Source organism: Diceros bicornis, chromosome 27 (assembly GCF_020826845.1).
Source record: "Diceros bicornis minor isolate mBicDic1 chromosome 27, mDicBic1.mat.cur, whole genome shotgun sequence".
Classification (NCBI taxonomy): Eukaryota; Metazoa; Chordata; class Mammalia; order Perissodactyla; family Rhinocerotidae; genus Diceros; species Diceros bicornis.
In genome coordinates, this window is record NC_080766.1 from 31099394 (window position 1) to 31162992 (window position 63599).

At 38.1% G+C, this 63599-nt stretch overlaps 3 protein-coding genes across 3 annotated transcripts; all 3 read right to left on the reverse strand.

The window, feature by feature from the left end:
- Positions 1 to 16051: 16051 nt before the first annotated feature.
- Positions 16052 to 16672, reverse strand: LOC131423060 (keratin-associated protein 27-1). The gene has a single exon (XM_058570615.1). The coding sequence runs from the start codon at positions 16670 to 16672 to the stop codon at positions 16052 to 16054; it is 621 nt and encodes a 206-aa protein (XP_058426598.1).
- Positions 16673 to 23667: 6995 nt separating this feature from the next.
- Positions 23668 to 44932, reverse strand: LOC131423061 (keratin-associated protein 13-1-like). Its single transcript, XM_058570616.1, has 2 exons — positions 44865 to 44932; positions 23668 to 24214 (listed from the first exon to the last, which is right to left on the reverse strand). Exons 1-2 carry the CDS (start codon positions 44930 to 44932, stop codon positions 23668 to 23670), a joined length of 615 nt encoding a protein of 204 aa, XP_058426599.1.
- Positions 44933 to 46509: 1577 nt separating this feature from the next.
- On the reverse strand, positions 46510 to 47795 carry LOC131393015 (keratin-associated protein 13-2-like). The gene has a single exon (XM_058523388.1). It carries the CDS (start codon positions 47290 to 47292, stop codon positions 46795 to 46797), a length of 498 nt encoding a protein of 165 aa, XP_058379371.1. The 5' UTR covers positions 47293 to 47795; the 3' UTR covers positions 46510 to 46794.
- Positions 47796 to 63599: the final 15804 nt, after the last annotated feature.

Here is a 63599-nt window from a genome sequence, read left to right on the forward strand (position 1 = left end):
AGCTTGTAAGCAAGGCAAAATCTCAGACCTTTCATACTTCTCATTGCCCTGTCCCATACCTTTCTGTTTTTTAGCTGAAATTGCAGCACTACAATGTCATAACTAACTCTATTTTTTTAGCAATCATTTAATAACATAGATTTTAGGAGAAATACAATAATCATAATAATATTGAAATAATGATAAATTTCTGCAGCAGTAACTAGTAAAGAGTAATCAAAGTTATTAGAAGATAAGGAAAACTACTTGATGCTGTATTGAAAACATATCTTAAAAACTTAAAGGGCATTAAAAGGAAAAAAAACTGACAAAAAAAGGAACGACTGTAAACCATGGCTTAATTAATAAAAACAATCTTAAGGCTGAAGAGTAAAACAATAGATGGGTATACCAGATTTTCTTTAAAACAATACAGCCATAGAACATGATCTTTTAAGAGATTGCCCACCTCTTTCAACTAAGCTAGGTAGAAATGTTTAGGTACTTTATTAAGAATTGACAACTATGAGAGATTACTCAAGATACCTCAAAGTATAAGATAGGGATCTCGAGGGCAAAAGCTGTTGACTATGTAGCTGCTTTGTTAACAAGCAAAGGCCTTCCACTAGAGGTCAGCAGCTGCTAACCCCCAGTCACAGATGAGCCATGAGACAGGCCAGGGGTGAACAGCCAGCCACGAGACGTGTGAATGTGGTCATGGGCTGTCCATGTAGCCCAAAATTGTGAGTGCAGGTTGCTGGGTGGTAGAGACCAAACACCTCCGAAGAAAAAGGCAGACAATGATTGTGTGGCAGGCTCTGGACACACCACAAGCAGAGAAGTGTAGGGAGTGGTTTCACAGGGGCTGGGTACAAGCATGCTGGTTGGCAGTTGGTGATTCCCCTCGGTTTCTTGGCAGCCCTTCAAGAGCTGGGTTCTGCAATGACTATTACTGGCTAAGCAGAGGGCCCCTCTGAGGCGCACATGGAGGAAAAAGTTATTACAGGAGATGACAGAAATATGGCAATAACCCCTGAGGGAATGACAGCTGTAGTTGTTAGCTGAGCAATTATTGAAAGGCAAGATGAGCTTAGTGTAGATTCTAGGCAAAGTACCCACTCTTAGCGCTATTTCCTCTTTTGTGCTGTGGCTTCTAGAAGTTTTTATTAACGGGTGTTGGTATCTAATGCAGGCTTTATTCTGATTCACTCTTTCAGAAATGGTGATAAATACAGTTCAGTTATTTAGATGTCAGGGAAAATGGCTACTTACAGCCATAGAAAAGTATCCACTGAATCTCTGAAACAAGGGACCTATGGTCTTATTAATCATTCAACAAACTGTCACCGAACCAAGTGGGTTCACCTCCTGGCAAGTTAAATAAGACTCTATACCACAAGAAGTTGTCTCACAAAGTAAAGTGTATTTGCAGCCAATAGGAGACCACGAGGAATCGTTTCCAGAGTCATGGCATCCTCAAACAAGGGAAAGCAAGGATCTTTTATTTTGGGTGAGGAATGAGTACTCAAAAGGGAGGGGTGGGTATTCGTTTTGTGCAGGCTCAGTTGGAAAACATGCTTCCACATACACTGCAGGTTACAGTGATAAGGCCTAAGCTCCTCCTAGAGAGATCTTAGCATTAAAAATAAGGCAAAGGTGAGTGTGTACTCTTGTGGTGAGGGTCTGGTTCAGGGTGGCTGGTGGTTGCATGTCCTTAAGATAACAAAAAGGGAAAAAAAGAATTTGGAAAAACAGTTAAATGCTTCCAGTCCTACCCGTGAGTTCCTCGGGGCATCTAGTCGGTGACAAAAGCATGCACTTAGAAAAACAATATCCCAACCTTCGTTAAAAGATATGTGAAATTCTGCGGATAGATTAATATTTACTACATCTGGTGTATTAATTTAAGATAGGCTATATTTATGATCCAATAAAGATTTTTATGTGTTACGTGTGGCCTTTAGTGTACATATAGGACTCATTAAAAATTATTGTGCTTGGTACATTTAAATATTTTTAATATACTTCTCATGAGGGACACTCGCGATACGGTCAATGGGGCATGGGAATGAGAGCCACCAGGCTTGAGTTCTAGCTGTGACTCTGCTTGAGTAAACCACATCACGGCAAGTGGGTTTACTCAACTGTATGTTGAGTAAAGCTCACTAAACATCTCTTACAGACTTAGAAATAATTATGACTCTATGAAAATGTAACTGTGATAGAAATGAGGGAACATAAGAAGAACCCAAGCAAAAATGGTCGATTGGTCTTTACCACAAATACTCAGGCCATCAGCATTTCAGTCAGCTACCTGATGGAGGTTCGGGAAACACTTAACTCTGATTGGCCATCTTTCAGAACAAAACATAGCTTTGGGCATTTGTCCTCCAGAGGAAAGCTCCGTGGGCCAGAGTGTAGCATATTGTTTTTTGATTGTCCAGCATTCCATTTGTAGCCTGAAGATTGGCCTGATATTAGGCCAGGTCCTAATATCCTCCAGGACCATCTCAAGATCAATGCTTTGATTGCTACAGTCATTCACTGCAGGAAATTAAACCAGACTCCTGGGGACCAAGCCACCATCAGCTGCAGCCCCCAGGAGATTGGAAACTGGGAGCAGAGCCACTTTAGGCAACCTGCTGAACAAATATAGACTCGATAAATGAAAGAACTGCACTGATGCCTGTTTCTGTTTCCTGGGAAAGATTTCTGAGAAATAGCTCTCTCAGTAGTAATGAATGTTCTAACTTCAATCTGGTAAATACACCTGTGACCATTACAAATCCTTACTCCGATTCACTGTAAATCTGATCATTGAATAAATACATTATAGCATTTGTGAATATCAATATAGCTAAAATTTAAAATGTATTTTTTTTACTCTCTCCTGCAGTTTAATTTAATAAAATATAAAGTCTAGAGGAAGGTACTTTGTTCTTGAGTATTGCAACACACATTATTAGATCGGTTTCCTAACATACAGAGTGTCAGAGTGAGTGTAGCTCATGCCAAGGGGAAACAAGAACAACAGCTAATAACCTGACTGTAAAGGCTGACAGAGTTTATAGTGGACGAGGGCTTTTGTATCTGATGTTAACACTCCGCACACTCAATTTAAGTAAGCAGCATGTAACTGTCCATGAAGTAATAGTGACAAAGCAATGTACTGCTAAGGGAGGTCATATTCTTAGCCTTTTCTTTGATTTTCAGTCTTCTTTTCTCATTATCTTTGTCAATTAGTAGTTACTGAATTCCTGCAGGGGAATTGGCCACGTGCCTTGAAGCAATACCTTATGGAGTAATGGAAGAAGAGCAATGGACTTAGCTGTTTTCAGATATTTATCTTTGAGATTTCCTTGTTCCTGTGTCTGGATGCAACCACATTGGTCTTGCCTCTGGGATCCAAAGAACAACTCCCTTTGAATCCCATTAGTAAATTTGTTTCCATAATGCCAGAGAAAGTTATACAAAAAGTCAGGCAAACAACTTAGTACTATGCAACAATGAAAAGGTTTTTTTTTTTTCCGTTCGAAATTTAATTTTTATATGTTCCCTATTTATGGTATTTTTTATTGCTTATCAAGGCCATAGCTCTGATATAACCAGTAGTAGTGAATTATCATCACCTGTCTAAAAAAGGATAACGTTCTTGCTTCCGTTTGTTGCTCCTTTCTTAGCTATTTTTTCAATCAATTATCATTATTTTCATTTGAGATCCAGGGGAAGAATATGGAACAATTCCTGACATGAAAGAATTTCAGGCTGAGGGAGTAATCAGAACTTTCTGAAGGTAGAAACAGAAAGCAGAACTAGAGAAAGATATTCTGGCTTCAAGAAAGGTTTCGGTGACTCTGATACACTGTGGAACAAAACGCTGTCTTCATGTCCCTACAACAAACTCAAAATTTTCAAAAGAAACACTATTTGACTGAAGAGGGGTAGGGACTGGGGCCGGCCCTGCAGCACAGCAGTTAAGTTTGTGTGCTCCGCTTTGGCTGCCCGGGATTTGCAGATTTGGATCCCGGGCACAGACCTATGCATCGCTTATCAAGCCATGCTATGGCGGCATCCCATATAAAGTGGAGGAAGATGGGCACAGATGTTAGCCCAGGGCCAATCTTTCTCAGCAAAAGAGAGGAGGATTGGCAACAGATGTTAGCTCTGGGCTAGTCTTCCTCAAAAGAAAAAGGGGGGGGGGTGAAGAATGACTATGAAAAATGGAATTAGAAACAACATTAAGACAATCAAGCTTATGTTCTGGAAGAATATGACTCCACACCATCTCTACCTTCCCTGTCACCTGGATCTGTCAATTTCACATGATTTGAAGTTAATGTTCTTTTCTAAGATATTGAAAATGTATAATATTCTACAAACTCCGATGCAATATGCCTAATTCCTTCCCAGCATTTATTCTTGAGTTGTAAATAAGCCATCCAATCAACCATACTTAGTTGTCTGATTGTCTCCTCTACAGATTCACAACAATTCTGTCGACCAATTATAAGGTAGACTCTGAAAAGACTTAAACAAAAAGATATTTATTCAGGATTTGTTAGGACTGCAGCCTAGGAAAAATACAAATTCAAGTAGCCCTTGAATTATATTTTCCAGGGCTGAAAGGGAGAAGGAAGGTTTTATAGTTGTGGCTACAAAGGCAAATAAAAGAAGGGAAAGGAATGTCTTTTAACAAATTCCAGGCTCAAGGTAGTCATGGGGTGAGGATTGGTTGAAACAAGCCATTAAAATTTTGGAATGTAGAAGATGACCTTGACAGGAATGAGGTCTCTGCCCAGATAATCTTATCTTCCTTGAGAGGACCTGCTGATGCATTTCAGGCATCTAATGAGTTCAAGAGTTCATCCTGAAGGAGGAATTTGTTCCTCTCCTCTTCATGTCTGCCCGGCTCCATTTTAGTGCCTCAACATAAAAGACTCCATCTTTTTTCAATTTCACAAAACAATATAGCCAGCCCAAGATTTTTCAATCACATTATTTGTACAGACCCTCCATATGGCATAGAAATATTCCCCACATTTGAGCCACTCTAATAATGAGACATGTAATGTAATCAAGAAGTCAGAACTTAAAGCTCAAGCTCTGAAGTCCAACTCACTGGATTAAAATCCTGGCTCCACCATTTACTCTCTGTATTATCTTGGACAACCTACTTAACTTATCTATGTCTTCACCTTCACTGAAAAAATGGGGATTGAAAAATTATATTATCCAGTTGGGTAGTTTGAGTTTAAAATGATAAAGTACCTACAGAGTGCCTGGTAAATAATTAGAACCAAACTAATAAGATCTATTTTTTGGCTCGTGGCACAGTACTGCATAGACAAGGAAATGTCCTTGAAATTCACCACGCTTGGCTTCTAGGAGAAAAGCATGCTGTTAAGCTATCCATGTCTGGAAGAGCCTAGAGTAAGTAATGTCAATGCACAAATCTCACTAGAGCCTTTCTGCTCAGGCAGGAACAAATTCCTTGATCTGTGGAGAATGTTCTGTAGCATGTGCCCACTGAGGCGTGTCTACAGTTTTTGAGAGTACTGTGTAGACTATCTGGGTCATGTTCCGTACAGCTTATGTCCTTTGCACCTATAATGGAGGGCTTTTCTTGGTCCCTGTCCTAAAATTTAAATCCAGTATAGAGAAATCATGAGAACAAACTGAAGCTGAGGCCCAAGAAGCAAATATCACATAAAGTATCAAATGATATCTCGTGTATATTGACACAAACTCTCCACTAAGATTTAATGGGCATGATGTCATTTAGCTGTCACAATCATTCAATGAATTAAGCATTATCTCCATTTTACAGTGAAGGAACTGAATCTCAGAAGTGTTAATTTGTCCCAAGATACACAGCTAGTAAACAGCAGAATTTGGATTTGAACGAGGTCCAATCATAATCCAAGGCCAAGTCTCTACCCACTACACTATATTGCCTACCAAGCACCTCTTCACATCACCACACCATTCTCTATTCCAATACCAGGAGTCTTTAGCACCTGAGTCCACACACTTTCTCTCTATAAAGAACTCCAATGTGCTCCACATTGGGTTAGATTAGATATTGGCCCCTTCTTCAGTTAATTTTTCCTTAGGGGAGTGATCATGCTCAGCCTGGAAAGAATGAGTTAAAGTCTAGAATGACGAGCAAAGTAAATTGAAAAATGAAAACCCTGTTTAACACTGTTATCCCTCTCTCATCCCACATCACCCCTTCTGTCCCCTTACACACACACATACCGCACATAGCCACTTTTCACCAATGTTCTGTCTTCCCAACCAGCTAGACTCAGTAAAGGAACATGTACCTGGAAGGCAAATGAAACAGCTGTGTTTTCCCTTTTTTCTTCAGAAACAATGACTCAGGTGAGTTGAATTTCTCCCCAGACATTTCTATTTGAGTTGCATTAGTAACAATTTTCACTGTGAATATATTTCATCTAGGTTTGCATGGTTGGCTGTCACTGGAATCCTGAGAAGTGGCCGTGCAGAGCAAATCTTTCCTTACTGCTGTGTTACTGCCATCACTGCTATGGCCAGAATCTTCATGTCAATATTTCTTGCCTGCAAAGATGCTCTGCTGTTGTGGCTGCCACAAGCTCTGTCCCCATTGTTGGGATTAAACATGTTCAGCCTCTTTCAGACCCCCGTCAGCTCCCCCTCAACTCCACCTCTCTACAGAAGCACCTGTGTAAGTGGTGCTTTATAGATTTTAGGTTTAGATCATCCTCTTTGGGATGACTTGTGTCTAACCCACCCAAAGAGCTGACAAGTAAATCAACATTAGCTTTGTCATAGACACAGAGATACTCGCCAGCCCACCTCAACAAGGCATGGCATGTGTCTCTTAAGCTTTTCCTTTAGTAGAAGGTGCTGCCTGCATCTTCCAAAATACGAAACAACTAATCTCTTATTTTTTGGATGACTAGCTTTCCTAATCTGTCATAGATTTCTGGGTTTGTCTACAAACCACCACCTCTGCCCTCCATATTGAGTATCCCAGCTAGCTAATCATGTTGCTAAATCTCACTGAGCAATTCCTATATACAAGGTCATGTGCTGAGCACTTTCAAATTATTAACTTATTAAGTCTCACAGTGGCCCTGTTATTATCATCTCAATTCTGAAGTTGAGAAAACAGAGGTAGAGAGTGATTAAATAACTTGCACATAACAGAATGCTCTGGTGTATTTCAAAATGGTTCCTTTCCCCTTCCCCTGCTGGATGCCTGAAGAGAATTTTCTTTGATATTTACTGTGGGAATCTGGTTGAGCTCCTGGAGGTAAATCTCACAATATCGTGGAAGCCTCCATGACAGGGGTCCTTGGAGTTTTTTTTTTTTTTTTTGGTGAGGAAGATTCGTTCTGAGCTAACATCTGTGGGAATCTTCTATCTTGTATGTGGGTTGCTGACACAGCATGGCTTGACAAGTGGCTGTAGGTCCGTGCCCAGAATCTGAACCCACGAATCTGGGCTGCCAAAGTGGAGTGCACTGGCATTAACCACTATGCCATGGGGCTGGTTCCAGAGTTTTTTTTTTTTTAGAAAATTGAATGCTAATCTTTTTTTATTATTATGATATAATTGACAGATAACATTGTGTTAAGTTTAAAGTGTACAGCGTGTTGGAGAGAAGTCAAGATGGTGGCGTAGGCGAACTCTGAACTCACCACCTCCCACAGACGCAGGCAACTTACAACTACTTCTGGGAAAATTACCCCTGAGAGAGAACTGAAAACTGGGTAAGAGGAACTCCTGCAACAAACAACAATTCTAATTGAGGTGGAAGATGCAGAAATTCCCTTCTGGAGAGAAAAAATGTCAGCTTCAGTAGCTGCAGCACGTCACAGCTGCCTGGAAGCAGCACAAAGGTACACAGCCCTCCATGGAGGAGCAGGGCCTTGAGCCGGGGAGTGCTTCTGCTGTGGGCATTTTTTGGACCCAGCACAATCAAGACAAGTGGCATAATATCTGAATTGGCCTGCTACTAAAACATGGGGGAGTACCCCCAGAGAAGCTGGTTAACAAAGAAATTAAAATGGGCTCTTAAAGGGCCCATGCACAAATTCACCTGTTTCAGAAAGCAACCTAAAATCACCAGAAAGGTGCACAGTTCTTTGGTGAAAAGAGACTCACCTGATAGGCTCTGAGTGCATCTCGGTGAGAGGTGAGACCTCTCCAGGGACTGGGACATTGGTGGCAGCCATTGTTGTGGCCTGGTGTGGGCATGCTGACACAGACAGTGGCAGACAGCATTGGAGTTCTCCCTGGGGCCTGCTAGCCCAGAGTCTGCCCCACCCACTAGAGCACCTATTTAATCCAGCTCAGCCAGGGCAAGCAGCCCACCCTAGGGACTGGCGCCACCCAACAACAAGCCCTCAGGCAACTTGTAGGCCTGCTAAGTGAGCTGCCTAGATTCTCTGCAGACTGGTGAGTGGTTCCACCTCTGTGGGTCAGGGTGTGTGCAAGGAGCGGATGGAGAGTGTGTGGCAGTGGTGGAGTGTGTGGGGCTCCCACCTTGGAGAGACTGGGTCTAGTTCAGGAGGTTGCGGTGTGCATATGGGGCAGGACTGTGTTGACTGTGTGTGTGGACCTGTGGGCAGCATGGCTTGTCAGCTGCAGAAGACTTGTGCTTCTCAAAGACCCAGGTAGGGGATTTGCCTCGTCTTCCGAAACCTGAAACAATTGGGTGATCCCATGCCTGAGGCAAGCCCTACCCAGCTGCAATCCTCAAGGAGCTGACAAGAGACCTAAAGGCTGGAGGCTTTTAGCAATTGTAAGCCACTAAGCCTAACAACCTGCCACACTGGGGTCCTACTCACTTAAAAGAAATACTGCAACACAAATGTGCTATTAGAACTTGCTGCCAACTGTGCTGGGGCCCCCCAAACCCAATAAAGAGACTGCATGGCCCACAACAACTACAAGTAACTGAGCATTACAACAGCTGGCCAGGAGCATAGCTCAGCCTCTCTGGGTACCTACAGGGAGAACAATCATGCCACAACAGAAGGACACATGTAGCCCACATAGGGGTCACTTCTGGAACATTCAGAACTGAGGGAAGCACACTGCCGGGCCTCATAAGGCATCACTTATATAAGGTCACCTCTTGAAGAGCAGGAGACGTAGCTGACCTACCTAATACATAGACAGAAGCACAGGGAAAGAGAGAAAATGAGGAGGCAAAGGAATATGTTCCAAGTAAGGGAACAGGACAAAACCCCAGAAAAGGAACTAAGTGAAACAGAAATGAGCAACCTACCCAACAGAGAGTTCAAACAAAGAGTGTTAAGGATGCTCACTGATCTGGGGAGAACAATGGATGAACTCAGTGAGAACGTCAACAAAGAAATGGAAGATATAAAACAGAACCAATTGGAAATGAAGAATACAATACTGGAAATGAAAAATTTACTAGAGGGACTCAAAAGCAGAGTAGAGGACACAGAAGAATGGATCTGCAAGATGGATGAAAGACTAGAAGAAATCACCCAAGCTGACAGGTAAAAGAAAAAAGAATTAAAAAGAGTGAGGACAGTCTAAGGGACCTCTGGGACAACATCAAATGCACTAACATCCATGTTATAGGTGTCCCAGAGGAGAAGAGCAAGACAAAGGGGCAGAGAATCTATTTGAAGAAATAATAGATGAAAACTTCCCTAACCTAAGGAAGGAAACAGACATCCATGTACAGGAAGCACAGAGAGCCCCAAACAAGATAAACCCAAAGAGGCCCACACCAAGACACATCATAATCAAAATGTCAAGAATTAAAGATAAAGAGAGAATCCTAAAAGCCTCAAGAGAAAGACAAGTTACATACAAAGGAAACCCCATGAGTCTGTAAGCTGACTTCTCAGCAGAAACCTTATAAGCTAGAAGAGAGTGGCACGATATATTTAAAGTGTTAAAGGGAAAAAACCTACAGCCAAGAATACCCTACCCGACAAGGTTACCATTCAAAATGGAAGGAGAGATAAAAATTTTCCCAGACAAGCAAAAATTAAAGGAGTTTGTCACCAAGAAACCAGTTCTACAAGAAATGCTAAAGGGACTTATCTAAGGGAGAAAGAGAAGACCACAAAGAGGAAAAATTATCTATTTCCATGATAAGAGGGTAATGAATACAAATGCAGAAAAAAGAGGTTAGATATGATATCAAAAACATAAAATGTGGGAGGAGAGGAGTTAAAAAGTAGAGCTTTCAGACAGAGGTCAAACTAAAGAGACCATCAACTTAATATAGATTCCTATATACATAGGTTACTGTATATGGACCCCCTGGTAATCACAACCCAGAAACCTAGAATAAATATGAAAAAAACTAAGAGAAAGGAACCCAAACATAACACTAAAGAAAGCCATCAAACCACAAGGGAAGAGAGCAAGAGAAGAAGAAAGAAACAGAGAAGGACTACTAAAACACTAAGGAAATAAGTTAAAAAATGGCAGTAAGCACATACCTATCAATAACTACTTTAAACGTCAATGCACTAAATGCTCCAATTAAAAGGCATAGGGTGGCTGATTGGATAAAAAAACAAGACCCATATATATGCTGCATACAAGAGACACAATTGAGACCTAAAGAGAGTCACAAACTGAAAGTGAAGGGATGGAAAAAGATACTCCACGCAAATGGCAAGGAAAAGAAAGCTGGGGTGTCAATACTCATATCAGACAAAATAGACTTTAAAACAAAAACTGTAAAAAGAGACAAAGAAGGGCATTACATAATGATCAAGGGAACAATCCAACAAGAGGGTATAACACTTGTAAATATCTATGCACCAAATGTAGGAACACCTAAATATATAAAGCAATTATTAACAGACATAAAAAGAGAAATAGACAGTAACACAATAATAGTAGGGAACTTGAACACTCCACTTACACCAACAGATAGATCATCCAAACAGAAGATCAATAAGGAAATATTGGCCTTAAATGACACACTAGAACAGATAGACCTAGTAGATATACAGAGAACATTCCATCCAAAAAGAGAAGAATATATGTTCTTTTCAAAAGCACTTGGAACATCCAGGATTGATCACATATTAGGCCACAAAACAAGTCTCCATACATTTAAGAAGATTGAAATAATACCAAGCATCTTTTCTGACCACAAAGGTATGAAACTAGGAATCAACTGTAGGAAGAAAATCAGGAAAGCCACAAATATGTGGAGATTAAGGAAAATGCTACTGAACAACGATTGGGTCAACAAAAAAATCAAAAGAGAAATCAAAAAATACCTGGAGACAAATGAAAATGAAAATAGGACATGCCAGAATTTATGGGATACAGCAAAAGCAATTCTAAGAGGGAAGTTTATAGCAATAGAGGACTATCTCAACAAACAAGAAAAACCTCAAATAAACAATCTAACAATACACCTAAAGGAAATGGAAAAAGAAGAACAAACAAAGGCCAAAATCAGTAGAAGAAGAGATATAATAAAAATCAGAGCAGAAATAAATGAAATAGAGACTAAAAAAACAATAGAAAAAACTAATAAAACCAAGAGCTGGTTGTTTGAAAAGGTAAACAAAATTGACAAACTTTTAGCTAGACTCACCAGGAAAAATAGAGAGAAGGCTCAAATAAGTAAAATCAGAAATGAAAGAGGAGAAATTACAACAGACACCTCAGAAATACAAAAGATTATAAGAGAATACTATGAAAAGCTACATGCCAACAAATTGGAGATCTGGAAGAAATGGATAAATTCTTAGAATCATACAACCTTCCAAAACTGGATCAAGAAGAAATAGAGAATTTGATGGGGCTGACCCCGTGGCTTAGCAGTTAAGCGCGTGCGCTCCGCTACTGACAGCCCAGGTTCGGACCCCGGGTGTGCATCAAAGGCCATGCTGAGGTGATGTACCACATACAGCAAGTAGAAGGATGTGCAACTATGACATACAACTATCTGCTGTGGCTTTGGGGAGAAAAAAGGGAAAAAAAGGAGGAAGATTGTCAATAGATGTTAGCTCAGGGCTGGTCTTCCTCAGCAAAAAGAGGAGGATTGGCATGGATGTTAGCTCAGGGTTGATCTTTCTCACAAAAAAAAAAAAAAAAAGAAGAAGAAGAAATAGAGAATTTGAATAGACCAATCAGCAGTAAGGAGATTGAAATAGTAATCAAAAACCTCTCCAAAAATAAAAATTCAGGACCAGACAGCTTCCCTGGTGCATTCTACCAAACATTCAAAGAAGACTTAATACCTATCCTTCTCAAAATCTTCCAAAAAATTGAGGAGTGGGGGAGGCTCCCCAACTCATTCTATGAAGCCGATTTTATCCTCATACCAAAACCAGACAAGGACAACACAAAAAAAAGAAAATTACAGGCCAATATCACTGATGAACATTGATGCAAAAATCCTCAACAAAATACTAGCAAATCATATACAACAATACATTAAAAAACATTATACACGGTGATCAGGTGGGATTTATTCCAGGGATGCAGGGATGGTTCAACATCTGGAAATCAATCAACATGATACACCACATTCACACAATGAAGAATGAAAAATCACATGATCACTTCAACAGATTCAGAGAAAGCATTTGACAAGATACAGCATCCATTTATGATAAAAACTCTGAATAAAATGGGTATAGAAGGAAAGTACCTCAACATAATAAAGGCCGTATATGACAAACCCACAGCTAATATCATCCTCAATGGTGAAAAACTATCCCTCTAAGAACAGGAACCAGACAAGGATGCCCACTCTCACCACTCCTGTTTAACATAGTATTGGAAGTCCCAGCCAGAGCAATCAGGCAAGAAAAAGAAATAAAAGGGATCCAAATTGGAAAGGATGAAGTGAAACTGTCACTATTTGCAGATGACATGTTTTATATATAGAAAACCCTAAAGAATCCACCAAAAAACTTTGAGAAGTAATAAACGAATATGGTAAAGTTGCAGGATACAAAATCCACATACAAAAATCAGTTGCATTTCTACACACTAACAAAGAAGTAACAGAAAGACAAATTAAGAATACCATCCCATTTACAATTGCAACAAAAAGAATAAAATACCTGTGAATAAACTTCACCAAAGAGGTGAAACATCTGTACACTGAAAACTATAAAACATTGCTGAAAGAAATTGAAGAAGACACAAAGAAAGGGAAAGATATTCCATGCTCTTGGATTGGAAGAATTAACATAGTTAAGATGTCCATACATCCTAAAGCAATCTGTAGAGTCAATGCAATCCCTATCAAAGTTCCAACAACATCTTTCATAGAAATAGAATGAAGAATCCTAAAATTTACATGGAACAACAATGGACCCCGAATACCTAAAGGAAACCTGAGAAAAAGAACAAAGCTGGAGGTATCACACTCCCTGATTTCAAAATATACTACAAAGCTATAGTAACCAAAACTGCATCGTACTGGCACAAAAACAGACACACAGATCAATGGAATAGAATCGAAAGCCCAGAAATAAACGCACACATCTATGGACAGCTAATCTTTGACAAAGGAGCCAAGAGCATACAATGGAGAAAGGAAAGTCTGTTCAGTAAATTGTGTTGGGAAAACTGGACAGCCACACGCTGTCCATATACAAAAATTAACTCAAAATGGATTAGAGACTTGAATGTAAGACCTGAAACCATGAAACTTCTAGAAGAAAACATAGGCAGTATGCTCTTCAACATCGGTCTTCACAACATATTTTCAAGATCCATGTCTGACCAGGCAAGAGAAACAATAGAAAAAATAAACAAATGGGACTACATCAAACTGAAAAGCTTCTGCACAGCGAAGGAAACCATCAACAAAACAAAAAGACAACCTAACAATTGGGAGAAGATATTATAAACCATACATCTGGTAAGGGGTTAATCTCCAAAATATATAAAGAACACATGCATCTCAACAACAAAAAAACTAACAAGCCAGTTAAAAAATGGGCAAAAGACCTGAACAGACATTTCTCCAAAGAAGATATACAGATGGCCAACAGGCACATGAAAAGATGTTCAAAATCATTAACTATCAGGGAAATGCAAATCAAAACTACAATGAGATATCACCTCACGCCCGTCAGAATGGCTATAATTAACAAGACAGGAAACAACAAGCGTTGGAGAGGATGTGGAGAGAAGGGAACTCTCATACACTGTTGGTGGGAGTGCAAACTGGTGCAGCCACTATGGAAAACAGTGTGGAGATTCCTCACAAAATTAAGGATAGAACTACCATACGATCCAGCTATTCCACTGTTGGGTATCTATCCAAAGAACGTGAAAACACCAATGCGCAAACGTACATGCACCCTGGTGTTCATTGCAGCGTTATTCACAATAGCCAAATTTGGAAGCAACCTAAGTGCCCATCAAGGAACGAATGGATAAAGAAGATGTGGTATATATACACAATGGACTACTACTCAGCCATAAGAAATGATGAAATACAGCCATTTGTGACAACATGGATGGACGTTGAGGGTATTATGCAAAGTGAAATAAGTCAGAGGGAGAAGGTCAAATACTGTATGATCTCACTCATTAAGTAGTAGATAATAACAATAAGAAACAAACACATAGACACAGAGATTGGATTGGTGGTTACCAGAGGGGAAGTGGGGAGGGAGGAGGGTGAAAAGGATAATTTGGCACGTGTGTGTGGTGAGGGATTGTAATTAGTATTTGGGTGGTGAACATGAGAACATGATGTAATCCATGCAGAAATAGAAGTATAATGATGTACACCTGAAATTACTACAATGTTATAAACCAATGTTACCATACTAAACAAAAAAAAATTTTTTTTAATAATAATAATAAATAAAATAACTTGCACATAGTCACACAGTTGGGATTCAACCAGCCTTCACCCAACACAGCTAAGATTCAGACCCAAGGAAATCTGACGTCAGAGTCCATGCTCTTAACCACTACCTCATGTCACCCTGAAAAATGAGAGATCCATTTAAGAGCACACCTACTGCTTCAGAATAGCCAAGCTATTCCAAACAAAATTAAGGAATCTTCACAGATTCCGATTCTGTGGTTTTATAATCTTCATATTGAGCATGATCCCCATCTTCTCCTGACTACTACAAATGTGTTCTTTTATTGTGGTTCATACTATACAAACTATGGTAAGGGATCATGTTCTCTTTTTTTCTTCCAAATATTTATACGATTTTCATTCTGTGGGGAAAAAACCAAAGTCCTGTTACATAAAAGTCTTGAATAAAAATAATAATGTGACAATTAAGTTTGTAACTCTAAGAGAAATAAATTTATTTAATACAAAGAACATTTTTTCAACTCAAATAACACTTAAGAAATAGTGAAAAGAGGAAGAAGATTAGCAGAAATGTAGTGAATATGCTAGACTTGCACTGATTATGTTCAAAGGTCTCTGGCTACTATGTGGTTAGGAAGTCCATGGAGGTGAAATTCAAATTTCTCTTGCACTTTTCAAGCAATAGATTCAATCTCATAGTTAATTAAGAAGAGTGTTTTGATACAGCAGATAAAATAGTGGATGGACAGAGAGTAGACACAGATTTGAATTATGGCTCTGGTGTGATTAACTCCATGGGCAACCTCCAACAGAGCTGAACCCATCAGAATTCACAGGACTAGAGGGGTTTCCAGGTCTCTTTAAAGGCCAGTATTATATGGATTTCTGACATTAGTAGCACATTAGTTAATAAGCCAGATTGAATGCTAAGTGTTTCCATCGATGATAACCAGTAGTCAAAGTGCAATGTTGACTTTTTAAGTACTCATATTTGACCCTGGTTGTAGCTCTCATTGTTGTATAAGAAATAGTGTTCTGGTGACCTAAAATAGTTAACATCCTTTGCAATCATAGCCTACCACCAGAAATGCCCAAAAGAGAAAAAAATAATTCTCTTTGGAGAAAATAGAAGACATTCATTCACTCACAAACACATGGACAATAATTTAGTATTTAGACAAATAAAAGTTCCTAGATATCTCAGGATTCAATTCATCCCAATTAGAATATGTTATCTCCCACACATATTCTATACATTCTTCACATACTAGGCAGTTGCAAACCACCAGTAACACAGCAAGTTGCTTCATAAATGTTAGAAGAAGGTTCCAGGAGTTCTGGCCCTGACACAACATAGACCCGAGGTCTAGAGGAACTGGATTCAGGGCTCTGAGACTGGCATTGGTTAGATTCACATTCCAAAGTTTGGCAGCTCTTAGAAACGTAAGTCTTGGGTGGACAACACTTTGCCACGTAGCTCACAGGCTGGCAGCTCTGAACTACAGAACACATTTGCTGGCTGCCTCCTGACTGGCAAGGCGGAGAAACACTCGCCAACACTGCTGAGGAACTTCCTGATTGGCATGTTGTCCTTCCACAGGGCCTGGAGTTAGAGCAAGTTGTTTGGACAACTCTGGGGAGGCAGGCACGTTTCACACAGCCAGTCTCTGTGCATAGCTTCTGTTCACAGTTGGGCACTTTGCAATTGGTGGTTTCTCTGCAGGCTTCTTGAAAGTTGTCCAGGAGCCAGGTCCTGCAAAGGCAGCTGCTGGGTAAAAAAAATCCATCTTCAAAGCGTGTAGCATTAGACCTATGTACGATGGCAGAGAGTGGTGGGACATCGTAGAACTTCTTGAGTGACTGGCAGTGGCTCTGGGGCATTTCGTTAAAACCTTTGATTGAAGTTGGTTATGAGTACCCAACATTCCAGGTCTGAAGATCAGATTCTTTGCTGGGGAGATTATATACTCAGAAAACTGGGTGTTGGCTTCTTCTCAAGTCTCCTTTCTGCTTCATTGCTTAAGCTATTTTGAAGGATAACATCTCATTAGCACTTTGTTTAGTTATATATGAAAATGACGTCTTAATAACAAAGAAGCCAGTCCATTTCGAATCTTCAAAATGGCTTTCATGTTAGCCCCAAAGATGACTCATCAGGGTGGGGTTGTCAAATGTGAGTCCCAACATGCCACCCAAGCTAACATTTTATTTTTCCTTAGTCACTGTGACTCTCCATATTGGTAAATGGACAATAAGAAATGTATGTGGAAACAGCCAATTGAATACTGATTAAAATTTAGCACTGGAGTTTTTAGAGATGCCACCTTGGCAGAACATGGTAATATGATTAACACATGTTTAATCAGAAGCTGATCCGTTGAGCCCACCCTCATTCTTCCCAGATCTTGGTCTGTCCGGTCGATCAGTATGGGAGAGAAGGACTCTACAATGAGATTCCTTCTTACTGTTCACCCAAAGTACTGGATGTGGCCATTGCCATATCAACATCTTTATCTTTGTCTAACATTTTGTTCTCCTCATCTTATTGAAGGCCACATTTAAATGTTGCCTCTTTATGAAGCTTTTCCCTGTTCTTCCTATTTAGAAGTCATACTTCCTCTGAATTACGAATGGATTTTGACACATTCTTTATTACGATTGTATTTTACACAAAGTAGGTGTTTACTTCTATTTGTGTTTCTCAAAGGTTGATAATTAGCCTTTCTAACAAATCTGTGTCAGAGAAGCTTTTCATTTTTGTTTATTCAGTGTTTTTTGACTGCAGAATGATGGTCAGTGCCTACATTTATCACATTAGCATACCGTACTTCCCATAGTTTCATACTCGTGGCACAGGACCTACAGCACAATTTCTATAACACATTCTATAATCTACTTAGCTCAGCTTATGAAAGTGCAACAACAGAAGTATATTCTTAGCACAGCACTCTGGTCTCCCTTTCTTAGGTCTGAAGGAAACCAAGCACATTCAGGAACTTTGAATAACTTTTACACAAACTCCTCCTTGATATGTCATGGACTGGGGATATTACATATTTAAAAGGACACCTCTGAATACATTCAGCTTGACAAGCTGTACACTCAACTTATGTATAATGTCTTTGTAACACATGCAAGTGATTTATAATTTTGAATGACCACTCTTGTGTGATTAAAGATCCCATTATGCCCTCCACATGAACCCTACAACAACCCATTTAACTCTTATGCATATGTGTATTTATCATTGCACAGAAGCTTCCACTGTAGCTTGTGACTCTCCTGCTTAAACGTATCAAATGGATTCTCATTGCCGTTGGAATAAGATCCATTCCCCTTAGCCTGGTCTCCAGCACCTTGCAAGACCTGGCTGCTGTCTATTTTTCTAACTCCACATGGTGTCATTTCCCTCTGACACAAATGCTCCGTTCTCACAGGCCTCTACTCAGCTCCTTGAGCAGGTCGAGCCTTTCCTTGCCTCAGTATTTTACACGCGCAGCTGCCTGTCTGTTTCACCTTCACTGCCCTCTCCCACTCTACGTACAGCTCCTCTCCTCATCTTTTGTGTCTCAGCTTAAGAGTTACCTCATAAAGTGGCTTTCCTTCGTCACTCTCCTTGAAAAGGGACTCCATTCTCAAGGTCTAACTTTTGTCCTTCGCAGAACTTATCTCAGTTCATAGTGATTTTATTTGTTTCTTTACTGTGTCTTTGCCACCGTTGAGTTCCACAGAGTCAAGAAGTATGTGTATCTTTCTCACCAGCGTATCCCCACCACTGAGCACTCTGCCTGACCGGCGCATAACAAGAACTCATAAATGCATTTTGAAAACTTAATGAATAGAAGGTGCTAAATAAAAATTTACTCAAATTATAGTGAAGCGTTTGAAGGGATAGAGTTCTGAAACCTTGACATACCCAAGATTTCCAAGAATTGGCAAAGGTATAGAGCTTAAAGAAAAAAATAATAATCACCGTGCCTACCATTCAGCTACCCCTTTGTGCAATAAGAACAAAATCATCAAGGAAGCCACTTATTAGTATGGGGCGAGCTGAGTCAATTATTTAAAAATAATGTTTGGTTGTACATGGGCATGTTTGAAAAAGCTTTTACCCTGAAAAAGGGCACCACTTTTCTCTGTCAGCACAGACTCTTGTTGCCAAATTTAGAGAAGCAAAGGCAGAACATCTTGGAGGCCAACATTCACACAATCACCTCCAGCAGGCAGCCCTCTTATTAACCTCACAGCGTGTAGTAAATTAATGAATACCTGTGCGGTTCCAAATCTTCAAATATCAGACAGCGAGGTCAGGTCTATCATTTGTGAATAAGGCCACTCCATGAGTTCTTTTCTCTTTGAGATGAGGCATTAACACGCGCATTCTATTTAATCAAGTGTTGAATTAATAGGTGTTTCAGCATATAATTTTGGTTCCATGAGTAGGTACAGATTTTGGCTGGTGCTGGATTTATAGGGGGAGTTACCTGGCTTATTACTACAGAATGACGTAGGCTAGGACAACTGGTTACCTTGCAGTTGTTTTTATGTAGTTTATCTTCTAGCAGTCTTGAGAAACAGGTGGAAATAGTTACCTGATTGTTGACGGCTGCTTTGCTAGTAAATGGTTGACCAGCAATTTCCTGGTCTCTCCTTGTCTTGAAGTATGCAAATAATTGAAGCTGCAGTGGCACCTCCCAACCACCAGAGAGAGGAATATCAGCATTTGCAGTAGGAAAGCAAATACAAGGATTCTAGAGCCAGACTGCCAGGATTCTAAGTCAAGATTCACAATAGCAAACCATAACCTTGAACATTTCCCTTAAATTTCTATGACTTAGTTTCTTCATTTTTAAAATGAAAATTATGAATATCACCCTCATAAAGTTGTTTTATTGATTAAGTGAGATGATATATATAAGATACCAAATTGCCTGCTGCACATTGAGGGATAAATGAATAAAAGTAGCAATTATTTCTCATTCAGATTAAGGATCTTCATGCAGACCAAGGTGTTGTTCTTATGGCAACATCAATCTGGGATTCACACACAACTGTAAGGTAAAATAAACATAGTATCTTTTTTGTTTAAGATTATGTTGTTTGTATCTGTAAATGTTGCACATTCCATTCTTTTAAGGATTGGATTACATTTATCATTCCCATTAAAGGTCCAGTCAACTTGTCTCCATCTCTCAAGAGCTTGGCACTTGGTAGTTACAAGATTGAATAGTTTATATTGCTTTTATATTTGATTATGTGACTATGCTAGACTTCTAATCAATTAGACTTCTAATCTTTTTCATCTGTATTAAAGTAAAAAAAAGTTAAAAATTAGAGCCACCCTTAAGTAACATAATTCAGCTCAGTCTCCCACACTTTATTTCCTCTATCATGCCTCGGTTTTATCTCACCAACCAAACTTATGCCAAATAGCCTAAGTTAATTTAAATGCATCCCTCTTCTCCAACCAAGAAGTCACTCATACAGATACAGTGCATAGCAATGGAGGAATACTTGGCCAAGAGGGAAGAAACTTGGCTTCTAGCCCTGCTGGTTCTCTTAATTCACTGTGTGAATTTGGACAAGTCACTTTGTCTCTCTGAGTATCTTATAAGATAATGAGTTTAGATGAGAAGATCTCTAAGGTCCTTTCCAGCTGTCACATTCTATGATTTTCTATCAGAATCTTAATAACTTAGAGTTGAATAGGACATTAAATGGCATCTTGTCAAATCTACTACTCAATGAAATTTGCACTTTTATTTAAGCCGTCTAATCTTCATTAAGGTTACTTGTGAAAATTTTAACAGGACAGACCAAAGACTGAAGTCAGTAGACTATTAGCTGCCATGCATGCTGGTAGAAATCCATAAATTTAAATGAATAGTCCTATTGTATTTGAGAGTAACTCTGAGAATAAATAAAAAGTATGTTTCTCTGGCCAAGAACACGTTGGTCCACCTCAAAAGACTGTGTTGAGGGGAATGACTAACTTCCTTCAGATATAACTTTCTATGAAAATAAGTCAAGTACCATATAACCCTTCTCAGTCACTGTAATGCACACAGAAAAAACATTTTAGGCTCTGGAATATTCAAAATTATGACACAATGACCATAATAATGATCCTATATGGAATATAGAAATGGTCTCTTGATGGCTTTCTCTGTTTCTAGTGATAAATAGATTCTCAGAATATGATAATAAAAAGATTCACACATGTGACATCATTTCTTCTCTGAAACTCTCTCTAAATAATTTCATTTACAATTCAGTTATATCAACTTTGATTCAGATAGCCAAAAAATAAAAAATAGAAGAAGTGAAAACATTACACAGTGTCTTTGTAGCCCTTAATAATGAGTGACTGGAAAAAAGAATGAACCATAGTATCTCGACCATCTGAGCATTAACACCCATATTTTCCAACCCCTTGTTCTATTACGTCTTGTATGTACAAGTGCCATGGTTTATTATAGTAATTATATACTTGCTTTGTTCCTTTCCCCAGATGCACTTAGTCTGTCCTGCCTTTAAGGTTAATTTATGCTGAAGTTATTTTTCTGCTTTTATGTGATCCAGAAATGTGATTTTCTTTGTGAGTTCTTCCACTTCTCCTGTGGGTACCACAGTTGTGATAATGTGCCATCTCAATGATTTAGCATTTTTGATGACAATGATGACCAGAAGATTGATGGCAACTAGCTTGTGTAAATAGACTTCAACCAGCAAAAATGAATTCATATTTGATGTCATTGACATAATATGTCCTGGAAATGATCATCCTAGCTCCATTTCATTCATTCATTAAATAAACTTTTCTTGCCTGTTTACTACTAGCCAGATTTTGTTAGAAAATATTCCATTGTGCTCATTGAGGATATAACAACATTAAAAAAAACAAACAAAACAGTACTGATTAAACAAAATAATACTTTAAATATTAAAAATAATGATTTTGGAATCAGCAAAAATATAAGCGTATATAATACTGGCATTGTGTAGGGAATAAATGACTCTGTTGATTGTGGAGTCTACTTAAAAGGCGTGAGAGAAGAGGCAATATTTCTGTGGGTTTGAAGGGTAAGAGAGAAACGGCATTCGTTCTAGAGGTACTAGACTGTGTAAGAACTCAGTTCTGCACAATGTGTTCAAGAAAGTGGGAGTAGGTAGCATTGAAGGAGTGCATGCTGATGGAGTGTATGTATGTGGGAAGTGATGAGAAGAGACTGGGAGAGGGCCGAGGTGGGCTGCAAATGGTCTTTAACATTACATTAAGGGGCCTTATTGGGAAGAGGGATTATTTCAGGTTTTAAATGAGTGTCTCACTTAGGAAAACATTAGCTACAAGAAACAGAAATTGTAATTCAAAATGGCTTAAGTAATAGGAAAATTTATTGGCATACACTTACCAAAGTCCAAAAATAAGGTGGTCTGGGCTCTGTTCCCCAGCATTTCTCCTAGTTTTGCCCTCTTCCATGTGATGGTTTAATTTTGAGGCCATATGCAAGATGGATGCAGCATTCCATATATGGTATGCCAAAGTCCAGAGAATGAGATGGTTGCTTCAAAACACTCTACAAGAAGAACTTACCAGAAGTACCTCTCCACATCACTCCTTGTTTCTCATTGGTTTAAGTCAGATCACGTGCTCCATCCTGAACCAATCATTTTCAGTAGGGCTTGGGGTGCCCTTAGGCTAGCCAGATTCGATGCTGACACCTGGGGCTAGCCATGTTCATTTAAAGAACTGACTATATGTAGATAAGAAGAGATCTGCAAACAAAACCTAGTTCTTGTAGGAAGAAGAGAGAAGAGGAAAACACTCGAGAGCGCAATGAACAATGGGCTACCCACATTCACTTACATATTTTTCTTCCCCCTTAGATATTTCCAAATATAGATGACTGCATTTCCCAAAACAAGAGAATTGAGTAGACTATCTAGTTATCACATCCAGATCTAAGCCCAAGATATAAGAGGTCAAGTCCTCCCTCTCAGTTAATATTACCTACTCATGAAACCGCCATGTTTTCAGTTCTCAGATGACTTCTATGAAAACAGATGGCCTTATAGGGGCCAAATAGAAGGAGGAGAGAGTGAAACACCAATGTAAGAAATAACTCTTAGAAATTGTATTCCTTTTATTATAATAATATGCATATATGTTTAATTTTATGCATGCTTAAGATCTTTGTTTCATTGCACCAGTTACTGTGGTCAGTTAATATCATGACCTCAGAATTCTATTGTTATGGCTTCATCAGTCTGTGAAAAAGGCTCATGAGAAATGTTTTGACAATTTCCTCATCTAAAACAGCCAGGATACAACTTGCTGTAGCTTTTCTTCTTGTATCAGAACTATTAGTAGTTTAACCAAGGTAGGGCATCCTGATAAGGCTGAAATGAACATGCACAGATGAGTTTAGGATAATCTCCTGCCCAAGCTCTAATTCTTCTTGCCCAAAATTCCAGGGAACTAACTCTGTGTTGTCAGAGAATTCTACTTACCTGGAAACCTACTCCTTAAATTAAATATTTCTTTTTAGGCAAAGAACAGTAGGTTTGGAATTCCCAACAGGCATCTTTTTTTTTTTTTAAATTAACAGTAAGACTTGTGATCCGATATCAGGTTAAATGAATTTATTTGAAAGGGAAAAGTACCTCTTACTCCATTTTTAACTTGAGAAGTAAGAAAGAATATAGAAGAAAACAGAATGGGTCTCTATGAGATAAATGGTTTTAATATTAATAAAATTTTTCTTTAATTGTCACTCTTCTAGGTAGTAGAGTATAGACTCTAGCCAGATAATAGCTGAGATTGACTTTGAGGGAGATAACTGTGGAGTCACAGTCTAGAACCCTTAACAAGTTGATCAGTAGTAGAAACTAGATCTACAGGTTCGTTGGTAACAAGAAGTTTCGCAGCTCCTAGAAGGCAAGTAGGTTGGGCGGCAGAATCTGGATCCATAGGTCAGGGAAGAGAAGCCATGCACTCCAAAACTCGGAGGGCTAAAGCCACTGGATCCACAGCACCCTGAATAGCAACTTCTTGATCCATACGCCAGGGAGCAGCAGCTGCTGGACCCAGAGCCCAGAAACCCAGCGTAAGTTGACTGGCAGGGACTCCAGAGTGTGGAGATCCTTGGGTGGTAGCAGGACCTCTGGCAGGGGCTGGACACCACACAGGGTGCCTGGTATCTGGTGGGCTCCCAGCATGTCCTCTGACAGCCACTGTAGAGAGAGGAGCCCAGCTGGCAGTTACTGAGAGAGCAGAAGTCAGTGCCGTAGACCAGGTTGCTGGGGTAGGAAGAGCCACAGGAGGAGCCTGGGTAGTGCAGGTAGCCCCCAAGGGAGAGGGAGGAGAATTTTCCAGAGCAGCAGTTGTAGGACACGTTGACAGGAGATGTGAGTTTAGCTGAGCTGTAGTGAGAAGATGCTCTGATATCCCTGACTTCTCCCAGCCATGTATATATATATCCTCACTATGCTGGATGTGATGTCAACTCTCCCTTTTCTTATGCATGTCTTATCATGAAAATAACTAATTAACCTCAGCTATGATTATAACAGAACACATTTATGTGTTCTTAACTGCCATTTCCCTGTTCTGGCTTATAGAAGCTGCTCCACTTCTCTCTTTTTTTATTTTCAGAAATAAGGTGTGGTTTGCCTTCAGAGACATTGGTCATGATGTAAATGGTGCCCTCTCTTCTTCACTGAGCTGGACTCTGGGGATTTTGATCATGAGTGTCTAAATTGTTACCAGCAATGTATTCCTAACAGTCATCAGCACCTCCCTCCCAAATATTTTTATATGTTTTACCGAGTATTTATTATACATAAAACATTGAAAATTGTGGTATCATTTAATCCTTGCAACAACCTTATGAGATAAGAATTGTCACCAATTTAGTAACCCTGATGTATCTGTCTCCAAAGCCAGCAGGAACCACAATGCTATGCTGGCAACTTGAGAAGGTGGTCTTTTTTGCTTCCAGAATCACTTGAACAATGAATTCCCAGGTGAAAAAATAACATTTCAATGCGGTAACATTTGCATTTTATCTGATGTGCCTACGTATGTATTCTTTTATGAAATCCCCAAATACAGCCACTGAAGGAACAGTTTCTTATTTCTTTTAGTTATTTTTTTGGTATTCAAAGTTACCATGGAGATGGTTGTTTCAAACTGCCTTCTATCTGTCCTTTCATTTAGCTTATCATCATTAAGCAACTAAAGTTTTACCCAGCATGGAGTTATTGGATTCTTTTTCCATGTGAGGCAGAGAATTCTTTGGCAAATACTTAGACTATCACTGAGAATAATTGCTAAAAACTGGTATATCTTGAATGAGTTGACTACCAATGAAATACATTTGCAAAAACTTGAATTTTAATAGTGTGCTAACCTTTGCCAACTCAGTTGGGTGTAAGAAATAAGACACCTCAGAGAGTGAATCATTTCACTCCCCGCTGAGTTCTCTTTTGCTCATCATTCTAGAAAGACAAAGCAGCATAAAATTTACCTTCATATTAAGTAGCTAAAATTATCCTTATCACTATAAAAAAATAATCAATGGTATAAAGAAAAGTTCTGGAATTAGAAATGTCTTTCTTTTTCACTTATTATAATATCCAACATCAGCCTTAAAGCATCTTTTAGAAATTGAAAAACAAAATGCTATTTATGTAATTTGATCCTTTTTGTTTGTTTCACAGATGATTGTTTTTTCTAATCTCCTATAGTTTTGCTTATCTGGCACCAATGAAATAGTCTGCCCATTGTTTTGCTTACAAATGTCTACCAAATGTATTGCTCACTCCTCCAAATCTTTCTTCTTTCTCAAAAGGAAAGTGAAATTCTTTTGTCTGAACAGGTGTTCATCTCAACTAAGCTTTAACTATTGTGCCATAAATCCGTTTGGGTGAACACGCACACACACACACTGTGGAGGAATTAGAAGGGATGTCTTGAAATGAGTTGTGCAGACTAAGATTTCAGTCATTTGAACTTGCAGCACAGTCATATGTGTGAAAAGAGTCAAGTTTACAAATGTTCCTCAGCATTAGCAACAAGACTTAATTTTCTTTGACCAAGTGCCTGGCACATAGTGGGTGCTTCAAATTATTTGTGAAAGGAAAGAATATATCAAATCATTAACTCTTTATTTTTACATTCATCTAAAATAAATATACACATGTGAACTAGTTGTTTTTTCTTTTAAAAATTACCTTTAATAAAATATTAAGTGAATATAAATCTCTCTTTCCTAATTACATATAATCCCCAAGTTAATCATAGCCAGTTCAGTGGTTGAAGTGACCTTAGATGTCTATCCCCCACACTCACCCCAAGTAAAGTTACCTTTGCAACCTTAACAGACTGTTATTTCTTTCTTTTTCCAACAGCTTCATCCTCATCCATTATAATGGTTCTGTTTTCTCAGCATTATAAACATACAAACAACCTTCTTCAATCCAAAAATTTTAAATAGTGTCATTACCTCCAAGATTATATGTTCTTCTTATTTTTAAAGAGAACTCGCTGAAGAGTTCTGCAATCAGTTTGTCAACTAACTCACTTCTTAGTCTTTTTTCAATAATCATCTTGTTTCTCTTTGGTTTAACAGTCTTCTGAAATTTCACTGACATGATCAGCAGTGGCTCTATGCTGCTAAATGCAATCGACATTTTAGGATTATCCTATGTGAACATTTAACCACATTCACGACAGCTGACTGTGCCCTTGATCCTCAAACATGTTCCTCTATGTACTTGCAAGACAACACACTCCTGGCTTTCTAACTTTCACCTAATTGTCTGTTACCCTTAGCTGGGTTCCTGGATGTAGTGTTCCTTGAGGCTTAATCCTGGTCTCGAGACATCTTCTCTCTGTAGCAGAGGCACCTCCCCTTCATGTCTTAAAATACTATCTGTATTCTATGACATTCAGATGTATATTTCCAGTACACACATCTTTCTTATTTTTTTAATTCCAGACACAGATATCCAGTTACCTACTAGCCATTTCCATTCGGAGGTTTCATGGGTGTCAAACTTTTATCTGTATGAAATTGAACTTTTGCTTTTCCATAGGGAGAGAAAATATATTTTTTCTCATCTGAGTAAGCAGTATTTCCACCCACCTAGTTGTTTAACTCAGAAACCTTGGAATCCTCCTAATATATGCAATCCACCCTGAATATGACCGATTCTATCTTCCAAATTTATTGTAAATCTACCTAATGCAGGATTTCTCAATCTCATCATCATTAACATTTTGGACTGGAAAATTCTTTGTTGTGAGGAGTATCCTGTGCATTGTTAGATATTTTCAGTATCCTTAGCCTCTATCCACCAGATGCCAGTGATACATGTTCCCCTCCCCACCCCCCAAATTATGACAATTAAAAATGTTTCCAAAAATTGTATAGGGGGCAAAAGCAGTTCTGGTGGAGAACCACTGCTCCAGTTCAAAGTAGTCTCACTCTTGGCAGAACTATTGAAAGAGTTTCAACATTGCCTATCTCATTTTCAAAAATTGTGTCCTCCAAATTTTCTCTCCATCCGTGCCTGATGATCTTCTTAGAACTAAAAACTGGTCATGTCACTCTCCTGATTAAAACTTTTTCATCACTTTCTAATACAAGTGTGATAAAACACAAATCCTCTATGTGACCTGCAGGGCCACACAATCGTGCCCTTGCCCGTGTCTCCAACCTCGTCTTCACACCATACTCTTTTCCTCTCTCACAAACACACTGCCTCTGCTCCACAATTAAAATATCTGAAGCTTTTTCCTACCACAAGGACATGCTATTTTCTCTGCCCTTAATGTTCTTTCTTTATTTGGATAATTAAGATAATTAAGCCTTTCCTCACTTTCTAACCGCCATGTCCCAGGATAAATTAGGTTCCCCTAAATTAGGATGATGATTTCTATCATCCCTGTACTTAATTCTATCATTTTTATAACGTGTTTATTTTTTAGATTGTCCTTTAGACTAGAGCAGTGCAACTTAAGCCAGTCCATGAGAGTTAGCTACCATTTGCCACGAGATAAATAGCATATATCAACAAGTAAATCAATGAATTGCCTCCCTCATTAAGAAGTCTTGCATAATTAAAAACATCAACTTAACTAAATCATAGGTTAGGTAACGTCATTCATTTACCCTGGTCTATGACCTTCTCTTTGAGTGGCACATCTCTGACTATAATCTCCAAGAGGAGGGACAGGCAGGATTCAACACTGAATCCTCAGCTCAAGAATCGTCCAAGTTATATAGTTGTTGTTCCATAAATACTTACTTCATGGATAAATTAGGAAATTGATGGTGTTATCATCACCTAAATATCTTCTATCTTATCCTGTCTCTAGACCTTTGAACTTTTTCTTGATGCACATATTCCTGTAAATGTTTCACAAAAACAGTAAACCCAGCAGTGGCTCAACTGCCCTCATGAACAGAGTCTCTCGGCCCAGATCTGCTTCTATTCCTTTGCACTCTGTCTTCAGTATAGTACACCTATAACATCTATGCAACTCTGAAAATGGAGTCCCTGGGAGAGATCAATGACCTCTCTCTTCCTCACTTCCCATCTCCAATCTCAGATCAGCATGTCTTGCTATTTTTAATCCCCAAAACATATGAGAATCCTTCATTTTCCTATCTTGCCGTAACTCAGCTATTTTGCCTTTGTTACTGCAAGTGGTCCTCAGTGAGTCCCCCGAGCCCCTGGTCTCCCCTATCTCAACTCTATTCCCTATGCATCTCTCTGAATGGTTTTTCTCAAAGTCTATGTCAGCCTTTTCAAACTTGAATTCAATTTCCTAAGTATTTGATGCAAGTCATCCTATGATCTGACCCCCAATTATCTCACACCTGGTGTCTCTATGCCCTAATTTTATCTTCAAAAGATATCAGATAGCTTCAGCTCAGCTTAAGAGTGAAGGCAGAGGAGGAGTTAGTCAGGCAAAGGGGCCTTGTTTCCAGAAGCTCGGCATCAGCAAAGAATGTCAGAAGAGGAGAGATGAAAGATGAGGCTGGAGACAGACAGGAACCAGATTACAAGGAGCTCTGTAAGTCATGGTGAGGGTTTGGACAGTCTTCAAAGGTCCCAAAGTCTCTGAAAATCAAAATCTTTTTTTAGAACTAATTTGGTGGTGAAAGATGACATGATCTATCTTCTTTAGATGGACTCGCATGGCTCAAACTAATGGAAATCATGCATATTCTTTTCTTCTTCTCATTAATGGGGATATATTATATAATATACAGTTTATCCATTCTATTATCTTTCTAAAATCTGAAAAACTCTGGATTCCAAAACTCATCTGTCTCCACTGCCTTAGATAAGGGACTGTGAGTCTGTGGAAATGGGAAGCCATTGATAGTTATAAATATGGATATACCTGATCAAATTTGCCTCCTACAGAGATGACTCTCTGGCTGCAATGTGAAGAATGGATTGAAGGGTCATGTAGGAGTAAAGGTGTGCCCCAGGGTTCAGACACTGGCAGTATAATTCAATAGCCTATATTCTTTTTTATTTATTTAATTATTTTGAGGAAGATTGGCCCTGTGCTAACATCTATTGCCAATCTTCCTCTTTTTCGTTTTTTCTCCCCAAAGTCCCAGTACATAGTTGTATATCATAGTTGTAGAGTCGTAGCTCTTCTATGTGGGATGCCATCTCAGCATGGCTTGATGAGCAGTAAGCAGGTCTGTGCCCAGGATCCGAACCAGAGAACCCCGGACCACAGAAGTAGAATGCGTGAACTTAACTGCTATGCCACTGGGCTGGCCCCAGTAGCCTGTATTCTTAACCACAGTGCTTGGCTGCCTCTCATAAAAATAGTTATTAAAGCCCAGGAATATGTGTAGAATGAGAGGAGAAGGGGCTTTCTCTAGGGTGGCATTGTGAGAAAATCTTACATTTCAGGAATTGGAGAAGAGGATCCCACAAAAGACTAAGAAGGAATAGCCAGTGAAGTAAAAAGAAAATTATGAGTGTTAGAAAGTCAAGTTAAAAATATATTACAAATATAGGAAAGTAGTCAAAAGTAGACAATGTTGGAGGGAGGTCAAGTTAGATAGATGTTCCCCCTGGATTTTAAGCATCTCACTATCAGAGATGTTTTGTTTCATTTTTGTTTCTTTAATTTGAAAATGGTCACAATTTCAGCAGTGCCTGGTACATAGTGGATGCTAAATAAACACTTGTTAGAGTGAACAATCTTCTTCAATTTTTTCAATATATCAACATGGAATTTAAAAGCCATGGAGATTCATTTCAAGTCGATCAACAAGCATGCATTTAGGCACAAGGCACTGTTGTGGGTGGGAAGGATGAGGAGGGGACTAAGAAATAGCCCTATCCAAGGGAGGTATGCCTTCATCCATCTCTGAAAAATGAGTAGAAGTATGTTAAGAGAAGATAAGTGACTTTAGAGTAAAGTGTGTTATAGGCAATTAAATCCAATCACTTTTACTCTTCAAAACCTCTCAGCTACTAAAGAAAGCTGAATAAAATCTTACGCCCTTTTCATTTACATTCTGTGAATTATTTTGAATCCTGTTTATGTTTTACATAGAAAATAGTAATTCTCTGATTAGAAGTCATTTTAGACTAGAGGATTTTCCTGCTTATACAAATGAGCTGTCTTTGCTCTGGCTTTACAGATTGCTTCTTACAAAATCAACAACAAAAGCCTCAAAATAGGAATTTGTCATATTAAAACAAATGCAACCCCAGTAAGCCAATAACTCTTAAAAGAATCAAGGAAAAACATGAATGTGTTCAAATTCCACAAAAGATTAGTTTATTAAATAGCAACATATCTGTCACATTTTAGGGAAACAAAATGTGAAATAACCTCATAATTTTTCTTATATATAACTTCTCTTAATATCTGACATGAAACTCTAAGGTAATGTTTTGACTGGTCTCAGTCTGTCAATAATCAATGTTGTGGTTGCACCAGCCCTCGTGGTTCTTATTATGATTGCAAGATGCTCTTCAGCAATAACCATCAGGAAACTTTGAAAAAATAAAGGTTTATTACTTACAAGACCTGAAAATTACACAGCACACCTGGGGCCACACAGTGAAGTTGTGGGGAGAAAGAGAGAGAGAGAGAGCACTGGCCTGGGGTTCTGCTGTTATTAGAGTTGAGGGTGGGGGCCTATGGTTTCGCAGGCTTGGTGAATTTAAAACATAAGAGTGGGAATTTAAAGTGAGGGAAGACAAACAAGAAGTGGCCCAAATGATCAGCTATTGAAATCAACCAAGATCTCTAAAACAGAGGAGCCTCAGTTGGGGGAGGAGGGCTGGCTCTTTCTCTAGTCCTGTGGCTGGCCCTGTGTTTATTAGAGATAGCCGTCTTTGAAGTGGATGACTCTTTGAAATGGATGCCTCCACAATCAAAGCGTAAGTCAGGTGCTTGCATTACAAAAAAAAAAAAAAACTGTCAGGGCTTACACTACAGGTAGTTTTCCAACTTTGACTATTCTTTAATTGTATAAACGATGACAGACATGTATCTCTGAGAAAAAAAGTAGTTGGTGGTCAGCCAGTTCCTGAAGCAGAGGGTTGTAGTAAGTGAATATAATACAAAACAGTGTTTCAGCAGCGGCGTGAAGAGGCATTAAACTGATTTATAGAAGCCAAGACTGTAGGCTGGTCTGTATTAAGTTGACAGAGTGTCCCTAGTAGAGAAGTAGTTTCCATGGCAGAAGCTAGGATGATATTTCAGTTTTGAGGAGCCACAGGATCTACAATTTAAAGATTGGAAGCCATTGAATTCATCATCTCTGGAAAAGTATGGTTTCTGGATGCTGGTGGGCTTATAGCAGCTATCTTGAGAGTCACTAGAGAGACCCGTCTTGGTGGAGACTGGGAGAACAGATGTCGGTGGGTAGACAAAGTAGCTGAGGTAAGAGAAGCCACAGGATAAGACTGGCTAGACCAGGAATTCTGTAAGAGAACGGGAAGAGATGTTTCCAGCCTAGCAGCTGTAACATGTTATCTCTACATCTAGTTCATTTGCTATCTGTGTCAGAGAGTGTCTGAATGTTCCCTACTGGCCTAAAGGACTGTGTGCTCACTCTGTGGGTGACATGTTCTTGACAGCCAGCTTCAATATCCTTCTACACTACAATTTGCATAAGAACATCTCCTTTGTGTGTTGTCTAATTTCAATCAAATAGATTAACAACATCATAAATATGCTTGCTTGTATTTTATAGCTAAAAGCCAGTTACGGTTTTGCCTTGGACGTGAGATAATTGTTGCATACTCAGAACAGTTGGTCATCATTGCCAGCTTAATTTGTGACTCAAGGGGTCATTTACAGGATGCTGAGATATAGCTCTTTTCTTTCCTCCCTGCTAACAGTATTATATTTTATTGTGATTCTTTTCTCAGTCATTCCTAACACAGTTTGCCATATTATAAAGCATGTACTTATGTTCAGTAACCACTAATATGTGTGATATAAGTTGTGCATAAAAGACAAAGATATCATTGCACTATCATGATACTCCATAGAATCAAATGAGTTTTCTGGAAAAATAATTCCGCTTGGCTCTCTTTACCAGTTGGATGAATGGCTCATATGAGTGGACTTAAATTATATTAGCTAAGAAGATGGAACTTTCAGCTCTAATACTTTTAAAAAGTAATCTTCTATCAAATTTATAATGTGTAAATTTTTGACGGCCCCTTAGGGGCTGTTTATAAGCAGTAAAGCAAATACCAAATTATTTTCTTCGAACATGTTGAAAATTGCTGAACAAATAAAAAGTTGCAGAGCAATGTTATATATAGTCACAGTTCCATATCATGTGAGGGTGGTCATTACATCCAAAGATCCTCAGTTAACCTAGATATAGGAAAGCGGTGGCTTACAGAGCAGACAGACACTGAGGAAGACCAAGAGTTAAAGGCAGTGAGATAAGACTGTCCAGAATGATCACAGTATAAAAGAAACACTCAAAAAAAAAAAATGGACAGAAAAAGCATTAAGGAAATGGCTGAATTAGGTTACACTCAGGATAAAAAATTTATACGATATAGGAAGTTGATTAAAACATGTTTATTTACATATTTATGATGTTTGGGAGGGAATGGAGAAGACTATTGTATACTTTAATATATATTTAAAATGTTTAGGCATTGAGATGATAAATATTTAATTTTAGGTTATATGAAAGAATATGATGTTTATGGCTCACCAAACCAGAAAGTTAGGTCAAGGGGCCCATATGGATTTATTTTTTGGACATAGTTGAATATGTTTGTAGTGTAATCATAGTTAAAATATTTATAGAACGCTTTCTATATTCAAGAAACTCTTCTAGTTGCTTCAAGTATCTTATCATTTGCTCCTTATCATAAGTCTGTGATATAAATACTATCATTATCTCTCGTTTACATTAAAGGAAATTGAATTTTTGAGAGGTTCTACAATGTGTACAAGACAAATAGCCAGTAAGTGTTTGAGCTGGGGATTCAAATATGCATAGTGTTTCTTCAGGTGTCACATGCTTAGACAGTTTAAAGGGGTTAACTCAGCAGACAGACTAATGCACAGGTTAAAAAAAAAAGCATTCTTATCTAAATGCTTAAATATTCAAAGGAGTGATTCTAAAGGGCAAAAACTCAGAAGATCCTGTAGCTGGAGAAACCTAAGTGGGGACCTGGAGTGCGACATTCTGATGGGCAAGCGATCCCCTTACCCGAAGGACAGCATGGGAGCCCAGGCACAGATTGGGGTGTCAGTTGGTTAATAGGACAGCCCAGAATCCTCTATCATCTTTTTTTTTTTTTTTATTGATATTTTAATGGTTTCTAACATTGTGAAATTTTGGGTTGTACATTTTTGTTTGTCCATCACCCCATATATGACTCCCTTCACCCCTTGTGCCCACCCCCCACCCCCACTTCCCGGGTAACCACAGTCCAGTTTTCTCTGTCCATGTGTTGGTTTATATTCCACATATGAGTGAGATCATACAGAGTTTGTCTTTCTCTTTCTGGCTTATTTAACTTAACATAATACGCTCCAGGCCCATCCATGTTGTTGCAAATGGGACGATTTTGTCTTTTTTTATGGCTGAGTAGTATTCCATTGTATATATATACCACATCTTCTTAATCCAATCGTCAGTCGAGGGACACTTAGGTTGCTTCCACTTCTTGGCTATGGTGAATAATGCTGCAATGAACATAGGGGTGCATAAGCCTCTTTGGATTGTTGATTTCAGGTGCGTTGGATAGATTCCCAGTAGTGGGATGGCTGGATCATAGGGCATCTCTATTTTTAATACTTTGAGGAATCTCCATACCGTTTTCCATAGAGGCTGCACCAGTTTGCATTCCCACCAGCTGTGTATGAGGGTTCCTGTTTCTCCACATCCTCTCCAACATTTGTTGTTTTTTGTCTTGGTGATTATAGCCATTCTAACGGGCGTGAGGTGGTATCTTAGTGTTGTTTTGATTTGCATTTCCCTGATGATTAGTGATGTTGAGCATCTTTTCATGTGCCTATTGGCCATCTGTATATCTTCCTTGGAGAAGTGTCTGTTCATTTCCTCTGGCCATTTTTTGATCGGGTTGTTTGTTTTTTTGTTGTTCAATTGTGTGAGTTCTTTATATATTATGGAGATCAACCCCTTGTCAGATGTATGTTTTGCAAATATTCTCTCCCAGCTGGTTGGTTGTTTGTTCATCTTGATTCTGGTTTCATTTGTCTTATAAAAGCTCTTTAGTCTGATAAAGTCCCACTTGTTTATTTTTTCTTTAGTTTCCCTAGTCTGGGTAGGCATGTCATCCGAAAAGATTCCTTTAAACCCAATGTCAAATAGTGTGTTGCCTATATTTTCTTCTATGAGTTTTATAGTTTCAGGTCTCACCTTCAGGTCTTTGATCCATTTTGAGTTAATTTTTGTGAATGGCGATAGCACATGGTCCACTTTCATTCTTTTGCATGTGGCTGTCCAGTTTTCCCAACACCATTTATTGAAGAGACTTTCCTTTCTCCATTGCATGTCCTTAGCACCTTTGTCGAAAATTAGCTGTCCGTATATGTGTGGTTTTATTTCTGGGCTTTCAATTCTGTTCCATTGATCTGTGTGTCTGTTTTTGTACCAGTACCATGCTGTTTTGATTACTATTGCTTTGTAGTATGTTTTTTTTTTTTTTTTTTTTTTTTTGTGAGGAGATCAGCCCTGAGCTAACATCCGCCAATCCTCCTCTTTTTTTGCTGAGGAAGACGGCCCTGGGCTAACATCTGTGCCTATCTTCCTCCACTTTATATGGGACGCCGCCACAGCATGGCTTACCAAGCAGTGCGTCGGTGCGCGCCCGGGATCCGAACCAGCGAACCCCGGGCCGCCGCAGCGGAGCGCGCGCACTTAACCACTTGCGCCACCGGGCCGGCCCTGTAGTATGTTTTGAAGTCAGGAATTGTGATGCCTCCTGCTTTGTTCTTTTTCTTTAGGATTTCTTTAGCTATTCGGGGTCTTTTGTTGCCCCATATAAATTTTAGTATTCTTTTTTCTATTTCTGTGAAGAATGTCATTGGGATTCTGATTGGGATTGCATTGAATCTGTAGATTGCTTTAGGTAATATAGACATTTTAACTATGTTTATTCTTCCAATCCACGTGCATGGGATATCTTTCCATTTCTTTATGTCATCGTAGATTTCCCTCAATAATGTCTTGTAGTTCTCATTGTATAGGTCCTTCACCTCCTTGGTAAGATTTATTCCTAGGTATTTTATTCTTTTTGATGCAATTGTAAATGGTATTATCTTTTTGAGCTCTCTTTCTGTTAGTTCATTATTAGCATATAGAAATGCAACTGATTTTTGTAGATTGATTTTGTACCCTGCAACTTTGCTGTAGTTGTTGATTGTTTCTAACAGTTTTCCAACAGATTCTTTAGGGTTTTCTATATATACAATCATGTCATCTGCAAATAGTGAGAGTTTCACTTCTTCGTTACCTATTTGGATTCCTTTTATTCCTTTTTCTTGCCTAATTGCTCTGGCCAAAACCTCCAGTACTATGTTGAACAGGAGTGGTGAGAGTGGGCAGCCCTGCCTCGTTCACATTCTCAGAGGAATGGCTTTCAGTCTTTCCCCGTTGAGTATGATGTTAGCTGTGGGTTTGTCATATATGGCCTTTATTATGTTGAGGTACTTTCCTTCTATTCCCATTTTATTGAGAGTTTTTATCATAAATGGATGTTGTATCTTGTCAAATGCCTTCTCTGCGTCTATTGAGATGATCATGTGGTTTTTATTCTTTGTTTTGTTGATGTGATGTATCACGTTGATTGATTTGCGGATGTTGAACCATCCCTGCGTCTCTGGTATAAATCCCACTTGATCATGGTGTATGATCTTTTTAATATATTGTTGTATTCGGTTTGCCAATATTTTGTTGAGGATTTTTGCATCAATGTTCATCAGCGATATTGGCCTGTAATTTTCTTTCTTTGTATTGTCTTTGTCTGGTTTCGGTATCAGGGTGATGTTGGCCTCATAGAATGATTCAGGAAGTGTTCCATCTTCCTCTATTTTTTGGAATAGTTTGAGGAGGATGGGTATTCAATCTTCTTTGAATGTTTGGTAAAATTCACTGGAGAAGCCATCTGGTCCTGGACTTTTATTTTTTGGGAGGTTTTTGATTACTATTTCAATCTCTTTACTTGTGATTGGTCTATTCAGATTCTCCATTTCTTCTTGGTTCAATTTTGGGAGGTTGTATAAGTCTAAGAATTTATCCATTTCTTCTAGATTGTCCAATTTGTTGGCATATAATTTCTCATAGTATTCTCTTATAATCCTTTGTATTTCCATGGTATCCGTTGTAATTTCTCCTCTTTCATTTCTAATTTTATTTACTTGAGCCTTTTCTCTTTTTTTCTTAGTTAGCCTGGCTAAGGGTTTGTCTATTTTGTTTATCTTCTCGAAGAACCAACTCTTTGTTTCATTAATCCTTTCTACTGTTTTTTTGGTCTCAATATCATTTATTTCTGCTCTGATTTTTATTATTTCTCTCCTTCTGCTGGCTTTGGGCTTTGTTTGTTCTTCTTTTTCTAGTTCTGTTAGGTGTAATTTAAGGTTGCCTATTAGGGCTTTTTCTTGTTTGTTAAGGTGGGCTTGTATCGCTATGAGTTTCCCTCTCAGGACCGCTTTTGCTGCGTCCCATATGGTTTGATATGGCATGTTATCATTTTCGTTTGTTTCCAGATAGTTTTTGATTTCTCCTTTAATTTCATCAATGATCCATTGGTTGTTCAGTAGCATGTTGTTTAATCTCCACATTTTTGTCACTTTCCCAGTTTTTTTTTCCTGGTTCATTTCCAGTTTCATAGCCTTATGGTCTGAAAAGATGCTTGTTATGATTGCAATCTTCTTAAATTTATTGAGGCTTGCTTTGTTTCCCAACATATGGTCTATCCTAGAGAATGTTCCATGCGCGCTTGAGAAGAATGTGTAGTCAGCTGTTTTTGGGTGGAGTGCTCTGTATATGTCTACTAGGTCCATCTCGTCCAGTTTTTCATTTAAGTCTAATATTTCTTTATTAACTTTTTGTCTGGATGATCTATCCATTGCTGTAAGTGGGGTGTTAAGATCCCCTACTATTATTGTGTTGTTGTTGATTTCTCCTTTTAGGTTTGTTAATAGTTGTTTTATGTACATTGGTGCTCCTATGTTGGGTGCATATATATTTATAAGTGATATGTCTTCTTGATGGAGTGTCCCTTTTATCATTATATATTTCCCTTCTTTGTCTTTCTTAACCTGTTTTATCTTGAAGTCTACTTTGTCTGATATGAGTATGGCAACACCTGCTTTCTTTTGTTTGCCATTAGCTTGGAGTATTGTCTTCCATCCTTTCACTCTGAGCCTGTGCTTGTCTTTAGTGCTAAGATGTGTTTCCTGAAGGCAGCATATTGTTGGGTCTTGCTTTTTAATCCATCCTGCCACTCTGTATCTTTTGATTGGAGAGTTCAATCCATTTACATTTAGGGTAATTATTGAAATATGAGGGTTGAATGTTGCTGTTTTGTCACTTATTTTCTGGTTCTTTTGCATTTCCTTTGTTTCTTGTCCCATTTGTTTTGGACTGCCAATTCAGTTTGGTTGTTCTGTCTTATGATTCTTCTAGTTTTCTCTTTGTTTATCATATGTGGTTTTAATTTGATTATTTGTTTAGTGGTTACCTTGAGGTTTGGGCGAAAAATCTTCTGTATGAGATAGTCCATTATCTGATAGCCTCCTATTTCCTTATACTAAGTCAATTCAGTCACTTTCCTCTTCCCCTTCTAAGTTGCTCTTGTTATACCTTATTCTATCTTGTGTTGTGGCTGTGTGTTTACAGTGATGAGGTTAAATTTATTTTTGGTGAATTTCTTCCTTTGATCTTTGAGTTTAGTATTTAAGTGGTTGCTAACCTATTCCGGTAAAGATCTACTATTTCTCTGATTTTGTCTACCTACTTTTCTCCTTACTCCAAGCTTTGTGTTCCCTTTCTCTTCTTGTTTTCAGGCCTGAGGGCCTTCTTGAGTATTTCTTGTAGTGGCGGTCTCGTGGCGATGAACTCCCTTAGCTTTTGTTTATCTGGGAGAGTTACTATTTCTCCATCATATTTGAAGGATATTTTTGCTGGATAGAGTATTCTTGGCTGAAAGTTTTTGTCTTTTAGTATTTTGAATATATCATTCCAGTCTCTTCTAGCCTGAAAAGTTTCTGTTGAGAAATCCGCTGAGAGCCTGATGGGAGTTCCTTTGTACGTTATTTTTTGTTTTTGTCTAGCTGCCCTTAATATTGTTTCTTTGTCGTTGACCCTGGCTAGCCTTACCACTAGGTGTCGTGGTGAAGGCCTTTGTCTGTTAATATATATAGGAGTCCTGTTGGCTTCGCTTACTGGTATTTCCTGCTCCTTCCCCAGATTTGGGAAATTTTCAGCTATTATTTCCTTGAATAGGCTCTCTGTTCCTCTTTCCCTCTCCTCTCCCTCAGGGATACCTATAATTCTTATGTTACATTTTCTAATAGAGTCCGATATTTCTCGGAGTCTTTCTTCATTTCTTTTTAGTCTTAGTTCTCTCTCTTCTTCCATCTGGAGTATATCTGTATTCCTATCCTCTAAAGTACTAATTCTTTCCTCCATATTGTCAGCTCTGTTCTTTAAAGATTCCAGATTCTCCTTTATCTCCTCCATTGTGTTCTTCATCTCCATCAGCCCTGATAGGTTTTTCTTTATGATTTCAATCTCTTTTGTGAAGAAACTCCTAATCTCATTGAATTGTTTGTCTGTGTTGTCTCGTATTTCGTTGAGTGTTTTTATGATAGCTATTTTGAAATCTCTGTCATTTAGTTTATGGATTTCTGTGTCTTCGGGGTTGATTTCTGGGTGCTTGTCATTTTGTTTCTGGTCTGGTGATTTCATATATTTTTGCATTGTGGTTCCTGTGTTGGTTTTGATTTTCCTCATCCTGGAAGTCTCTGGTTGCAATTTCCACCTGCCGCCACTGTCTGGTGGTAAAGGGCTGTGTAGTCTAAGCCCCCTGCGCTCTGCCCCAGTTTTTCTGCTGCGATCCGCAGTTTTGTTTTGTTTTGTTTTGTTTCTTTTCCCCACTGCGATCCACGGGTCCAGTCCAGTTTATTCAGGTCTGCCTCGGACCGCTAGATCTGGTCGAGCTGCAGACTCCGGGTTGCGGGGAGGGGGGAGCTCTCTCTTTTGCCCTCTGGGTCCCTGACGTGGGAGGCTTCTCGTTTGCCCCTCTTTATCCGCTCTCTGGGTTGCTCAGATGTTGATGGTAGCCCTGTGGCTCCTCTGAGCCCTCTGTGCAGGAGTTTCCCAGTGGCTGAGAGAGCCCGAAGAGCTACAGTTTCCCGCCGAGGGCCGCCCCTCCCCCCTCTCTGGGAGCCGCGCGGACTGGATCGCTGATCTGATGGGGAGGGAGCGGAGTTCTCCTTACCTCTCCCCACTTCCTCCGGGGGCCCAGCACGTTCCGCTCTCAGATGTGTGGCTGTGTGGATCCCTCCGCTCCAGCTTTTCACTGTCTGGGATTCCGTTGTTGGTCTGTGGCTGTTACTTTTGTTGTATCTTGTGGGGGAAGAATTCACGGGAAAGCTCACTCCGCCATGATGCTGACGTCACTCTCTCCTCTATCTTCTTAATGGGCTTGATCCTTTCCCACTCTGTACCTACTAGAGATGAGCTATCCTAATCCTAGTTGCATTTTGGGAAGAAGGAGTTATTGCTAATGATCAAGCAATGATTTATCAAAGAGGCCCAGCCATTCAGGAATATGTGCCTATGAACAGGCAGGAGCTCTTTGGACGGTATCAGTTCCACAGGGTTTCAGCAGCTTGAAGGCGATGTGCCTTCATTCTCTACCCGTATCCACAAGACTTCAACGTTCAACAGGCAACGATAATAACTTATGGTGCTCATTCATTTTGAGTTTCAAGACCATGAGTAAGCAAATTTGTTTGGCATTCACAATAGAATCGTGATAGAGTAATGATCGATATTGCTACCCCCAAGAATAGGATCTGGTGGGCTAAGGGGTGCCAGGTGGCACTTTGGTTTCATATTATGTTTTCTTAACTTTTCAGTGGCTTTCATCATGTGCTGCATTGACTTATAGGGGCTTATCCAAAGCAGTAGCTCAGCAAGTGAGGACTCTTTTAAGGACAGTTTGCACATTTTTTGCCTGTTTTAGTCTGACATGATGTAGAATCAGTGAAAATTTAGCAAGAAAATATATTAAATTAGTTACAAGTAAACTTTGGAAACCAAAATTTATTTTTCTCTCTGCTTGAAAAAGGAACAGGTGTTTTGCTTATGCTTGAAGTAGCGATGCCCCTTTGCATACATTTGGAATCTCAGTAATGCAGACCAAAGCCTGCTTTATGCCCCTCCTGCTTGCTAAAAGGAAATTAACATATGAACACTAATTGCCAAATATGTGATAATTACATTGTACATCAAGGAGACCGTGCTCAGAAGAACAAAGATGTCTGACACACAGTACCGTCAATAAATTCAAAATCTAAAAGCTCCCACTCTATATGATATAATCCTCATAAATATTCATCATAATAGCCCTATGAATTAATTATTTTCATTCTTTAGGTTAAAAAATGTGGTGATATGTTAAGTATCATGTTAAAAATTATTTTAATAAAAACTTTATAAAGTCAGAAAGTGAGACTAAGTCTGTCTGTCTCCAGATATTTCCTTCCCCAACCCTACCTTCTGTGTTGGTCAAGCCACAGTGCAAAGCTAACAAATGCTGAGGAGCAAATGCATGATGTAGATGATGTGAAGTTTTATTAGTAAGCTCTTTAGAATTTAAAACCCCTCAGAATACAGAATTAAAATGGAGGGAAGGAGGAGAATATTTCAGGCAAAGTGTTAAACCACATGACAAAAGATATGAGGCAGGAAAGTAAAGGCAAGTCATTTTAGAATTCACAACCATATGCTTTTTCTGTATAGAATTTGAAAATAAACTTGCTGAGTCAGATTTCATCTCACGACTTCAGTAAATGTGAGCTGGCTGTACAAGGCATTCCTCTCCACGTGTTGACAATCGATTAAGAGAATATTTCCACATTATTCTCCCAGAATGAAGTTTGCAGCTCCCGAGGATGCGCTAAATGTGGTTTGACTGTTTGTTTTTTCTGCTTTACCTAGTGCAATAACAGAGCATGAAAAATCACCCTAAAATTGTTGAAGCTAAAGCGTTTTTCCAATTTGGTTTATAAGCCGGAGAGGATGAGCAATCAATGACACCTCTTCACCTTGCAATATCCATAGGACACAGAAAGTGAAGTCCCCTGGAATCAATTTTATAGTCAAGATATTAACCTCTGTGGTCATTTGCCTAGCAGGAAATGTAAGCTGTTAAAAACACAGAAGCAGCCACTATTCACTTCTCTTTATGATTATGAGTGTGGTAACAGCTTCTTCAATTACATGACTGGGATTATTTCGCTGGTAAAGTACCAAAAAGAGAGTATATATCAAAGACAAATTTAGGTATTATCCCTTGGCAGAAATTCCCTGGAATAAGGGCAATAACTTATTACCTGGAGTATAGATTTTGATCAAAACTGATTCTGAATAAAAATTGTAATATTATCTGGCCCAAACAATGTGGAAAAACTCATGCTGTGTCTCTGTCAACTCCACAGTGGGGAAGAGAGAGGGGGGTGACTATAATCTTCTTTTCCCCTTTTGGAAATTCACAATATGCTTAAGCATATTTAAGAATTCTGAAAGGAGAAGAAAGCAAATCTGACTAACTTGGTTAGTCCAATATTCCTCACGTAAACGTAAACTTTGTATCTAATCTGTTAATATCCCTTAAGACCACTGTTCCAAGAGATAAACATTGGGAAGTAGGGCTTTAGTCATTTGGGATTGGAATGGCGGGATTTTACTGACTCCACCAGGAAACCAAGTGGAGATTGATGGGGAATCTTACAAATTCTAAAATAGACATGTGGTGAACATGGAAGAAAAGAAAAACTTTGGGCAATTTCTAATCCTTTAACTTTATTCATGACTTCCATATCCACCCTTAGCAGATTAAGAGATTCTGTACATCAGTGATAACTGCTTGTCACTTTAACTGAGAGACTGTAGTGTGCCTATATGACTCTTCCAGATATAAACCTTATATCACATCTTATCAATCAATAGTCTACTTATGTTCCTAATATAAGGTTAAGTTTTATTACATCTTTTTTTTTTAATAATTATAGACTCACAGGTAGCTGCAAAGATAGTACAAGAAATATTTCTTTAAAACCTAGAGCAGCCAAAAAATACACCAGAACACACATATTAATGAAAAATAATAGAGTACACAATTTTGGTGCCAGTAAGTTAAACCTCTACAATCTCATTTTTGTCTTTTGTTTTCTACTTGCTTGTAAGAATCTACTTCATTACAAAGGATAAGCCTTGAACTGAAACATTACTAAGATTTAAGAATTTTTTAGTGACTTAATCAAATAGAAGAGCTAATGGAAAAAGGCTGCCTTTCTCTAAGTAGATGGCTATTTATCCTATCATAAGGGTTATCTTAGAACAACTGCTGTTGATCCAGGGAAAGACCACAGTCCAGTAAGGGAATGTTCATATTTGACAATAGTTGATTGTGTAGAGAGGGTTCAGCATCACCAGAAGCTTGTGTTGTCTTTGCACTAAAAATTTGATCATGCAGCAGTTTGATGAGTAATCCATATATACAGATTGCTTGGCAAGATATACAAACAATTAAAAATTTACAGAAGAAAGTAGGTTGAGTGGCAGAAATGGGGTCCACAACCCATAAGTGGCAACATGTCAGCAGTTTGGTGGGGACGGCAGAAGGCAACCGTTCTTGGGCGGCGTGCATGTGACACTCAACGTAGGGGTTAATTAGAGAGTAGGCATATATGCAATACAGGAGCAGGGCTGGGGTGAGGCGAGTGGGGAGCTTAGGGTACAACATTTAAGGAGGCAATCACTTGTACAACTCTGACAGTGAGTGTCCTCTGAAGAATGAGACTCGACAGTCCACCAAATTGATGGGATCAGAACAGACATAGCAGGACACTAGGAAATGAGAAGGTTCCTAAGGGGAGAATAAGGGGAACTCCCAGAGCAGCAATATGCAAAGCATGGTGAGAGGTATGACTTCCTGTTGAATAGTTGGACAAAATATTTTGAACTTGTTAACTCACATTCCCTTAATTTAGACTCCAGTGCCTCTCAAGTTATAGTCTGCATCTCTGAACCCTGCCCTGTGTGTTAGTATTTCATCAGACTGTTAATTGCAACTGAATGAGTCCCCAGTCACACAAATAAACACATTAATTTTGCTACCCAAGAATAACATGAGCCAAAGAACCATTCTTGCATAATAAATGTGAAGGTTGTTTTTACCATTGACCTCTTGTCACTCAGACACAAAGCCCAGGCTTTCTTAAGCATCTCAAGTTTCTGTCTCTATTTCTGAATCTGTAGAGCTGGGCAATCTTACTTTTAATTATAATTTTATTTAATTATTATGTAATCTCTTACCTCTTGCTGCCTAGATATCATAGTTTAATAAAAAAGATCTTGGTTTTCCTCCCCAAACTCCACACCATAGTCTTCCAAGCAATTGTACCCTTACTTAACGCAGTTACCTCTTCCTGAAGTGCCCTTCACACCCACCCTTCACACAGAGATAATGGGAGAAAATTTGAGGCTCTCACTAGACGTGAACTAACTCTTTAATGGCAAAGGTTTTGTTCATTTCTAAGGTCCCAGCATTTTTCACCAAAGAACTCTAGTGCAAAGTTAAAGCTCAAAACATATTTACTGAGCTGAATTCAGAACAAAGAGTTGATGTCATTTCGTGTATTAAGGGCATTAGAGTTGAGGTAGTTATGAATGAGCAGACTGACAGAGCTTGAGAGGCAAGTGGCCCACATCACTCTTAGCTTTTTCTTAATCATCCAACTCAGTCATCAACCCGATGTTACCTGGTGCCCAAACTCAACAGGACACTAGAGGGTAGATGTAAAGGAGAACAGAGTGTACAGTGGAGGTGAAAAGTCACAGAGAGAGAGAGAGAGACAGAGACAAGGAAAGAATAAATAAAAGCAAAGACAGGTGAGAGAAGAAAAATGGAAAAATAGTTGGAAATTAGCAGTGATGAGATACTTAGAAAAGATTACTCTGCAGAGAATGAAAGATGTAAAGGGTATTTCTCTTGTCTGATCCCTGAAATCAGAATCTTCAAGTTATACTTGTAAGAGTATAAATATCACAAGTATTCTAATGTATTCATTTCCTGTCATACCCTTTGCCTCTTTGTTTCAGTTTTTGTCCTCTCATCTCAAAGATTCCATTAGAATGGGGGAAATTCTCCAAGTCATTCCAGAAATAGATTCTTCATGTCACTGGATACCCCTTCCTTCCAACTTGGGATTGTTCCCTTTTTTAAACAGTTCTCTCTACTCATCATTCCTTGTAGGACCTGGTGCCTTCCTTACTTGAGGTTAGAAGCTTCTAGTTCTATTAGATTTGCTGAATGCATTCCCAGGACTTTCTCACTGGCCATGCTGCCATGACTCCTTTCAGTTCATTTTCCCGCTGGTTTCTTTACATTTTATTCATTCAACATTATTTTCAGGTGAATTAGTAGTCTACCCTCAATGCTAACAGCAATAATTCAGACTCACAGGATCCTTTTGTCTTACTAATAAGAAATTTAAATGCCTATTTATGCCAAAGTCAATGAGTAACTCTGCACCTAGAGTACACATTTGCATTAATTATACCTCTTTGGACATGAGTGACAGATATTTTATTTTAATTATTTTAAACAAAAAGAAGACTTTATTGGCTCGTATAATCAAAGCACATGAAGGACTTGTAAAGCTGGCTTAAGGGATGACGGGAACCAGAGGCTCCCGTATCACCAGGAACTTCTATGTCTCTCTTCTCCATTCTTCTATTTTCTGTCTCTTGGGCAGGTTTCTGTGCACAGAGGACCAGGTTCCCACACCTCCATGCTTAGCCCATTATTGTCTTGAGCATAAGAGAAAAGAGAATCTCTTTTCTCAGATTTATTTATAAAAAGCTTGAGGAAAAGGTGTCAGGGAAGACAAATCAATAAACACTCATAGCACATGATTGGAGTAAATGATAATCTTTGATAGTTATTCTCTCACTCATAGAGAGTTACTACTAAGTATGTTATGGAAAATTTTAACTAAATTCTGACACTACATTTAGTCTCTGAGACAAATAACTTGCTCAAATTAAAAATAAACATAAAGTGTGTCCTGTCTCAGATATGAATAATATCCTATAAGAATATCAGATTCAGAACACTGAAAGTAATCTAATCTTGTTTCCAATTCAATGCAGAAGTCACTAAAAAAAAGGTATTATTCATCTTCTGCTTGTCAAGGAACTCAATAACTTCAAAGAAATTTACCCAGGTCATAATATTTCTATAAATTTATAATTCACAAATATATATTTCTTTATAACAAGCCAATATTTTTCTTCCTATAACTGTTTCCATTCCTCACAGTTTTAAACTTTAAGACTCTGTCTGTCTCTCTCTCTCTGTGTCTCTCCTCCACACACAAACACACACACTCATTGAACAGCCCATTTTCCTATATATTCAAAGATAACATAACGCCCTCCAACCTCTGACACAATATTTTCTCTTTTTCATGCCAATATGTTGGATTTATTCAAATATTTTATACAATAGATTTTATTAATATTGTTTCACCTAGTTAACATCTTCTGGACAAACTCTAATTCAATATTGTTTTGAAAATGTAAACTCAAAACCCAACATGATTGTCAGCATAACGTGTCCCCATGGAAAACACAATGAGAATATTGACTCCATTATGGGCTTATTCTCAATAATAGTGTTAAATATCCTACCAGCTTTGATGGTGGAAGACATACATACACGTGTCTGGGCAGTGGAAGTACCCAGAGAATTTCCCTACACACCAGGCTGGATGCCATCTCCTAGGGAAATGGATTTCCTCTGGAAATCCAAACCCATTTCCTAGGGAAAGTACTCCAAGAGCCTGGAGCCTCAAAGATAGATCACAAATCAAACTCCGAGAACCAATAAAGAACAATGAGAAGGTATCAGATGCAAAAGTGCATAAGTTTATTAGGTCAAGCAAAACTGAACTTCCACACATTTTGTAAGAAGAATTTATGCAATTCTAAATCAATTGGTTCAAAATTATAGACACTGGACTCTATATTTGGTCATTCAATAATTTCACTGTCTGAAAGAACTAGTCTATAAGCCAGTGCTTGATGCCAGAGAAGTGGTGAAAAGTTGGTGGTGAGAGAGGTTAGCTAACATTGCTGAAAAACTCTATGATAGTAGCTCTAAGCAGAGACTGAAACATTTTGCTCAAAAGGTCTGGAAACTCAGCATGTTGATCTACAGAAGGCTGATCTAAAGGTTGGCCTATAACAAGAAAACTGGCAGCTCCTAGAAGGGAAGTAGGTTGGGCAGCAGAATCTGGATCCATAGCCCAGGGTAGGGAAGCCATAGACTCTGTAACCCAGGGGTTTGAAGACACTGGATCCACAGCCCAGTGAGTAGCAGCTTCTGGATCCAAAGCCCAGGGATCCAGCATAAGTTGTCCAGCAGGGACTGCGGAGTGTGGAGGTCCTCAGGCCGTAGGAGGATGTCTGGCAGGGCCTGGACACAACACAGGGTGTCTGGTATCTGGTGGGCTCCCAGCAGGTCCTCTGACAGCCACTGTAGAGAGAGGATCCCAGCTGGCAGGTGCTGGGAGAGCAGAGGTCAGTGTGGTAGATCAGCTTGCTGGGGTAGGAAGAGCCACAGGAGGAGCCTGGGTAGCGCAGGTAGCCCCCAAGGGAGCAGGAGGAGAATTTTCCAGAGCAGCAGTTGTAGGACATGTTGACAGGAGATGTGAGTTTCAGCTGAGTTACAGTGAGAAGATTCTCTGAGTTTCTATGTCATAGTCAGGACTCCAAGTTATATATACTCCTAGACCTCGATGTGTCACTAACTAGATGATCCCTCCTCTTGTTCACTATTTACGAGAATACCTCTCTAGGTTATTGCTTAAGTTTAATTTATCACAACTTCAAAATACTTAATTGTACTTTAATCACTCTGATACACTTAAGAAGAAGCTACTCAGTTTCTTTCCCAAGGAATTCTTTATGGTTTGACTTTCAAAGGTATAGGTCATCGCATTTACAAATATCCTCCCCCTTATTATTCGTGTATACAATGAGTCCTTGTCCTACCTATGGAATTACATAAACTTTTTCTTCACTTCCTCTAAGTTATCAGGAGCATCAGTGGTTACTATTCAAAATAGTTTGTCCTTTTTTCCACAAGCATATTAGAAAGGATTTCTCCAAATGCAGTATTCAGTAGTCAACAATCTATCAGTTGAAACTTTTGCTCTTTTTCTATTTGAATTAATCCATGTAATTTCTGATATTCATGAATTTAGATTAATTAAACTGTGAATTCATTGGCAAAGCACTCAGCTTGCCTTTTCTGTGATATGTTTGGCTTTCTCATGTCTTGAGCCCATGATCAGAATTAAGGTGTACAGACATCGGCTTGGGTGTTCAAGCCAAAGGGCTTCCTTAAAGGGAATGGGAGCCTAAAAGGCTTCCTTAGAGGGTATTCATTTAGGAAACAATAAATAAAACCCTTTGAGTGGGACTTTACATAGAAGTGTTTGCTAGAATTGAGTTTCTCCATGTATTTTCTGATGAGCCTGTCTTGCAGTAGGCATTATTCTCTGCTTGTGCTCTAAATCGACTCATAATTTTTTGCTTAATTTTGTTTTTTGATGGAAGGTCAGATTCTTAGCTGCAATTAATTTATACCTAAAATAATATTTTGGGGAGGTGAACATTTTTGAAGCAACTAACTTGAATTAGAGCTACATGGGTCTTTAAAATCCTCTGGTCAACCCACACAGAAAAATTATGTTTCGGAGAGGTTCAATAAATTCCTCCTAATTGCTCAGGCAGATAGAAGCAAAATTGAAGCTTGAACCGTGGTCTTCTTATGCAGAGTCAAGATTCAAATACTCTGCAGAGAGAAAAGCAAATTCAATTTTAACTTGTCTCAGAAAGGAATCTATTAAGCTTATTTATACTAAGATATAAAAGCCTAATAAAGCCTTATTTACCTCTCCTAAGAATATTTGTATTGAATAGTGTTCAAGAGTAGAATTCCATGCATCACTGGTCTTGATACATTTAAAGTATATTCTACTTAATAGCCCAAAAAAGAGAAAAGAACCTGGATAATCTATACTTAGATTAATGGAAAAAAGACGACGACGACAAAGGGCTTCTTCCTATCTGGTTGTGCTCATTTGTCTTCTTTGGAATATGACATTTTATTTGGCATAACTAAGGGAAATGGCATTCATAATTGTCATTGAAAACAGAGCTCCTTAACTACCTGAAAATTAACTTGCTTCATTTCAAAGCATGCTGCTTCAGAGCACTTAGTTACTTTGTTTTATGATTATCTCTCCCATGCAGAAGCCAAAGTGTGGCACGCATAACACGAAATGCCCTTGTGCAATACTTAAACCATCGCTCTGTTTCACTGGAGTAAAGTAAGCTTTGCTTTGTGAATGGACACCTATTAAATTTACTGAAGAAGTATGTGCCATCGCCAACCCATGGGACTTCTTATAATGCCTTTAAGGAGCCTTTAACTCCTTTAGAATGGATAATGTTTCTCTCTTCCTGTTAGAAGTTGATTCTGCTAAAAAAGAAAAAAAGACTTTCTCATATCCAGAAGTTCTGGCTTTTCCAGGCCAGCTCCCTATATCTGGGAATTAATATTAAAATAACTCAGGAACAAGTCAATTCCAATTAACACTCCTCCGGCCCATTCCTAATGAAGTGAACGCTTTTCATTAGAGTCATTGGTGCACTTTGTACAAATGCTAATGAATAACTCATCAGTGCTAATAAACGTGTCCCTCTGAAAGGAAGAAAAAGCACAACAAAACTAGAGTCGCTTTAATAGTTCAGAAGTGGATCCTGGAACTAATAAAATACTCTGTGTGCTCTATACACACAGGCAAACTGTTTAAGGGGGAAAAAATCACTCTGGATATGTCAGAGGAAAATGTGATTTGGGGAAACTTTTTTTTTATTTTAGAAGTGAGGAATACTCACACTACTACATTTGAGGACCCACTAACCATGAGTAGCTTATGATCTGAATTCTTTGAGTAGTGATTGCTTTTCCAGGACACCACATCAAATGTAACTCAGTCTTAAATTTGACAATCTCCTTTTGCAATGTTTGCAAAGATATTTGAATACCCGTCAAATTAGGCAAATATTTTAGGTAGTAGTCAAAATAGTAGACATTCACATGCTCCAGCCTGGACCTTTTTTTCCTTCCTGTTCTCTTTTTTTAATATCCTCAAAACTGCCTTCTCTAGACCTTCAAGATCCTTTGGTTGCCCCATCTCCAAAGCTCCTTCTTCCTAACAGCTATCCTTCACAAAAGATTTTACCTTACAAATTCTCTCACCCAGGGGGGGATCTGTCTGTTAAACAGTGTTTCTAAACATGAGCTGAAAGACCCATTTCTGGGTAAAGGACTTGAGGAAAACCACTCAACTCCTCTGCTCTGCCCTCTCTCCTGGGCACCCATGCAAGTCAGCCCTGGGCTGCTCCTCCCCAGAGGTCATCTACCCATTGTTAGAGATTCTTCTGGGCACTGACATTCCTCTAGTATCCCTGCAGCTTTTCCCTGCTTCAAACCACCCCACTTTACGTCTTCAGAACCTCATCATCCATAACTTTTATTTTAAATGAAAAGGCCAGTGTAGCTGATTTCTAAAGGACTCTACTTACCAACCACTCTGATCCTACACTTGCATTTGCCCAATTCATTTCAAAAATGGAAAAAATAAAGAAAACTACATAGAGTAATAAAGCAAACGCTAAAGTAGTTTTCTGGAATGCCTAAACTTACAATTGTTACCATTTTATCATATTTGTTTCATCTCTCTCTCTCTCTCAATTGAAGAAATAAAACATTACAGATAACAACCCCTTTGTAGGCCAACCTCAGTCTAATTCTCCTTCCTATCTTTCCAAAGCCTTCATAGTAGCGCATTCAGTTTTAAGTAGCCTTCCAGGGAATTTTCTTTACACATATTTATAGGTTTATACAGTTTATTGTTTTGTTATTGTTTTAAGTTATAAGAATGCAATCTTTTTGCACATATATTTATAATTTTCTTTTGATGTTAAAAATTGTGTTAAAAATATATCTATGTTGATATTTATACATTTGTGTATTTTTTTATCATCATTTTGGTAGCTTTTTTAAGTGCCAGGCACTGTTCTAAGCACTTTATTACAAATATTAGCTCATTTAATCTTCATAATTATCCTACTCAGGACGTGCTGTTATTATTCTTATTTTATAGATGACAAAGCTGAGATACTAATAGGTTGAGTACTTGCCCAGGGTCACTCAAGTAGTAAGTAGCAGAGATGGGATTTGAACCCAGATAATAACACCATTGTCAGAGTTGTGCAAATAGCTACTATATTATGGTATAAAGATCTAGTTTCTTCCTTATTACTACTTTATAGAATTCCAGCATACAAAAATACCACATTGCATTTATCTGTTTCCTTACTATTTTTGATTTCTCACTATCACAAATCATGTTACAAGGAACATAGTTGCTCTTATGCCCATATCTATGGTTTCTGTCAGGTATACATTTAGAGGTAAAATTACTAGGTGTGTGTAATATCAATTTTAGCGTAGTAATTAGAATCATGGCCCTTGGATTCAGGCTGAATGTGTTTGAATCCTGACTCCACCATTTACCACTGTATAACCTGGATCCACTCAAGTTTATTCTTTTGTAATTATCTTTTAGCTATGATTCTATAGATTCTATTCTTACTCTATAGAATAAAAAAATAAATAAAATAAAAATAAATTTATTTTTAGGAGTTCTTTGTGTATTTTTTGTTTTATGCCTTCCATGTGTTGCAAATATACTTCTCCAGTTGGTTATTTGACTATTTTTTTTTGCCAGCTCTATTGAAGTACAATTCACATATAACGAAATTCACCTCTTTTAGATGTACAGTTCAATGCGTTTTCACAAACATACACAGTCACATAACCATCAACACAACTGAAATACAGAGAATTTCCATTACCATCCAAAGTTTCTTGGTGCCCCTTTGTGTCAGTCTCCTCCTACCTCATATCTGAATTTCTGTCCCTATAGTCTTTTCTTTTCTGAAATGCACTGCAAATGGAATTGTACGTTATATAGCTATTTGTGTCTAGTTTCCTTCACAGAGCAAACTGCTTTTGAGATTCATCTATGATGTTGTATATTTCAATCGTCCACTCCTTTTTATTGCTAAGTGGTATTTCACTGTATGGATGCTATCCATTCACCAGGTAATGAACATTAAGATGATCTAATTTGGGAGTATTATGGATAAAGCTGCTATAAACATTTACATGCAAATCTTTTTGTAGACATATGTTTTCATTTTTCTTAGATAGATACTTGGGAGTGGGATTGCTGGTTCATATGGTAACTGCGTTTTTAGCATTATAAGAAACCGCTAAACTGTTTTCCACAGTGGCTTACCATTTTGCATTCCTAACAGCAATGTATGAAAGTTCCAGTTTTTCCACACCCTCAATAGCACTGTGCATATTATTATTATTATTATTATTATTATTATTTTGCCTACTCTAATAGGCATGTAGTGGTATCTCATGTAATTTTAATTTTCATTTCTCTAATGATTAATAATATCGAACATATTTTCATTTGCTATTTGCCTTCCATATCTCTCCTTCAGTGGTATCTGTTCAAATCCTTTCATCATTTTTGAGTTGTTTCTCTTTTTATAATTGAGTTAATAAGTGTCCTTTATATATCCTAGATCCCAGTCCTCTATCAAATATGTGTTTTTCAGCTATTATCCTCAAGCTTGTGGCTTGTCATTTCAATTTTTTATCAAAGTGTTTCAAAAAGCAGATGTTTTTAATTTTGGTTAAGTCCAATTTATCAAAAAAATTTTGGTATATGGTACAAAGTTTGAGTCAAAGATTTTTTTTTTTTTTGGCATATAGATGTCCAGTTATCCCAGTACCATTTGTTAAAAAGACTGTCTTTTCCCACTGAATCACCAAGACTCCTTTGTCAAAAGTCAATTGATCATATATGTACAGTACAGACCCGTTTCTGGAGTCACTCTTCTGTTCCATTAATGGATATGTCTATCCTTAGGCCAATATCACAGTGCCTTAATTACTATAGCTTTACAGTAAGCCTTGAAGTCAGGTTGTGAATCATCAAACTTTGTTCTTTATTTTCAAAATTATTTGCCTATTTGAGTTCCTTTGCATTTCCACATAAATTTTAGAATGAGCTTGCCAATTTCTATAAAACACCCTGATATGATTTTGATTGGGATTATGTCAAATCTACATTCAATTTGGGGAGAATTGGCATCTTAATAGTATTGACTCTTCACTACCATATATCTCTTTATTTGTTTAAGCAAGCTTTAATATCTTTCAGCAATATATTGTAGTTTTTACTACATAAATCCTTCATATGTTTTATTAGATTTATAACTAAATATTTTGTGGGTTTTGGTGCTATTTTAAATGGTATTTTAAATTTTAATATCTATTCGTTCATTGCTTTTACATAGAATTATATTTTTCTGTATATGACTTTGTATCCTGCAAACTTCCTAAATTATTTATTAGTCCTAATAGACTTTTTTGAATTATTTCAGATGTTTTGTATAGGCTATTGTGTCACCTGCAAATAAAGACAATATTCTTTCTTCCTTTAAAATGTGTATGACTATTTTCTTTTGGTCTCATTGTACAGATATCCTTGCCTTGTTCCTGATCTTAGCGGGGAGAAGCATTCAGTCTTTCTTTATTAACTATGATGCTACCTGTATGGTTTTGTAGACATCAATTATCAGGCTGAGAAAGTTCTCTTCTAAACCTTGTTTGCCAAGAGCTTTTACCATGAGTGCACGCATGTTGATTTTTTCCAAATGCTTTTTTATGTATTTATTGAGATGATTATATAGCTATTTTTTCGTCCTGTTGATGTGATGAATTGCACTGGGTGATTTTGAATATTAAACCAACTTTACATTCCTGGGAAAAACATCCTTGATCATGATGTATTATACTTTTAATACAATACTAGATTAGATTTACTGACTTTTTTCTAAGGTTTTTTTTATGCCTATATTTATCGGAGATATTATTTGTAATTTTCTTATAATATTGTCTGTGTCTAGTTTTCTCTTAAGATGGTGTTGACCTTATAAAATTAGTCTGGAAGTGTTTATACTTCTCTTTTCTGAAATATTTTATGCAGAATTGATTTTTTAAAAAATATTTTGAATAATTTTCCAGTGAAGCCGTCTCAGCTTGGAATTTTCTTTATCGCAAGGTTTTTAACTGTCAGTTTAATTTCTTTTATAGGTATAGGGCTATCCAGGCTGTCTAATTATTCTTAATTGAGCTGTTGATTTGTATCTGTCAAGGAATTTTCCCATTTTCTGTATGGTATCCAGGCAAGTGACCTGAGAGTCCAGTAACAGTGGTTATATGAATCTGCTTGGGCTGTAGAAAAAGCAGAAATTGTGGTGACGTGTCTCGTAACCAGAGGGACAGCGTAAGCCATTGCTGGCCACTCTGGCCAGAAAGCAAGGCAGGTTCAATTGTACTGGTTGGAGCAAAACCTGAATCCACAAGACATGAAACCAACAGTCTCATATTTATTATCTCACTCTATTTTGTTTTATTTTCATGTCAGTAACTTCTGCCATGATACTAATATATCTGTCCTCTCTCAGATGTTCATTCAAATCAAATTTTATTGCTTATTTTTCTTAAAAGTATTTTAAAGAAACCAAACATTTTTTGAATCCTATGAAACTCAATTGCCTCAAAATAGAATACAGGATCAGTTGAACAGAGGCCCCAGTTCTCTTCTCTCCATCATTCTGTGTGAACATGCATGGCCCTTTTCCACCTCCTTGCTCTCAGTGCATCATTTAGCAGTGTGTTACTAAGGTATGTGATGTGATGATAGGTTTTCACCTTGCATTTGAAGTGAAGATTATTCCCTAGGTGCTGGATGGATCATTTATCTGATGGAGGCTAGTGGAAGTTCTCAATCTTCAGTTTGCTTGTCAGTTGATAAGCACTGCAGCTTCTTCTAAGAGGATTGGGAAATATTCAACTCCTCTTCTGTTTCCAAAACATAGTTCTCAAGCCTCCATCTTGAAAACTTTCAAAGATGTGCGTGATACAGAAGAAAAAATCTTAAGGGACCAGATAGGGAGTCCAGTATCATATTGAACTTCTATGTTTCTTATTGTTTTGTTTGTTTGAATTCAACACTGTAGACAAAACAAAAACAGAGCCTAACTAGGAACTGAGCAAAGCACAGAAATATGTCATAGAATTAGATATTACTAAACCTACCAAGGAAACGCTAGGGCGTGAAACCATGGATTACAATGTCTGATTTCTTAGACTGACGAAGATGAGTTTTAGTGTATTATGATGGAAAAAACACTGAAATACAGCAGTTTACTTTAGGCTGTAACATATATCAGAGGCAGGACTAGATGGTCCTGACAATTGTAAAATTCTGTGACTCTAAGTTAAAATTCATGTTCTGATCACTTAGTCTCCATGAGTTTCCAAACGACTACATTGTTGTTTAGTTTTTGTTCTTTGGCTGGCTGTGAAGGAAAAGGTACATTCCTCCCCTAGTGAAGTTCAAGCAAGATTCAAGATGCACGTGATCAATTGGGTTAGAGAGGGTACTGATAACAAACATTAAAGAAATCATCTATTTCTTGGAGAGTGTATTAGAGTTCTCCAGAAAAACAGAACCAATAATATATATATATGGATGTGTGTGTGTACAGAGACAGAGAGAGAGAGAGCTTTTTTAAAAAATGGGCTCATGTGATTTGGGGGCTGAAATCTACAAAAGGGGGTGGAAATTCATCTTGATGTGGCAGTTTTGAGTCTGAATTCCATAGTACAGCAGGCTGGAAACTCAGGCAGGGTTTATACGTTGCAGCCTTGAGAATTCCTTCTTCAAGAAACCTCAGTCTTTGCTCTTAAGGCCTTCAGCTGACTGGATGAGGCTCGCTCACATTATGGAAGGGAATCTGTCTTACTCAAAGTGTACTGATTTAGATAATAATTACAGCTATGTCTAGCTTGGTGTTTAACAAACAACTGGACACTGTAGCTTAGTCAAGTGGAAACACTAAAGTAACCATTACAGACAATTATTAAACAATTAACATTAAACAATAATAAGCACTAAACAATATCAGCACATCAGGCATTATCAGGCATTAAAACAGTATTAGTAAACAACTGTTTAATCAGAAAAATATAATTATTTGTCACTCTACTCCTTTTGTTGATTTATTACTTCATCATTTCAATAATATTAATAATATGGAATTTGTGGAACTATCACTATCTTTATGTCATCCTGGATTATGTTATATTTAAAGTTACAAGCTTTAAAATCTCAACAGCACTTAAAGGGAAAAAAAATAAGAAGCTCTCAACATAAGTGTTTTTGAAAAGGTAAATCACCATCTGGGAAAAACATTTGTCTTGTTTATATATATAAGAGAGAATCTTTAAAAATATTCACAAACCAGTGCTATTAAATGTAAACTAAACCTTTATATACTCTATACCCCATCATAATGATGAGGTTCTTTGTGTTTATTTACCAAAAAGTACAAATCGATTTCCTATAACGTTGAAATGTTTATTATAATAGTTTTGAGAACTCATGACTTTGAAACATGAGACTATGGACCTTTGTCATAGGAAGCCACATTTGTTAAGATGTATTTGTTCACTTAAAGTTATAAAGTATGTTTGCCATTTGCTGTAGGATGTGAATTTTCACTCTCTCTGCTTGTAATTATTAATATCTTAACTATGACATCACTGAATTAACTATTGTTAACTGACTCAAGCGGTGTGAAAGCTCTGGAAAGTTCTTTGGAACTAGAAACATACCTAAAAGCATTCCTAGTTTTTAAAAAAAATATACAGGTAAAATAGATTAAAGTGTCTAATGATTAATTTTGTAACACAATGCACAATCTCAGTTTTCTCTCTTAATAAAATAATAATAGTGGATAATATTTAATAAGTATTTTACATGGACCAGGAATTATGCTAAGCATCAGACATAGTACATAAATTATTCTATTTAACTCACAGTAGTGCTACAATAATTTCTATCCCCTTATAGATGAGCTACAATGAATCAGAGACTATGTACCATCATAACTTTATCTAAGTCTACACTCTTAAAGGTACTGCCTCAGTAACAAGGAAGATGGATACAAATGGTTGGGAGGATGGAGAGTGAAAGATTGAAGACAGGGTAAGGAATAAAGAAATATTAGGAGACTAAAGTGAGAAATATTGGAATAAGTAGAGTTGGAGCATGTTCAGGACCTGTTTTTGGCCCCAGTTATCCAATTCTGTTGGAAATAAATTTTAATTATACTGTTGTCTATGCATTATTAACCCAAAACAGAAATATCAATACCTAGGTCTCCTACAACTTCATGCACCATCCTGGGCTTCAATGATCTCAAAAATATTCTGTATCTCCTAACAGGAAAAGCAAAATTTTCCATCCTGATTCTCCAACCTTTTACAAATCCTTGGATCTTTCCTAAATATCTCCCTCTTCTTTTGATTCAGCTAAACGCCAAAGAGCTGAACTTTAGATCCATCTCAAGCAATGGTTCTCATGAAGGCTTTTCTAGCTTTTCTCTGACAAGATTCCTTTGGTTCAAATATATTCATCAACAACACTTTTCTGTGAGCTGACCCTGAAAATTACTTCATTTTAATTTCTAATTTATGTGCCATAGATTTTATGGCATACAAAGCCATAAAAAGACAATTTCAGGACTACTAATAATCAAAAGCAAGCTCATATAAGAGAAAGCATAGACACAAATACTAAGAAGTTGAGAAACTTTAGCCCAAAAAAATCTTCCTTGGTAACGAGAGATCAAAACAAAGGATATGGAGTAAAATAAAAGTTTAGATGACAAAGAAAGAAAGTAGAAGGATCAATATATATTATAAAAAAAATAAATAAAAATAACCCATGCCAGGAATTTTACATGTACAAGCTAATTTAATTCTTCTAATAAATACAAGCCATTATCATTCACATTTTCGATATGTAGAAGTAGAGACAAAATTTAGTAATTTATGTAAGGTCACTTCCTATAAGTAACAGTATTAAGATTCAAGTTCAGATTTGTCTTGTTCTAAATTCCACTCACTTCATTTATTCATTAATTCACTCATTCATTCTATTCATTTCATTTGCTGTCATAAGTATGAGTTTCTTACACATATTGGTATTTATTGATTTTGAACAAATGAGTTGATATACAGATACATAAACAAATGATCAAATTAATAAAGTCTGTGAGGTCACAACAGTCTGAATTATTAGTACTAAATCTATCCCCAAATTCTCCCAAACTCTGACTCTGTTAAGAGCCTGAAATATATTTCTGGATGACAAAAACTATATTCTGACCTTAGGCTGAATTTAGATTCTGCTTCTTTGAGATAATGCTTAGGTGTCAAATGGAACAGCTCACACCAAAGGAAGATTTTTTTCTCAGCACATTTCTTAAGGTGTACTCTTTGCTTTATCTCATGAAGGATGGGGAGAAGCTAATCACTGTTTGGGCTTTTTAAAAAATATCTTGCTTGGGGTTTCAAGTTTGGATAGAGACCAAGAGAAGAAAAAAGAGAAAAAGGAGAGATAATTAAAAATCTAACTATAGTAGTGACTTCAATATCTGGGACACCTGGCTGGCGTATTCTCCAGAATCCTCTATACCTTAAGGTTAAATGGTGTTCCTTAGGGGAAGCAGGACCAATGCATTTTCATGCCAAAGAAAACTCACTAAAGGCACAGAAAACACAGTGAAATAAACAAGTAGAAACATGAACCTGATTTCTATGTTAAGCAAATTATTGTAAAATAAGCTGGCATCTTTCTATTCCTTTGTGACGTACTGGAAAGAGATGATCTGGAAAGTGGGGAAAATAAAATGTGTTCTAAGAAAGGGAAAAGAAGAGGGGATGGAGAGAGAGAGAGAGAATTTCAGTTGCAGCATAGGTTAATGGTGAAATAAAAAGCTTTCATTAGTGATAGAAGATGGCTTTTGAAGGTCTCATTTCTCGGAAATTGATAGGCAGCTGCTCAGTTAGCAGATCAAGAATTTCCTTAGCAATAAAGTTTTAAAAAATTAGTTGTTTGAGATATTAGAAATGCAACATGCTGATTTGTAGACCTCTGAACACAAATTGATTGGGGATAAGGTGACTGACCTCTCCTGGAGAAACGATAGGAATGTCAAAAAAGCCCAATCTATTCCTAGAGGTGAGGAAGGTCAACCTAAGGTCCCAGATCCACAGCCCAGAAACTGGAAACCACAGAGTGTAGAGCCCTAAGCTCAAAGTCCCATCCTCTGGATAGACTGATGGGGAAGGGTGCTCATAAGTGGGCACAGGATGGCTGGAAGATTCACTGGTGGCCAGCAGAAACTTGGTAGACGTTGGGCAAAGGGAGTCAACATGGTCACTCAATTCCTGGGGAGGGAGTCTCCTCTTTGAAAGAGGGAGAATGTATTTATTAGCTAGGGCTGCCATGACAAAGTCCCACAGACTGGGTGGCTTAAACAACAGAAATTCATTGTCTCACAGTTCTGGAGGCTGAAGTCCTAGATCAAGGTATTGGCAGGGTTGGTTCCTTCTGAGGGCTGTGAGAGAAGAAACTGCTCTAGGCTGCTCTCCTTGGCATGTAGACAGCCATCTTCTCCCTGTATCTCTCAACATCTCCTTCCTTCTATCCATGACTGTCTCTGCGCTCAAATTTCCCCTTTTTATGACATCAGTTATATTGGATTAGAGTCCACCATAAGGACCTCACTGTAACTTGATCACTGTAAAGATCCTATCTCCCAATAAGGTCATATTGTGAAGTACTGTGATTTAGCACTTCAATATATGAACTTTGGGGGACACAATCCAACTCATAACAAGAGGTAAGCAGTCATTAAAAGTAGAAAAAGAGGCACTTCAGAATTTTGATTAGATGTTGTCTCCCAACATCAGTTTTCTTTGAGTTTAATGAGGAATTAGAATAAATTTTCTCCTAAAGAACTTTATAAACCCTTACCATTGGGTGTGATATATGAAAAAAAAATCCTGGTAAAGTCCTCTGGGATTTCACTAATCAGTTATCTAATTAAAATGAAATTGATTTTCCCCTGCACAGCCATGGTTGAGTATGTTTTATTCATTTACTTAAGAGACACACATCATTCCATTCTCATATATCGGATGAAGGTGGCTATTTTCATGGCGAATAACCCAGTAATAACCACGTGACCCAGCAGGGTCCTTGGCACATCCCACTCCCTGCCATCTCACATTGACAAGATACCATGCTCTTATATTTCCATTTCCTAAGGAACCAGGCAGGAAAATCTCAGCTCATGAAGTGATAACCATATATTTTCAATGGTCAACAGTTAAAAATAACAAAGTCAATGTGAAGAATGCCTATATTCATCTTGTTAATGCAATGTTTATTGCTGAAAGTCCATTTCGATCCAGAAACTGAGAAAAGGATATCATCCTTGTTATCCAGGTCCTTTCAATCTGGTAGATTCAGATGAGATGTACAAAGCTAGGGATTCATAAAGCATTCTATAGAAACAACACACTAAGAACTATGGAGGCCAGATACATGCAGTTGTGAACAAAATTTCATCAGGACCATAGTTGCAAATCATCTTGAAATTGTTTGCTCCTGGGAATATTCTATTAAACAGGCATTATAACACTGAGATTTCAAAATTTAAAATAGGAGCTAGAAACTTGTCATTCAATGATTTCTAACTTAAAATTAAATAAAGTACCAGTAAAACCAATTAAATTTAGGGAATTTTAAGAGAAATGAATAGAAATACTTGACTACTCTTGAAAATAAACAGAGAGGAGAGTCAACTTTATTCAATCAATGAAACGAATAGAAAGGCTTCCATCGTTTGAGAGTATTACCAGTTCAGAAAGCTAAAGAAAGATAAATGGTGCATGAAATAAACATAAGGGGGAGGGGGAGGAGAAAATAAGGGATGAATGGAAATGAGAAAGAAAGGGAAATTAGAGAAAAAGTATATGAGAAGAAACACAGCATGTAAGCACATTAAGTCCTTAAGTTAGGAGGTCACTTATCACTGGTTTTGAAATGCTTATTGTTGTTATAAAGGTTTAAAACAGTGCTTTCTACATTAGGTTGCAGTTGTTATGCTCTTATTTTAAATAAGTATATTTTTTGAAATCCAAAATTTCTCATTTAATTATAAACATTTTGCTCTTTTGCTGAAGAATGACCAAGATAATGAAAACGTACTTAAGATATTTACAGCAGTGATTCTCATATTTGATACCTCAGCATCACTTGGGACGTATTTTCTTTGTTTATTTGCGCGAAGATCCATATATTCCTTATTAACTGCCAGGCAGTAGTCAAGGTATTTGACATATATTACTTCATTAATTCTCATAATAAACCAATGAGAGAGGTGCTATTATCCCCATGTCACAGGTGAGAAAAGTGAGGCATAGAGCCCTCAAGTCAATGGCACAAGATCACTGTGCTGGAAAAGACAGTGCCAGGGTTTGCCCCCAGGTGTTCTGACAGCAGAGGCCATGCTTCCAGTACCTCAATTACAATGGCTGGCCCCCTCCCCAGAACTGCTCATTGTGCTGGTGGGATTCTGACATCTTTGTTTTACCAGGCACTATTTAAACTCACCAGAGTTTAAGATCCTGAGTGATCAAACATACTCCATTCCACAATGCCCTGGAGATTACCTTATTTGTTTGTTTTAAATTCCAAGTCTTTAAAAATAAATCAAATCCTGGTGTTAGGATAGTTAAAAAGTCAGTATCAACAAAGATAACTAGAAAGAAGGACGTCTGTGTATAACACTTGCTTAGGAATAGGGTTCAACTATGTTTTATGTCCCTTAACCACTCTCTTCAAAACCTTAGACTTCTTTGGATGAGACAGAACTTGCAAGGAAATTACTCACTGGGCACCAAATCCTAGTATCATAGAAATTGAACAGTAAAATGGAAAAATGAGCAAACCAAGTCAAACAGTTTGCACTGCTAGTAAGCAAGAAAACCAAAACAAGAGCCCCAAATTAGAGGTTTCCCAGATGTTGGAGCTCTCTCCAGTTGTCTCCAATAGACACTGGGATCCCATCATCTCTGCTGTGTCTGCGCCTCCAAACATCCACCCATTGCAGTGCTCAGCCAGCTGAGCACTACGTAATAAGGTTCAATCCAGAGAAAATCGGGGTCTATTCCTGTCAATGGCTTCTGTCTAATTACAAAGTGAAAAAGCCTAGGAAACAAGGAAACCTCAAGTATCCTCTACTTTTAACCCTCTGAAAATCTAGAAGCACCTTAGAATAACCTGTTCCTCTTTGGCTTCCTTTTTCCTGCTCTCCTGTCCATGGCATTCCCCCCTACCTGAGATGAAGGGAGTTCATCCAGAAATATTACCCAGCCCTATGTTACTTTCCAGAGGTTAGATGAATAAACGCGCAGTAAATATGAGGTTGCCTTCTGTATGCCACTCATCTCATGACTTCATCAGCAGAGACTTTGGAAGGAAGGAAATGAGGCAGGGGACACCCCAGGATCAGAAAGAGGCCAGCCCTCCCCAAAGTGGCAGGAGAGGAAAGCTGCTCACGCTCCCACGTCCTCTAACATATGCTCTCTTCTCTTATCCCCTTACTTTCCACTAGGCCAGGACTTGATATTAGCTAGATAAATTCAAGCCCCTGGGTCTTATCTGACCCGTGCTGAGGCGTCCGACTTCTAGGCGGAAAGATTCCAAATCTGTTAGAGATATAGCCAACCTTCACTTAGCTTTCCAATCAAAAAAAGAACAAAGAAGAAATAATTACTGTTTACATAACCTTCGTACATGCCTTATTTCATTTAAGACATCTGCTATCTAACTTCCCTTTTTGTGCAATCAAGTTGTGTTGATGGAGTGCCTACTATCTGCCACGGACCGTTTCAGTTCCACCCACATATTCAACATGCCATTCATCTGATTCCTAACTCAAAAGCCCTTTTTATTCTGTCTCCCAATTTGAGCTATCATAATCTCTCAAAATTGCTATTCTTCTCTCCTGTATTTATAGCGAATCATTACTAGTCACCCTGAGGCCATCTGCACAGTGTCACTGGATAGTGACACGCAGCCTTTGTTCAAACCCTAAGATCCTGCGCCTTGCAGGATGGATATTAATGCTACTAAATCCATCTTCAAGATTCCCAAATAACAGCATTCATAACAGCTATTATATCTGCGCAATAGCATGAAGAGAGGGTGCAGCATATTATTAGCAAGAACTACCCATTACAATAGAATTATGATGTTATAAACAGAAAATAGATCTCCTTTTCTCTCTTTTTAATGTTGTGCTTTATATTCTTTGAAAGGCAATTCCTGTACAGAGGTGGTTACAGTTGTCAGGCATGTAGTATGATTTCTATGAGCATCTCCTGTGGGCTCCTGGCTAGATGTTAACCCTTTAATTTAAGAGAGGGATGTCTACCAATGGTGGTACATCAGAATCACATGTGGAGTGCCCACAGGAGGAGTTCAATCATCTGTTTTTTTTGAATCATTTATTTATTTTCTGGTTCTTTTGTATGTTCTAAAATGACCCATTGTTAATTCTGTTGCATATTCAGAAGTAAGACATTGCTGATTTAAGCCTTTGCTGAGGATATAAAAACCAACTCAAATTCTGCTGGCATATAGACTGTTGTAAGTTAGAGGATCATAAACATAAGTGAGGTAGTCTAGTTGATCTGTGACTTATTTCATGATTGATGTTTTGTATTCCAATCCATCAACACAGACACATTATATTTTCCTATTAAACATGGAAGAATATCCTTCAAGTGTACACAGGAGTGTGTTTTCACAAATTGTCTTAAAACCCAAAGCCTCAATTCATCTCTCATTCTC

What these genes read in the sequence shown, in the direction of transcription:
- LOC131393015 (XM_058523388.1), bottom strand. Translation starts at nt 47,292, where the DNA reads ATGTCCTACAACTGCTGCTCTGGAAAATTCTCCTCCTGCTCCCTTGGG.
- LOC131423060 (XM_058570615.1), bottom strand. Translation starts at nt 16,672, where the DNA reads ATGCCCCAGAGCCACTGCCAGTCACTCAAGAAGTTCTACGATGTCCCA.
- LOC131423061 (XM_058570616.1), bottom strand. Translation starts at nt 44,932, where the DNA reads ATGGCCAGTGAGAAAGTCCTGGGAATGCATTCAGCAAATCTAATAGAA. An exon ending in CTAGAAGCTTCTAACCTCAA is followed by an intron (nt 24,215 to 44,864) that starts GTAAGGAAGGCA and finishes TTCTCACTACAG; the next exon opens with CTCAGCTAAACTCACATCTC.